The 72,089-nt window shown below is 37.5% G+C and overlaps 1 pseudogene across 1 annotated transcript; it reads right to left on the minus strand.

Moving 5' to 3' along the window:
- Nucleotides 1-28,351: 28,351 nt before the first annotated feature.
- On the minus strand, nt 28,352-46,147 carry LOC114295154 (uncharacterized; annotated as a pseudogene). Its single transcript, XR_014356326.1, has 7 exons — nt 45,435-46,147; nt 44,908-45,042; nt 44,604-44,748; nt 32,826-32,877; nt 32,632-32,738; nt 31,697-31,786; nt 28,352-29,213 (listed from the first exon to the last, which is right to left on the minus strand). The product of XR_014356326.1 is annotated as an uncharacterized LOC114295154 (transcript).
- Nucleotides 46,148-72,089: the final 25,942 nt, after the last annotated feature.

Raw genomic sequence — 72,089 nt, forward strand, 5'->3', positions numbered from 1 at the left:
CTGCTGATCGGCAGAGTGTTCCTGCAGAATCTGCAAATGACAGCAACAGAGGGCAAGGCAAAGCATGGCAGCACAATTCAAGGCATATATGCACCAACCATGTCCCTTATCATGATAATGACTCAAAGGGGCATGTGTCTCGATTCTCGGACCACCAATCACGCATTTCCATGCATGATGGCCCAAAGAACCAATTATGCAACTTTGATTTCAAATGCATGCAAACCAAATCAAATCAAACAAGGCCCAATTCCTATCACTAAGTCAAGGAACAAGGCATGCATGCAAGATGCAATGCAACCTAAGCATGCAAGCTAAGGATGCAACATGGCATGGCGATACACTTATGCAAGCATGCAAGCAAACATGAGGCCATGCTAGCCAATGGAAAGGTGGTCTTAAACATGATTTGGGCAGCCCCAATAAGGCCTAAAACAATAGCCAAAATGCCATAATGAGGGACCAAATACACATGCACACATACTCATGTTGAAAGGCCAACACTTAGGCACAAATTGAACAACCCTCAAACACATTTGAAAGGGGGTAATCATGGACACATAGCATGCAACATAAGCATTGAAATCATGCTAAAACATGGTGCCAAACCAAGCAATAAATCAAGTCAAGCATGCAACAAATGGCCCAAATGCTCAAAGCAAATCAATAGAGTATTGAACTACACTTAGCAAGACCAAACATGGCATGAACTCATTGGCCAAAAACAGAGTTTTGGGACATTAATACAAGGCCTAAGGACCACTTAGATGGCATCCAAATGACTCAAAAACAAAGGCATGCATAAACACCAAAACATGGAGCATTGCTACACAAGCTTATGAGGCATTAAAGATGCATCCAAGGTAAACATATAGGCATGCAAATAGGACTGAAATAACATATAAGGTGACCCCAAATCACCAAATCAATGCAAAGATGTCATGCTATACATTCATATGCTCAAGGCCAACAAGCCCAAATACAAAGGAGCTATACCAAGCATGCCAAAATCAACCCAAACACTTATGGACAGACCTAAAACATGTCAAGATAAGCACAAAATCTTCACAAATGTAAGCCTAAAACATGCTAGAAATAAAGGCACACAACCTAAGGCATGTTAAGGCATAACAAGGCATTACATGGCAACTATGCTAAGCATGCATGGGGTACCAAAACCAAGTAAAAACAGAGGCATAACATGACATATTAAGCATAAAAAGCAGCCAAGTCATGGTCAATACACCCTCAAACATAATGCTCTCTCAAGAGGCCAAAACATGCCCTTTTCAAGGACAACAAGGAGAGGGGGTGGCCCTCTCCTTCTTGGAACTTCAAGGCATCACCTTCACCATTGAAATCCCCCAAGATTTCAGTGGTGAAGAGACCCCAACACCAAAATCCCGGAGCTAGCACAAAAGGGCACAAAATGAGGCCTTTTAAGGCCTAAGGGTATTCAAACTTACCCAAACCACAAAACACTCTTAATAAACAATCAAGAGGACTAAAAAACAGAACTTTTTTGTATTATACACTAAGCTCAAAAACGAATTTAAGATAGGTAGAGATACAATGCAAAAATGGGGTAAAAAGGGGTGAGATTCTTACCCTTGAAGCCTTCTTCAACAATGATGCTCCAATGGTCTTCCTTAGCTTGAATCCAACACCAAAACCTCAAAATCAGTCCTTTAGAACCTCAGTTCCAAGAGGAAGGTGAAACACTAGGTGCTTGTGTGCAATAGTATGGACTAAAACACACACAAGAGCACAAAAGAGAGGGAAAGAGAGATAGAATGTGTATCTAACCCTAACCCTAGAACTTAAACCCTAACAATGGCTGTCTAAGCTCTCAAAATATCTTAAGTGTCTAACCCCCTAAGCCAAGAGACCAACCTCTCCCTATATGGCACTTCTTGTCTTGTAAAGCTTACAAGACAAGCTTCATAAGAGGGAGATCCCTCCATACACGTGTATGGAGGGGAGCAAAAAGCAAGACAGCTGTCTTAAAATATCTGCAAAAGTAGATGCACAGTAGTCGGCCGGCCAAAAATGCCATATTGGCTAAAAAGAGTGCCGGCCGGCACTAAATAGTGCTGACCGGCAACAAATAGTGCCGGCCGGCAATAACATTGCCGGTGGCAGCAAAAACCAGCCGGTGGCCTCTAGCCACTGCCGGTGATGGGTGGGGATGGTCCACAAGCCCTACCCTGCCCTTCCAAGGCAAAACACAAGTGTTTGGTGCAAAACCAGACACTAAACGATCGAGTTCGGAGATCCTGAGACAAGGCGCGTAGCCGAGACCTCCGGGAACTCCAAACGAACACAAACATGGATGATCACCGAGTGTTCAAACGGTGACATCCAAGTCTTGAGGACGGTCAAAAATGGGGTGTCTACATTATCTAAATTGAATGACAAACTCACTATGAAACTCAAAGCATGTGAAGTTGAGAATGTCAAACTAAAGGAGGAGATTTCTGAGGCTAGAAATGATGCCATTAAGATTTCTAGTGATCGACAAGCCCTTTGTGCAAAACTCTTGACTTGTGAGACAGAGAGGAATGAGCTATAGCAAATCTATACAACATATGAAGAAAAGATTGAAACTCTCGAAATGTCTCAAGTTGCCTTTAAAGAACTAATGATCAAGAAAGAGGAAGAGCTCAAGTGTGCTATGGCTACCATTGGTCTTTGGAACAAATGATCAAAAACTTTGGACAATATCATTGGGTCTCAAAAAATATGCAATGACAAGAGTGGCATTGGCTTTGGTGATAACAAAAAGCAAAAATCGAGTGCATCTACATCTTATGATACAAGAACTCAAGGAAAGGGAGAACAAAATATTCAACATGAGGATGGACTTCTTAAACTTCCTAGAGTTGGTAAGGCCAAAGAAAAGAAGGTACACTCTATTTTTATTTGTCATCATTGTGGTATTTATGGTCATATTCGCCCTTATTATTATGAGTTGCATGGGAGAATGTCTCATAGAGATGAAAGAAATTCCAATATCTCATGGGGTAGGAGCCACTTCATTGGCGGTAATGAGGTTAAGGGTTTGATTTGCTTGAAACCAAACATGAACAGAGGTTTTGTTTATCTAGACCTAGGAATAGGACGTTTGACACCAAGTCGAGACGGATTCCCAATGAAGTTAAAGGGAACCACAACATCAAGACACCATCCAAGAACTGCAACTCTCACAACTTTGTTCATACTAAAGCAATTTGGGTGAGAAAACTTGACTTGTATTAATTTGGTTATTCATTTTAGTTTTTGGGTTTCAATGTGCTTTTTCTTTTTGAGTCATTTAATGAGTGCCTGTTCATTTCTGTCTTGCTTTGTTTAAAAAAAAGTGTACCTGTTCGTTTTCTGTCTTGCTTTGTTTTGAAAAAAGAAATCCAAAAAGATTTTCTTAGTATGGTTTTGCAAGCTTGAAATTTTTGAGAAGTCCTTGATACATATTGGAATTAATGACAATATCCATTACATGTTAATATGTGTGTGCTTTCTGTGGTCATTACTCATTTTGGAGTATGTGTACTTTGATTAGTATGTCTCATTCTGTACACACTCTTGGATTAGCAAATATCGAAGTCTTCCGCCTCAGTAATCATTTTCTCTATGGACTTTTGGCATTGTATCTTTTGCTTTTCTAGAGGAATTGACCTATACTAGCATATTAGGGGTGATGTTGAGTCTCTTAATCACCTTCCATCTTTTTGCATCTCCGTGACTTTCCCCTCTGTTCTTTGTAGTCTAGCCATGAGGAAAAGGCTACCTCAGAGTCACCAACCAGGCTATCATTATTATATCCATGATTTTCTAGTTTGATTTCCATACTCTTGAGCGTGTCAGCCGCCAATAAGTGTGCAAAAGAAAGAAAAAAATGTGCAAAAGAAAGAAAAAAGAAAAAAGAAAAAAGAAAAGATTCATTGATTGAGGGGGGAGCCTCCGCTTTTACTCAACAAATATCCTTTGATTCCTAGTGGTTTGAATTTCCTTAGTTATGCTTAGATTTTCATGTAATTGTGTTTCTTGGATAATCTTGTGTGTTTTAAGGTACAAATTAGAAATTCCTTACTTGTTTCACCATATTTTGTTTTTGTCTTTTCTTCTTGTTCACTGTTTTCAATGTTTGTGGTTTCTTTTAGTGCGAGGGAGTTTGGAATTAGTTGGTTTGTGTGTTGCTATCCACTGCTTGTTTATTGCTTACTTCTCGCAGGTTATTAATTTTTCTATCATCTTGTCCCTGCTTGTGTGGTTTTTGATCTTGCTTTCGTTGTTTGAGCTTCCTTTGGCAATTCATGAAAAAAAAAGGGAGAAATGTTGTCGGGTGCATGTGTCTTAGTTTTCATGTTTTCATGCAACATGTTCTTAAAATCTCCAATTTATATTTATTCATATTTCCATCTCATGCTTCAAGATAATCTTGTCATATGCCTATTGCTTTTTCATATACTCTTGTGGTACTAATAGTTGTTTTGGAGATTGTGACATTAATAACTATTTTGTAGATCATGACAAGATAATATTGTCATATGTATATTGCTTTTTCATATACTCTTGTGGCACTAATAGTTGTTTCGGAGATTGTGACACTAATAGCTATTTTGCAGATCATGACCTTGAGAAAGAAGTTTGTTTTTATTGGCTATAATGGGTTAGGGTGATTAGGATTTTATTTATTAGGTGTGTTTTGTCACGGCATTGCCAAAGGGAGAGATTGTTAGGTTTTTATTCTTGGCAATCCTGTTTGACAAAACTCCTTTCAGTTGTAATTGTATTCAATCTTTTATTTCAGTGAGGCTATGAGTTTTAGATGCGAATCCAACCCGAATTGCGCCTTGCAGAGATGTTTCAGAAGTTTATTCTTTCATGTTTGCCACTTCGCTGACTATGTTGGGGATTGAGCTGCCCGGTCAGCTCACAGGGGTCCGGGGCAGTGCCCCTTGGTGGGTCCGGGGCAGCGCCCAGGTAGGGTCGAAGGGTAACGCCCTCGAAGCAAAAAGCAAAAATGCAGTCGAAGTTGCTTGTTCGCTCGAGCGGCCATTTGTGCGCTCGAGCGGAGAATCTTTAGTTCCAGAAGTTTGATCACCTGCAAAAGTATTGGGAGTTGTATTTTTTTGCTCAAGCGGCCTTTACTGTGCTTGAGCGGCCATTCTTGTACTCAAGCGGAGATCGCAAATCAGTTTTCTATTAATATGTGGTTTCATCTATTTTTAGGGCTAGGGCTCCCAGATCTTCTTTGAGGGTTCTAGGGTTTTTCTCTAGGGCTATTTTGCTAGCTTTCTTTAATGTTTAATTGAGCATTTAACTCATGCTTTAAGAAGTATACATCAAAAGATTGTTTGTTTATTCTATACAAAAGAGAGAGTTGTTCCTCGGTGTGTAACACCCTCAAAATAATAACATAAAACCCATCAATATAGACGTGCATTAATTTACAAAGTTCCACATTCTTCCATTCTTCAGAGTTTCATTACAAAAAGTATTACATGTTAACGACAAAAGCAAATGCCCTAAAGGCTTACAACTTTCCAAGTTAACACTTGGTTACAACAAAAGAGTGCTAACTCATTTACACATTAAGACCTTGGCTTGAATTTACATGTAATACATCAAAAAAAAAAAAAAAGACAACAGAAGTGTATCCGCCTCTAGCCTCCCAAGCTACGTCCTTGGAGGTGGCATGCTACCTGTACCTGAAAATGATATTCCCATATAGGGTGAGCCACAGCCCAGTAGAAATATACTAAACCAAATATGAACAATGACTAAAAGATTAGCAGTTGATAGATGGCCAACACAGATACTTTCACTTATCACACTTTACGGTTTCATGACATACAAGTCCATATTACAGTCCATTTTCCAATTCCTTTCAATTCTCAATTTACAACCATGGCTCAGAACCTGGCCAAACAACTCATATGAGACAGTAACTCATATCTAACACTTCCCATTTCATAATAGATAAGCATACTAGCTATATCACACAACAACAGATAAGCATACAAGCTATATCATCACTTCCACAGATATGCATATGAGCACTATCACACTTCCAATGACAAGCATATGAGCTCTGTCAACACATTACTAGATAAACATATGAGCTCTATCTACGGAGTCCATCCCCTATCTCCTCCCAACAACATCCAGTTTAGAGGTCCATCCCCTATTTTCCCCTAGACCGCGGAGTACATCCCCTATCTCCTCCAACACAACACAATGCATATAAACAACAATTATACACATCATCACACAATACATAAATTTAATGTATTCTTTCAATCATCAATCTCCATGACACATTCCAGTGATTAGTTCAGTTTGCCGAATCATCATGCATTGTCTACAACAATCAAGACTATCCTCCACCGATAGCCCAAAGCAGTTATTTCTATACAGAAAATAAATGCAACAATGGATATATAATCAACATTCCAACTAGGTGAGTGATAATTAATCTAATTACACCCTTTCATCCCATAACTTCCCAAATCAATTCCTCATTTCTCATAATTAATTATGCAAATTAATTAACCAATGTAATTAAGACATTTTCCATAATTTACATTACAACCCTTAGGTTCCATTTTCATTAATGTTTCAACATTAATTCCACTTTCTCATGCCAAACATGCATTTAGGCCTTATATAAATAAAGACCCCAACTTTTGTAAAATTTACACAAAGGCCCCAAACTTTCACAAAATTACCAAACCTTCCCCAACATCTCAAAATACTAAAATTTAAAGACAAAGCTCATAGTAAGGAGTAGGTTATCCCTACCTCGAAGTTAGAGCTCGGATGGAGAAGAGACCAAAACCAAAGTGCTCCAAAGACCAAAATTTTCAGATCAAAACGACGCCCTCGACGATCAACACAACTTTTACAAAGGCCGAAGAGAAGGAGGACACTCTAACTAGATCAAACCCGAGAGAGAATGGAGTATCTAGAGAGAGAGGCTCTCAAAAAAGGTTCTTAGAAAAAGTAGGAGAGAGAAAGAAAAGCAAAAAGTGATTTGAAATCACCCAGCGGATAACTCATATACGTATGACCCGCTCGAGCGGAGAACACGACGCTCGAGCGCCAAGAACAAAACTCTGGACACGCTCGAGCGCAATAAGGCCCGCTCGAGCGCCAAGACACAAGAATAAAGCACTTCCGCTCGAGCGCGAAAACCAGTCCGCTCGAGCGCAGATTTCCCCCTCCCAGAACTTATACTCTGGAGGTACTACCCGCTCGAGCGCCAACCGACCCGCTCGAGCGCCACCGCTCAAGCGTAAACAAACCCGCTCGAGCGTAAAAATCACATCTGTAGAAGTTTTGCAGAGACACGAAATACTGGAGGAGTGTAATCCCCGCTCGAGCGCCAGAACACCCGCTCGAGCGCCAGACTAGAAACCAAACTCCGCTCGAGCGCAGAATGACCCGCTCGAGCGTAACACCAAAAACCTGGGCAACAAGGATAAAGACCAAGGCTTAACCCACCTGCTCAACACAAGCCCATAAACATCCTAAAACTCAATCAAATGGAATTAAAGGACGACAACAAGATAGATACCACTACCAACTTCACGAAACCGAGTCCGGAATACAACAGAACAGTAAAGGGATAACCGGGATCGCTATAACCTTCCCCCCTTAAAGAATTTCGTCCCCGAAATTAAACACAAGTTTTTCAAAAACAGGTTTTCTCCATTCTCATTAATATTACAACATAATATTAAACAACCCGACCCATTACCGGTCAATTCCATCTCTTTTCAAGAGGCATTTCACAACAAATATTACAAGTGCATTATCAACATGCAATTTTCTTCCATTTCCAACCATTTCCAACATGCATGGTTCACAGTTCATATCATAATCAATATACATGATATAACTCCAGTTCTACAATATAGCCAACATATGCAATATCATAATCAACTCCCATATCAGGGTAAGTTCTACAACATACTTTCATTAAACCAAAACATTACGAATGTTTTACAACTTAAGACATATTTAAAGCTCTTAAGTCCAACAATATTACAAAATTACTCATCAATAAACAAGTCCGGATATTTCTCGCGGACCTCCAACTCACGTTCCCAAGTGGCTTCCTCCACTCCGTGATGTTTCCACAAAACCTTAACCAAAGGGATGGTCTTGCCACGCAGGACTTGATCTCGCCTATCCAAGACCCGAACCGGTCTCTCCTCATACGAGGCATCCTCATCTACCTCTAAGTCGGTCCAATCTAATACATGCGATGGATCCGGCTCATACTTCCGAAGCATACTCACATGAAACACGTCATGAACTCCGAACAACTGCGGCGGCAGCGCTAAACGATAAGCAACCTCGCCAATCCTCTCAAGGATTTCAAAAGGACCAATAAACCGAGGGGATAACTTCCCGCTCTTCCCGAACCTCATCAAACCACGCCTAGGTGATATTTTCAAGAAAACATGATCACCTACCTCAAACGCCAAAGGCCTCCTCCTACGGTCGGCATAAGATTTCTGACGACTCTGGGCTGTAACAAGCCTCCTACGGATAAGTTCAACTTTCTTCGTCGTCTCCCTAACCAACTCCGGACCGAACAAAGGTGCATCACCCACCTCGGCCCAACAAACTGGAGACCTACACGGTCGGCCATACAAGGCCTCAAACGGTGCCATACCGATACTAGACTGAAAGCTGTTGTTGTAGGCGAACTCTACCAATGGTAAGTGCCTCTCCCACGTCCCACTAAAGTCAAGGACACAACCTCGAAGCATATCCTCAAGGATCTGAATAGTACGCTTGGACTGCCCGTCAGTCTGCGGATGATAAGCCGTACTAAAGGTCAACTTAGTGCCCAAGGCACTCTGCAAACTCTGCCACAACCTAGCAGTAAAACGAGGGCCTCTATCTGAGACGATCGTCACTGGGACCCCGTGCAATCTCACTATGTCCCAAATATACAAGTCGGCAAGATGATCTACCGAATCTCTCACGCGCATAGGAATAAAGTGCGCCGACTTGGTCAACCGGTCTACAACCACCCAAATAGCATCACTACCCCGCTGAGTCCTTGGAAGACCTACAACGAAGTCCATAGTGACATGCTCCCACTTCCACTCGGCAATAGGCAAGGGTTGCAACAAACCCGCTGGCCTCTGATGCTCGGCCATCACTTGCTGGCAAGTAAGGCACTTCAATACGAAAACGGCCACATCTCTCTTCATACCCCGCCACCAAAACTGGCGACCCAAATCCCGATACATCTTAGTACCCCCGGGATGCACCGCAAGACGTGAATGATGGAACTCTCGGAGTACTTCCTCTCGGCAAGACTCTGGCACAAACAAACGGTCTCGGTATCTCACACTCAGGTCGGGATACACCGTCAAACCCTTCTTAACTTTTCCACTGGAGATCTTCTCTCAGAAGGACTCTACCTTAAGGTCACCTCTCTGTGCCTCCAACACTCTAGTCACAAGTGTGGGCTGTACAACAATAGAAAACAAGGTCGTAGCCTCAATAGATTCGCCCAGTAGCAAATCAAACTCACCAAGTGCTCCCAACATCTCCCATTCCCGGATGGCTGTACAAGCTACATCACTAATGGATTTTCTACTAAGGGCATCGGCCACAACATTGGCCTTCCCCGGGTGATAGTGCAACTCAAAATCATAGTCCTCAATGAACTCCATCCATCTCCTCTGCCTCAGATTCAAGTCTCACTGTGTAAACAGATACCTTAAACTCTTGTGGTCCGAGAATACCTCGAACCTCTCACCATAAAGGTAGTGCCTCCAGATTTTCAAGGCAAAGATCACTGCTGCTAACTCTAGGTCGTGCGTAGGGTAATTCTTCTCGTGAATTTTCAACTGACGTGAGCCATAAGCTACCATGCTCCCCTCTTGCATCAACACACAGCCCAAACCCTCTCGTGAGGCATCACAATAAACCGCATAACCCAACCCTCTCTCCGGAATAATCAAAACCGGAGCGGTGGTCAATCTAACCTTCAACTCTTGGAACGACTTTTCACAAGTCTCACTCCATACAAACTTGACCCCTTTCCGCGTCAATCTAGTCAACGGCGAAGCTAGCCTGGAAAACTCCTTCACAAACCGACGGTAATACCCAGCTAATCCCAGAAAACTGCGAATCTCAAACACACTCTTAGGCTGTGCCCAATCTTGCACTGCCTCAACCTTGGATGTATCAACAGACACCCCTTCCCTGGATACCACATGGCCTAAGAATTTCACCTCTCCTAGCCAGAACTCACACTTCCCAAACTTGGCATACAGCCTATGGGCTCTAAGTAACTCAAGCACCACTCTCAAGTGTGCCTCGTGCTCCTCCTCTGAAGGCGAATAAACAAGAATGTCGTCCACGAAAACGACTACAAATTGATCCAAGAATTCCCGGAAGATCCGGTTCATCAAGTCCATAAAGACTGCCGGTGCATTAGTAAGCCCGAATGGCATCACCAGAAACTCATAGTGGCCATACCGCGTACGGAATGCCATCTTAGGAATATCCTCCTCCCTAACTCTCAACTGGTGGTAACCCGACCTCAAGTCTATCTTAGAGAAACAACGGGAACCCTTCAACTGGTCAAACAGATCATCTATACGGGGCATAGGGTACTTATTCTTGACCGTAGCCCGATTCAACTTCCGGTAGTCTATACACAATCTCAAGGCACCATATTTCGTTTTAGCAAAGAGGGCCGGTGCTCCCCACGGTGAAACACTAGGGCGAACGAAACCCTTATCTAGCAATTCCTGGAGCTGAATCTTCAACTCACTCAACTCGGCTGGGGCAAAACGATAAGGTGCCATAGAAATCGGCGCTATGCCGGGCACTAAATCAATAGAGAACTCTATCTCACGATGAGGTGGCAAACTAACAAGGTCCTCGGGAAAGACATCCGAATACTCACAAACCACCCTTGGCAATACATTCTAGGTCTCATCACACTCACCACTCTCAAAGCTAGCAAGTAGACCACTAAGGTCACTTCGCCCTCGCGAATCATACTCCGGTGGTAAAACACAACCAACCCGGTCCCCCAAGAAATGGAACCACTCCCCGCTCAAGGTACATAACGTGACCCTCTGGCGGTAGCAATCGATAACGGCCCGGTATGACGATAGCCAGTCCATACCCAAAATAACATCAAAGCCCTTCATGGGCATGACCACAAATGGAAAAGGAAGCCTATGGTCGGCGACCTCTATATCACAACCTCTAACACCCTGTTTCAAGATCAGTTCACCCCCAAGAGGTGACACCACACAAATAGGAGATGCTAACTGTGCCAACTCCAATTCCAAAACAGATGCAAATGCAGCAGATACAAAAGAATGAGATGCACCCGTGTCAATCAACATACTAGCAACCGAGTTGCAAAACAGAAAAGTACCTCTCACTACTGATGGAGCCGGTACTAAATCCTGCGAGGTAACAGCATACACGCGCCCTGTAGGCCCCTGATCTACCTGCTCACCTCTCGGAGCAAAAGACTGCTGCACAGACTGGGATGACGAAGCTCCCGGATTGGCCCTCGAGGCCTGCACAGACTGAGCTGGCTGATAACTCTGCGTCTGTCTAGAACCAGACGCTCCTGAAGTTGCACCCAACTGCGGGCAATACCTCTTCAGGTGCCCAGGCTGACCACACTGATAGCAAGACAAAGGCTGGCCTCTACCCTGACTCTGGTCCTGAGGTCTAGCTGATAAAGAAGCAGCTTGCTGACCCCCTCCCTTCTGCGGGCAAACCGAAACTTTGTGACCCAGCTGGCCACACTTGTAACAGGCAAAATCCCCCTGACTCCCTCTTCCAGAGCTCGCACTCGGCACTGGAAAGGTCGATCTAGCTAAACCGCCCTGAGACTGCTGAGGGTTAGAACCCCTCTGTCTCCTGCCATCACCCTGACCATCTTGGCTCCTCTTGGAGCCTCTCTGCCCCTCATCCTCCTCCTGCATCATGAGCTCCATATGAGCTGCAGCATCTACTAAGTGTCTATACTCTCGGATGTAGGACCTACCAACTCTCAGCTTGAGGCCCCGCCTCAACTTCCGCTCAAACTCATAGCAACGGCGTTCCTCAGATGCCACCAACTCTGGTGCAAACCTGGACAAACTAGTGAAAGTGGCCTCAAACTCTGCCACGGACATGCCCTGCTGATTAAGCCAGCTAAACTGATCCCTCAGCTTCTCCCTAGCCACTGCAGATAAGAACCTCTCCTGGAAAGCATTTACAAACGCCTCCCATGTACCACCAACACGAGCCTTCTCGTACTTCCACCATTGACCCGCATCTCCCTTCAGCTGGAAGGATGCCAAGGTCACTTTCAGTGCCCCGTCCTCAATGCCAAGCATCTCGAACGTCTTACTCATTTGTTCCAACCACTCGTCAGCCTTCAGTGGCTCCTTTGGATCCCCAACAAACTCGTCCGGGTTAGACCGGAAGAACTCCCTCTTCAAGAAGGAAAGCCCTGCCTCAGCTGCCTGATTCCCAGCCCGAAGAATACCCAAAGCCCCTGCTATCTCTCGTGCCAAGGCACTCATAGCCTGCTGGCCCGCTGGCTCGGCCACGTTGGCCTGACCAACACCCTTCTGCACTACCGGAACCTTCTCCGGTAAAGGCATCTCCTGCCTACCATGCCTGCCACACCTACCGCGTCCTCGTCCTGACATCCTAATAAAGGTAACCAAGACTATTAGCACATTCATAAATGTGCCGAAGCTATACACTCGCGTCCTAGTGCATGGACAATTGTAATTCATTCCACGTAAGCATATAAACACATAAGCACTTACGAATTTTAATTTCCGAATAATGATAGTCCCGAGGCGTTACTAGAGTTCCGGTTAGAAACAGCATTGATCAAGTGCTTTTCCAACAAGACTCCCAGAAACCCAAGGATCCAATCAGCATCCTAGAAACTACATCCCATACACACATAGTCACATAAGCATGTTATCAATTAAGCACATAGCATATGACACCACATCTAAGTCTCTATCAAGCGAGACAAACCCATTGTGATCCTAATCACTTCCCACGTACCCAAAGTATTTGAACCCGGTACGCTCTGATACCAAGTTGTAACGCCCTCAAAATAATAACATAAAATCCATCAATATAGACATGCATTAATTTACAAAGTTCCACATTCTTCCATTCTTCAGAGTTTCATTACAAAAAGTATTACATGTTAAGGACAAAAGCAAATGCCCTAAAGGCTTACAACTTTCCAAGTTAACACTTGGTTACAACAAAAGAGTGCTAACTCATTTACACATTAAGCCCTTGGCTTGAATTTACATGTAATACATCAAAAAAAAAAAAAAGACAACAAAAGTGTGTGCACCTCTAGCCTCCCAAGCTACGTCCTTGGAGGTGGCATGCTACCTGTACCTGAAAATGATATTCCCATATAGGGTGAGCCACAGCCCAGTAGAAATATACTAAACCAAATATGAACAATGACTAAAAGATTAGCAGTTGATAGATGGCCAACACAGATACTTTCCCTTATCACACTTTACGGTTTCATGACATACAAGTCCATATTACAGTCCATTTTCCAATTCCTTTCAATTCTCAATTTACAACCATGGCTCAGAACCTGGCCAAACAACTCATATGAGACAGTAACTCATATCTAACACTTCCCATTTCATAATAGATAAGCATACTAGCTATATCACACAACAACAGATAAGCATACAAGCTATATCATCACTTCCACAGATATGCACATGAGCACTATCACACTTCCAATGACAAGCATATGAGCTCTGTCAACACATTACTAGATAAGCATATGAGCTCTATCTACGGAGTCCATTCCCTATCTCCTCCCAACAACATCCAGTTTAGAGGTCCATCCCCTATCTTCCCCTAAACCGCGGAGTACATCCCCTATCTCCTCCAACACAACACAATGCATATAAACAACAATTATACACATCATCACACAATACATAAATTTAATGTATTCTTTCAATCGTCAATCTCAATGACACATTCCAGTGATTAGTTTCAGTTTGCCTAATCATCATGCATTGTCTACAACAATCAAGACTATCCTCCACTGATAGCCCAAAGCAGTTATTTCTATACAGAAAATAAATGCAACAATGGATATATATTCAACATTCCAACTAGGTGAGTGATAAGTAATCTAACTACACCCTTTCATCCCATAACTTCCCAAATTAATTCCCCATTTCTCATAATTAATTATGCAAATTAATTAACCAATGTAATTAGGACATTTTTCATAATTTACATTACAACCCTTAGGTTCCATTTTCATTAATGTTTCAACATTAATTCCACTTTCTCATGCCAAACATGCATTTAGGTCTTATATAAATAAAGACCCCAACTTTTGTAAAATTTACACAAAGGCCCCAAACTTTCACAAAATTACCAAACCTTCCCCAACATCTCAAAATACTAAAATTTAAAGACAAAGCTCATAGTAAGGAGTAGGTTATCCCTACCTCGAAGTTAGAGCTCGGATGGAGAAGAGACCAAAGCCAAAGTGCTCCAAAGACCAAAATTTTCAGATCAAAACGACGCCCTCGACGATCAACACAACTTTTACAAAGGCCGAAGAGAAGGAAGACACTCTAACTAGATCAAACCCTAGAGAGAAGGGAGTATCTAGAGAGAGAGGCTCTCAAAAAAGGTTCTTAGAAAAAGTAGGAGAGAGAAAGAAAAGCAAAAAGTGATTTGAAATCACCCAACGGATAACTCATATACGTATGACCCGCTCGAGCGGAGAACACGACGCTCGAGCGCCAAGAACAAAACTCTGGACACGCTCGAGCGCAATAAGGCCCGCTCGAGCGCCAAAACACAAGAATAAAGCACTTCCGCTCGAGCGCGAAAACCAGTCCGCTCGAGCGCAGATTTCCCCCTCCTAGAACTTATACTCTGGAAGTACTACCCGCTCGAGCGCCACCCGACCCGCTCGAGCGCCACCGCTCGAGCGTAAACAAACCCGCTCGAGCGTAAAAATCACATCTGTAGAAGTTTTGCAGAGACAGGAAATACTGAAGGAGTGTAATCCCCGCTCGAGCGCCAGAACACCCGCTCAAGTGCTAGACTAGAAACCAAACTCCGCTCGAGCGCAGAATGACTCGCTCGAGCATAACACCAAAAACCTGGGCAACAAGGATAAAGACCAAGGCTTAACCGACCTGTTCAACACTAGCCCATAAACATCCTAAAACTCAATCAAATGGAATTAAAGGACGACAACAAGATAGATACCACTACCAACTTCACGGAACCGAGTCCGGAATACAACAGAACAGTAAAGGGATAACCGGGATCGCTATACGGTGGATTCCGCGGAATTTGGGCTTGAAGCTTTGGTGGATTCTGGAGTGGCTCATCGTCATGGATTCGACATCGGCATTGTGGATTCAACGTTGGGCAAGACGATTCCAAGGTAATGACAGTGGTGAAAGAGGCATATAGGGGTCGATTCAATTCAGGCATGGATTCGCTAGATAATTGAGAGTGCACTTGTATAATTACTTTTGTCTTCTTAATGGATTGTTTTGTGGCTTTTGCCTGTGATTTTTTTATCACAATTGGAGGCGCTCCAATTGTGATTTTTTCACATTAAAATTGTTGTGTTGATTTGTCTTGATTATTTGATTGAGATTGTTATTTACTGCTTAAAATTGGTACACAATCACAAATCAATATCTAGGGGATTTTTAGATTTTTCAGTTTGTCTTAAAGTATTCTTTCATATCATTTATTGAGAGATAAATATTTTATTATCTTTTAAAAAGATACAGAAATTTGATATGTTTCACTGATTGAACTAATAACAATCAAGTTTGAACATCAACTCAGCTTGCTCCAGGAGCAAATAATAAATTTTCGTTGTTGTGGTGGTTGGATTTGGTCACTTAAGGCCACATTTGGGTTTGATTTCAATTTTTAGGATTTAATTTTTTGAAAATTAAATTTTTTTATTTTTCGTATTTTTTATTTTTAGTAAATATTTTTTTAATTTTAAGTAATTTTTTTACTTTTTTAGATGTACCTTACTTATATATATCTACAAAATAAAATATTTGTAAAAAAATATTTTAAAAAATTAATAATTATACAAGAATACAAAAATGTACTGAATTTTCATTTTTTTTTTTTGTATTTTTGAAATTTAGTGAATTTTTTAAAGATTTTTTCACAAATATTATACTTTTTAAGTGTATTTATGTTAGGTATATCTAAAAATTAAAAAATTACTTAAAATATTTTAAAGAATCAATAAAAATTAAAAAAATACGAAAAATAAATTTTTAAATTTTTTTAAAAAGTAAATCCTGAAAAATGAAACTGAACAATAACATTGGATGAATATAAGTTAAACCCAATAATATTCTTTATTGCGTTTATTTCTCTATTTCTCTTCTATAATGAGAGTTGGACTGTTTGTTGTTTGGTGGTTGGACTTGGTAACTCAAGTTTTTTTCTTCTTTTTTTTTTTTTTTCTTTTGATCAAGGATAAATTACAAATACATCCCTTGAGATTTGATTAAAATATGAATCGCCTCTTATGATTTTGAAAGTTACATTCCATCCCCTGAGGATTCTAATTTCATAACAAATCGCCAATTTTATTAATAAATCATCAAGTCAATTAACAGTTTTTATTGATATTAGAAATATGTTTCAATTAATAATTTAGGTAATTTTATTATTGTATAGGAGAGCAATTATGAATTTCATTTTTTTAGTTAATTCTGTTAAATAAAAAATACTAACAATGAGGTATTTATAATTTTTCAAATTACAGTGGGCAATCTGTACTTTAAGCAAATTGCAGGGGGTGTATTTGTAATTTTCCTTTTGATCAAAAAAAAAAAAAAGATACTATAAGATATCATCATTGCATCTAGGAGCTCAGTCCGAGTGCCTTCATTTACACACCACCTTTCATCTCAAGGCACACAATTAATTAGTTTATTTTTTATTACAATATTAACCTAATATAAAATGACCACAAAGGACAAAGGGTTATGATACACATCTTACGTAAAATTACCATAAAGGACAATAATGACTACAATACACACCTCTCTTCTCAAACATTACTTATGTATCTTCTCTCTCAAGAATCCAAAAACTCTAAAACAAAAACCAAAAACCTTTAAAGAAACAACCAAAAATATACATATTATTGAATATTTTGATTAGACTGAATGATGGATGCATCTGGCAATATTGGTTTGGAACAATGGCGTAAGGAAAATATTAGTTTTTCATTATTTTTTTTTTTCGTGTACTTGCTAAGTGATAAACCGTTTGTATTCGTTTGGATACCCAGATTCGAACAATGTACTGATGTTCGACTATCCACAACCGAACAAGTTCTAATTGTTCAATTTTCTAGTGTCGAACACAGTCCACATATTCAGTTAATAAGTTCTGCACTTATAGCATTTGTTCGGTTTTCAATAGTCGGACTTTTGAATTTAGCTTGACTCTGTATTTCCGAACACTTATATCAATTTTTTTTTTTGGTTTTTCAAAAGTTGTGCATCCATGGAATGCAAATAACAATGATCACCACCGGCGTCTTGGATGAAACAGATAGTGGAGGGGGTCGTGAATCAAAGGAGAATGTAGTGAAGTCGTTTTCAGTACGAATGGAGACCGATTTAGACTGGTTCAGAGTAAGTAAGGGTAGAAATGGAAGATCGTAGGTGGGATGTGTGAGTAAGGGTAAAGATAAAAGATTGTGGTGTGTATTGAGCAAATTTCTTATTTATCAAATTACTAAAAGTGTGCCTTGAGTAATGGTGTATCTTGAGATGAAATGTGGTGTGTAAATAGAGGCACCCCTGAGGCCTAGGTAATGCAAGTATTATTGAACTTGATTTCTCTTCTATAATGAGAGTTGGATTGTTTGCTGTTGTGATGGTTGGACTTGGGCACTCAAGTATCATTGGACTTTAATTGGTCATTAAATATAGGAGAATTTATTAAGAATTTCACTTTAAAATATTTATATTTTAATTAGTTCATAATATATATTATAATAGATCTTATTATTTGAATATTTAATCTATCAAATTCTAATTATTATATCTAATGTATTTTATAGATAATTTTATTTTTATAAATATTTCTTCAACCCTTAGCAATTTAGTGTGCACTATTTTGAATTATTTTATACTTTATATATTAAACTTTAAAAATTTATAAATTTTTTTTGTAAATATTTTTTTATGAAATTTATATTTTTAAAACCTAATTAACGAGATCTATCAAATAAATCTCACTTCAATATGTAATTTTATAAAATATAAATAAATAAATTTGACAATGTGAATGTTCACATTACGAAACATTCACATTGTAATATGAATATTAATGCGCACTTCACCCTATTATTATTTGGGGTATTTTTTTTAAGGTCCCTGATATTATGATTTTATAGTAGAAAGGACATCAAATATTTTCATGATGTCTAAGGTCCCTCAACATCAATCCAGAGAAAATTGGTCCAGAGAAAATTGATCCAGAGAAAATTCAAGTCAGAGAAAATTGGTCCAGAGAAATTCGGGAAGAATTTCTCTGGACTCTGAACTTTCCTAAACTTCCCACTGTAAATTTCTCTGTCCTTTTTTTTTTTTGAACATAAGAATTCCCCTACCTCAACTCACTTCCTTGCTTCTCAAAGGTGAAGAAGAAAGGCAACAATACAATATTATATACATACTTTCTATTATCAGAAGAATTCCCATTGAAGATGGAACTTCATTTACTGTGAACAGCCGAATCCAGACCAGGTATCTCACACCCTAGATTCCCAACATCGAAGACTTCAGGTGGAAGAGCTGAAAAACCTTCCTCCATTAAAGATGGAACTTCATCAGGAGAAGAAACTGGTAGAGATACCAATCCTTGCTCAAGCTGGTCCATGCATATGTATATATTTTTCAAATCCAACACTGCAGAGAGAGAGAGAATTGATCAGAAGCTTGCTGCCATGCTTGCGTGTGGTGTTGAGGTTGGTGTTGAACTGAATTTTCTCTGGGTTGAAACCAGAGAAATTCTCTGGATCAACCCAGAGAAATTCCTGGGCGGACTCTTTTCTTGAATCACTGACCAACAACATAACTAGACCAGTACCATGGAAATCCTTTAAAACTAATCCTTTAGAAGTTGAGAGCAAAGCCCTTGTTGCAGTGAAGGAAAATTCTAGAACTCAAATCCAGAGAAAATCCCCCCCAAACCCAGAGAAATTCACTCAAACTCAGAGAAAATCTCACTCTAACCCAGAGAAAATTGCCAAATCCAGAGAAAATTGCCAAATCCAGAGAAATTCAACACTGTCAGCACACAATTAATTTGGTTTGTAGGAAATATTATATTCAACACTGTTAGCACATTTATCTGGATTCAGAGAAATTTTGAACTTGAAAGTAATAAAAAAAGGTGCAAGTAATAAAAAAAAAAAAGGTGCTAAATTCAACTTGAAAGCATTATACTGACAAATGTTAGCAAGTTCCAGAAACATTGTGCCTTTGGACTTTCCTACATACTTTACTTGGGAACAATCAGATTTGGTTAATTTTATCCTTTCATTGATGTTAGCCGAAGACCAAATTGCAACCAATTCACCATGACTTCACAATGTGAAAATCCAGACTTACATATTGACAGTACAAGCTTCCTTAGAGTACAAACTTGATTAAACAAATGTATGATCCTGTTAAGTCACCCACTTCTCTCAAAACAAACATATGTTTTAAAGAATTCATTGGACAAAATCTGTTTTCAAGTGGAGTTTGTGTCAGTTTCCTCTGCTGCTATTAGAGTTCGCATCTTCTCTCTTCTTCACAACAAAATTCAAACACATCATCATCAGAAACAAAGACCGCCAAGCTCGAATGCCTCGCCGGAGTCTCAGCGAATGTTTCTAGGGTTCCGGTGTACCTCCTGTTGGCAGCAGCGGCAGAGTTGATAATCAACTCCTTTGCTCAAAGCAAGCAATTGCATGGCTTCGAAAGAGCGAGAATTGCGAACGAAGCATGTGGCTCGTAAGCCCTAGACGAAAGACAACAATGCAGGTGGGTGGGTTTATAGATCCATGAAATCAGGTTGAGAGATCTAGAAAGTACAGAGAAAAAACAAAAAAAAAAAAGGAAGAGAAAGAGATTGGAAGGTTCTGCTAGAGAGAGAAGAATCAGGCAATGAGGTTTTGAGGAAGAGGATCAAACCCAGTCAAATTTCTCTGATATATGTTTAGGGACCTTAGACATCAAAAAATAATTTTGTGGATCTTTTCCATTACGAAAAGTGGGAGAGGGACCTTAGACCAATTTTTCCTTATTATTATTAGGGGTATTTTAATTATCACTCATAGGACTTATTAGAATATAATAAAATAATTTAGACTAATTGGAACATAAGTAGGTGTATGAATAAATGCCCCTTAAATATAATGTTCCTTGTATTTGTAATTATTCTCTCACTGATTGACAAAATATATATATATATATATATATATATATATATATATATATACAATTGTGAAATTAATCAAATATAGAAATACTTAATATTGTGAATTTAATACTTTTCTCTTTTTTCTTAAACGAAATTAGAAGATTGAATTTTATATATAACAAGTCTAAGCGATGATTGTAGCAAAACTTTGCCAAGTCAAATTTAGATTCCAGTCCAAGTAATGGGTAATTGTGGTGACAATTATTTTATGTTTCTTTTATTTCTTATTTGAATTAACTATTCAAATTTCCCTTAAAGTTTCTAACAAATATGCGAATCTCATTTTTAATTTTTGAAATTACATTAATCATGTTTTTTTTAAATGGCAATACAGACCTCTCTTGCTTTAATTGTTAATATACAGAAAGCTCTTATGATAACTTGGCCCATGACCATGTTAACATTTACAATGAAATGACAAAAATATTCTCAAATTAAAAAAAAAAGGTCAAACAGCTAAAAGGTATTTATTTTTTAAAATTTTTGTAACCAAATAGTCCCAACCCAAATATACCCTTAAACCTATACATGTAGCCAAAGATTCCAATAACTTACCCCTTACCATATGAATATCAAAGAAATGGGTCCGATATGAGACACAAATGTCTCAACTATAACTTCAAAAATGTATTCCTTTAGATTTTTCATAGCAGAACTACTACAGGGTCTAAATATGCAACGGCTCAAATGGCTCAAAAGTGGTTTCCCTCCGAAAATTTGATGTACATGGAGCTCACGTGTTCTGGAAAGCAAACAAATGAAACAAAAAATATAAATAAGAGAGGAGAGAAGAGAGAGAGAGAGGTTGCGAACCAAACTACGGGACTTCATGACGACGAGAGAGACGACCACGACGACCACCGACCTGGTGTTCACCGACAACCGTCGCTAACCACCATCCACCACTGTTCGGAATCTCCATGCTGAATGTCGTAAACATTTTTTATCTGTGCATCTTAGGTAAGTTTTTTTTTTTCTGTGATGCATTTGTGAGAGAGGTGTAAGAGGCAATTTATTTGATCTGTGTCTGTTAAAAAAAAAAAATTGGCTGTTCTGGAAGCAAGCCCTCTGTTAAACATTTCCATTGTAGTGATGCATGCCAATTGTTTGATGAAAGCCCCCATAGAGAAATTATCCTAATTTTTTATGTTTTGGTTGATGAAAGTCCTAATGCATCGCAATTGTTTTGGTTGATGAAATTATCTCCATAGAGAAATTATCCCGATGCATGCCAATTATTTTCAAACAAGCAAGTAAATAAATTTAACCAAAGTCAGATTGTGACCAACCTGTATAATGTCATTGAGTTTACAATCCCAATTGAGTTATTTAGCAAGAACAAATGGTATTTAAAGTCCCCCTCTATTAAATTTTTTTTTTAAACTAATCTTTATAGAAACTAAGTAATTTCGTGATTCGTCATACAAATTTAGTGACATGATGCTAATCTTTCTTGTTTTTTGTTTTACTATTGTTTCCCTGAAAATGGAACACTTAAATTATGTTTGAATTAACTAATTTTGACATTTAGGGTAATGTTTGAATTACTGTTTGAATTCAAACACTAATCTCAGTGTTTGAATTAACTAATCTCATTACTGTACATTAGTTAATTCAAATAATCTCAGTGTTTGAATTTAAGTGTTTGTACAATGTTATCATTAGTTAACTAATCTCCTCAGTGTAAGAATTAACTCATTACTGAGATTAGTGTTCTCATTAGTTAACTAATCTCAGTGTTTGAATTAACAAATCTCATTACTATGATTAGTTAATGCATTAATGCTAATGTGATTATTGTTTGAATTAACTGTGCATTACATCCATTACTGTACATTACTGTTTGAATTAACTAATCTCAATGTTTTCTTGTTTTTTGTTTCACTATTGTTTCCTTGAAAATGGAACACTTAATTTGTTTCAGTGTTGAAATTCCTGTGTATGTTAAATTCGTTTTTGGTAAAATTATTTACCATCTAAGAACTTGAAAATCATTGTAAACCATTTCAATGTTGTTTGATAAGACAAAGAACTTTCATGGACATTAAAACAAATGGTATTAATTAACCTTGAAATGAAATATCCCTATCCAATATGGAAATCTATGTGGTTGCTCGTTATGTTGGAGAACCTTAGAAAAATTGAAATGCACATACATGCACTTACACTTTATTTTCTATTTGGTTTGAAGCTACACGAACTACATGATTCAATGGACATTGATTCAAACAATCCTTCATTCAATAGGACTGAAGAAGTTGAAGAAGCGAAGAACAATCCGTCATTAAATGAGATTGGTGAAGTTGCAGAACCTAAGAAGGGCATGTGTTTTAGCTCAAAGCAAGAAGTATATTCGTTTTATACAAAATATGCAAGCACCTCAGATTTACTGTAGCTTATAGAACACAAAATATTGGACAAGATGGAGAAGTAAAATACTTTGGAATTGAATATACTCGGGCACGCAAGAGAACAAAACAATCAGAAGTACACCCTCTCGAACCATCTTTGTCATCATTCATTGAATGTAAAGCAAAGGTCATGAAAAATCTAGAAATCCCCTAGATATTGATTTGTGATTATCTATCAATTTTAAGTAGTAAACAACAATCCCAATCAAACAATCAAGATAAATCGACACAACGATTTTACGTGGAAAAATCACAATTGGAGCGCCTCCAATTGTGATAAAAAAACCACGGGCAAATGCCACAAAACAATCCACTAAGAAGATATAAAGAAATTACACAAGTGTTCTCTCAATTACCTAGCGAATCCACGCCCGAATTGAACCGACCCCAATGTGCCTCTTCTAACCCCGTCTTCACCTCGGAATTGTCTTGCCCAATGTTGAATCCACAACGCCAATGTCGAATCACGACGATGAGCCACTCTAGAATTCACCAAAGCTTCAGGCTCGAGTTCTCTAGAACACACCGAAGAACAACTCTCTCTTTTGTGTTGAATAAGCAAACAAACCTTTGATGTACCCTTCTTAAACCATGAGTTAAATACTCAATTAGACATCAAAGAAACCTAGCAAAATAGCCCAAATATAAACCCTAATATCCAAGAAGAAGATCTGCAGAAGTAATCCTAGATTTGGACTGAAACACATATTTATAGAAATTTGTTCCGTGATGCTCGCTCGAGTGAAGACTTTCTCGCTTGAGCAAGGAACCAAATACGCAAGTTTTCCAAAAGTGGCTTCGCTCGAGCCAAAACTACCTGCGCTCGAGCGTACAATCAGCATTCTTAGGTTTTTTACAAACACAACCTTCATGAAAGAATTGGCACCACAAACTTCTCTGCAAGGCACAATTCGGGTTGGATTCGCATCTAAAAACGCATAGCCTCACTGAAATAAAAAGTGCGAATACAAGTACAACTAAAAGGAGTTCTGTCAAACAGGATTGCCAAGAATAAAACCTAACAGGTTAGAGCAACATCATAAAAGGATGGAAGATTTAAGTTGGCCACAGTTGTCCTTGAACATACGCATGACTTGATTCCTAGTGACTCATGACATTTTGCAATGAATAAGAGAATTCTTACCCTTGTGAAGAGAAGACTAGAAATAAACGATGAAGCAGGGATAGGGGTGGCTAGGAATTTTCATTCTATAGTTGTGGAAGCAGGAGGGTATAAGGCATTAACATTTGATGAACGAGATGTAAGGCATCATATTTGGAGTATGAGAAGATTGAGGCTTGGGGTAGGAGATGATGAATCAGTTGCACTTTATTTTCAGAGGATGCAACAACAAAATTCAAACTTCTATTCTGCAATTGACCTCAATGAAGATGGTCATATGCGAAACTTGTTTTGGGCGGATGCAAGGAGTAGGGCAGCTTATAAAGCATTTGGGGATGTGGTTTCATTTGACACAACTTATCTCACAAACAAATATGATATGTCATTTGCTCCGTTTGTAGGAGTTAATCACCATGGGCAGGCAATTTTGCTTGGTTGTGGGCTGTTATCTAATGAGAACACTAAAACATTTGTGTGGCTATTCAGAAAATGGATAAGTTGCATATCTAACGTTCCTCTAAAAGCTATAATAACAGACCAGTGCAGAGCTATGCAAAATGCCATTGAAGTTATCTTTCCACAAGCTTAACATCGCTAGTGCTTATGGCATATAATGAAGAAAATTCCAGAGAAATTAAGAGGATATGCCCAATATGAATCCATCAAGTTTGCTTTGCAAAATGCAGTTTATGATTGTTTTACAAAAGATGTATTTGATGAAGAATGGGAAGCGATGATTGCAAAGTTCAAGCTAGATGATAATGAATGGTTGGGGGTATTATACAGTGAGCGACATAGGTGGATTCCTGCCTATGTTAAGGACGTTTTTTGGGCTGGTAATGATGATGATAATGATGTTGAATGATGTTGAATGGGGCAAATTTATGGTTAACTATGAATGACGTTGAATGATGTTGAATGGGGCAGATTGATGATTAACTATAAAATTCAACTTTCAATATGTTTCTCTTTCTCATATATCCATTGCTATATGACTGTTGCTATGATTTTTAGGATCATATTTTCAAACTGTTATATGACTGTTGCTGTGACTGTTCACTTCAATCTGTTTCTCTTTCAATCTACCACATTTTCAAACTGATGCTTCAAGTCCATCTCATGATCCTTTCCTACTTCCATTTGCTGCTAGAGCCTTCTCTATGGCCCCTGAAAATTACGCACATCATGCCTCCTCATCTGATTATGGGGGACAAATATTTCATGGGGTTGAATGTGGTTTTGTTGATGTTACAATGACCAATGGAAGAGGAACATACAAGCGAAACAACTTTTACTTCTTCCTATTTTAGTAATTCTCCATAATAAAATTACATCCACAATAAAATTACAACAAAATAGATCCATAATAAAATTACATCCATAATAAAATTACCCTAACCCTGTTTTAGTTAATTCAAACAGTACATTATATCCATAATAAAATTACAACATCACATTCATTCAAGCACTAACATTCAACATGTCCATTACATCCATAATTACATTCATCAAATTTCCCAAAAACTAACAATCAAGCATTTCAATTCTTACATAATAAAATACAAAACGATACAGACTACAATCACATAAATCATAGCCTTGAATTTGTTGTCCATCCTTTGAAGCCTTCTACCATGGTCATGTATTTCATTTTCAATCTCAGAAAGCATTGCCCTAACATCATTCAATTCTTCTGTTTGGATAGCTTTACAAGGTCCACTATTGGAATGGATTTTCGAGGTAACGTCCCCATCATCATCGTCCGCAAACTTGAAGTAATTACAGTGTTCTTTGATACTCTTACTCTACAATGCATGACAATCAATTATTTAATTTACACAAATAATTTCCGAAATACTACAAGTTTAATTTCATAACACATACTTACATATTTGGATGGGAAAACAAAAAAGAGATGCCCTTGATTTCCATTCTCATTGGTTCGTATAATATACATTGCAACTATTTTCCCACAATCACACATTCTTGGTCTTAATCTAATGTTGTTGTTGTTGTTGTTAGTAGAAGAAGAAGCCATTTTTAATCTGCATAAACAAAATTCAAAATATTTGAATATTAATTTCAAACCATGTTTCCATATTTCATGTCTTCAATGCTCTATGATATTCACCGGACAAGTGTCTTATACATTCAAAATTCAAAATTGAGATTTTATGGCAGTGAGTTTTTACAAAGAACATTTTCAAGAAAACTCACAACCTAAATCACTTAACTAGACACTTACCATATACATTCAAAATTGTTAAGTGTCTTATACATTCAAATTAAGTGTTCCATTTTCAATAAAAACTCACAACCTAAATCACACCAATAAACACCCAACTTACATCCACAGTTTGTTGAATCCTGCATGTCAAGCTAACAAATCAAACATTTTCTTCAAGCATAAGGCAAAGAACATACAAATTCATCTAATTCATCTAATTCAATAACATACAAAGAACATTTTCAGCACATGGAACAAACATTTTCTTCAAGCATAAGGCAAATAACAAACATTTTCTGCATATCCTGCATATCAAATTCATCTAATAACAAACATTTTTTGCATATCTTGCCATTGACATTTATAAAAATGTAGAAAGATGAGTCAAATAAATAACTATTTATTAACAAAATTATCATTGTTTTCATTTCATCCCTAAACTATCATCATTGTTTTCATTTCATCCCTAAATTATCAATTTCGTCCATTTAGTTTAGTCCTAAAGTTCCTAATTTCAATTCATACAGTCTGATGGGAGACAAGCCTAACCCAACAGGGGGGAAAAAACTAAAAAAAAAAAAAAAAAAACATAAGGTAATTTTACAATGTAGACAACCTAAATCACACCAACAAACACCTAACTTACATCCTACAACTAAATATTCATATTCTGCTCCATCCCTCATTTCAAAGTGGTGAATAAATAATAAAAAAAATCTATGTGTAAATATTAAACCATATGAACTGAAATTGATAGCTTATGAATGAAATGTAAAAATAAAACCCTATAATCGGGTGTGAGAGTCATTTGAAATTAATCAATGTACGGGAGATCATAGAGCAATAATCGGGTGTGAGAGTCGTTTCAAAATGCTCTATGCTCTATGAAATTAACCAATTATTGAAATTATGGGGGAAAAATACAAAACCCTCAATCATCAAACCCTAGTTTTGAGTTTACTTGAGATTCGAATCAGATTGGTTAGTAATCCGGCAGTGAGGGATTCGAGTGTGAGAATCATTTTCGGCGTCGTTTCGGAGGAGATAGACTCGAATGATTTGGAGATATGCTTCGGAAGAATGACGACTTTGCGAGAGACAGAGCAATAGAGAGAGAGAGTCTGGATATGAGAAGAAAAATGAGGAGATAGAGCAAGATAAAAGTTTTAGCACATGAGTCCACGTTTTCAGGCCATTCGAGCCAATGCATTTGAGCCCTGAAACATTTTTGTTTTCATAAATATACATGTTTGTCTTGTCTGATACAATGAAATTAATTGAATGAAGAAATAAACAATATGGTGAATTTAAATAATTTTTTATTACAAAATTATTTGATTGAATTATATATATAACAAGTCCAAGTCATGATTGCATCAAAACTTTAACAAGTGAAATTTAGATTACACCCTACTCTAGTTGATGGGAAATTCTGTAGTACCCCAAATTCAAAGTAAATATTGTACAAAAGTTTAGGTATACTTTTGACAGTGAACAATATTTATTAATTTTCAAAAATATGATTATTCTAACTTTATGCTTTAGGAGGTAAGAGGATTTCGAACTTAATACCGGCTCAATAGGAGCCCCAGATTACTTTTTTAAAATCCTGTCATTTTCAAAATTTAAGAGGTACATGGAAAAAACATTGGAAAAGGAATGAAACAAATAATGAAGTCCATGACTATTGTTGCTCAAATAATAAACACTAATGCCAAAAACATATATTAGAAATGCATAATAGATTACAAAAAGTGTATTGACAAATTGAAATTTATTTTGAATGCTGGCCCATCATAACTAGGTTTAACCCTAACCATCTATTGCATTTTTTGTAAATTATTTTGCAATCCATTATATGTTCCTAACATTGCTCGAGAGGAAATATAAAAAACAACAACACATAGGGTCCCAAGCACTGAAGATTTTAACAATTTATTCCAATCAAATTGGTGTAACCAACTTCAAATAGGAAACTCCAAGGCCACTGCTTATAAAAATTGAAGGCAAGCATGAAAATGAAAACAAATCAACACTTTCTTGCAATCTCATTCTTTCTTTATTTCAGTTCATGCCACTAGTATATAAACAATGCAAATCTAAAGACCTACTCAACCCCTAATACAATCACAAATCAATGAAAAGAATAGTCCTTTGGTATACCAACCCTTCAAATCCCCCAAAGAATGGCACCTCTAAAATCTACAATTCTAAAACCAAGTGTATGTACATCAATCCACTCCAATCTAATCTAGAGATATAGAATACAACATTCTTGCAGATTTTACATTTCTCTGGAGGAAGTACATACATGAATATTTCAAGCCATCTATTACTTGCCTCTCAACCAGCAATTTAATCAGAAGCACAGATGAATCAACTTTGGCTCCATAGTATATCAGCATAAGCTTTCTCATCTTCCCGCTCTTTTGCGAGATAATCAGTTGCCTCCAATACTTCCTCTTCCTCATTTGGGATCTCTTCTACTTCCATCAATTCTCCAGATACAACTGCTTTCAGAGATATCTCTCTCTCCCATTCAGCCAATGCTTCTCTCATAGCCTGTTTTGTTGCTAGTGTGTCACTGGGTCTGTATTTCGGAACAGGCACGACAAATGGCAATATGACATCATCCAAACTCCTACTCTTATGGTTGGGACTACCATTTGCATCAGATGGTGGAATGATGAAAACGATACCAAGCTCGTAGTTACAGACGTGAAGTCTTGAACCCAATACAGAATTTGTCTTCACAGCTCCAACAGCCTTGGTCCTGAGTGAATTAGAAATTGGGCGGCCCCAAGCAGCGGCACTGAAGTTATGGGACCTAGAATACACCCATCCAAAGGATGAAGCCTCCTTCTTTAGACTGGAAGCGTCTTCTGGCTACCTGTTTTTACCATACATTCTCTCCTCTATTATCTTTTAACTTAAAACCAACAATTTTCGAAAACATAAATTGAAATAGAAATGACAACTAGAGAGATGTTTTAAAGCACGGGAGTACATAATGTGGCTTAAATTGTAACTTCACATAATACTAGGCCATAGCAACACAAAAAATACTGATTTTAGGGAAAAACATTCTTCCCATACGTCTATTATATAAAATTATTGTAAGACTACTCCGATACATCATATTGTGTGCAAATCTTTGAGATCACAACCATTCATGTATACATGAAAACCGAGGCATGATCTTGAGCACAAATTGAAAATCTCTTCTATATTCAATTCAATGTTGACACTTGGAAAATGATAAAAAGAAGAAGAGACTAAAGGTGACACAAATGGTATGGAAGCAGCATCCTGGAGAAATTAGGGCAAGGAAGCAGCACTACAGATTAGAACTTCCTATGCAAGAAGAGGAAGGAACGTATATATACGCAAAGCAAGCACCTCTGGAAATTGTCCAGGTAAATAAAATAAGCCTTAAGACTCCTCAAAAGTTGAGTCACGTTCCTAGTCTCCTTAATTGTAGCCACATGAAGAATTTTAAAAGTAAAGACAATTAAAGATTGATAGAATTGAGTTGCTACGGGACTGTGGCTTAAATATGATGTTGTATGCAGAATATATATATATATATATATTTGGCTAAAGTAACTAAAATTCATTAACTAAAAATGAAAGGGAAAACCCAATACAAAAAGGGAATGAGGTTACACCATAATAACCTCCAAAGATCAGAAAGGACAACTCCTATACATATGCCGAAAAGCCTTAGGATTCTTACAAGACAGAATTTACAAAGTCAAAAAAAGTGCCTATGGAAGGCAAAACCCTCCCAAAAGGCCAGCAATATAAAATGGACAAGAAAAAACCCTTGATTCTATGCACAGGTTCCTCAACACCTTTGAATATTCTTCGATTACGCTCTATATAAGTAAGCTATATCAAGCAAAATTCTTAATGTAAAGGCCTTGTCAGATCAATTCAAAAAATTTGGATGTCAGCATTTATGCTTTCAGGTGATAGCTTTGTAGCAGAACAGTTATGGTCATTGGTTAACAAAGAATTGTAAGTTTCCCTTCTTTTGTGGGTTGGGTTCTGCCTTCTTGCCACAGCAGCTTCCCTCTGGAGGTTAATTTCAATGCAAGGTCAATTTGTATTAGCAATTTGGAAGGTGATTAACAAGTTGTTTGTCGGGAGGCAGAGAACTCTTGATGCAATGTCAAATAAAAGAAAGAAAACATTCAGAAAGACTCCTTAAAACAGTATGCATGTTGCCCAAGTGGTTACGGATTTTGTAAAACAAAGAAGGGTTTCTAGACAAGGGTCAGGATGATTTAGTAATGAGAGAAGTGATTGAATTCATAGGATGTTAAAAAATATCATGACATGGTAATCCAGCAGAATCCTAAGAAGTTGGAACCTCCACACATGTGATGTATGTTTCAATATGAAATGGCTACCTAACTCATAAGTTCATAGGAATTGAGCTGAGATCCATTATGGTTGTTATTTGAATCAAATAATTGCCATTCCAGAACAGAATCTTAGATTTCCATCTCGTAAGGTAAGTTTTCCATTTGGCCTCTTTTTATTTAAAGGTGACAAGGGTACATGACATCCTGGTACCGAGATCTCTTCAGTAATGTGAATAAGACTGCATTCACCCTAGGTGTACATCTGTGAATACAACCGTTTAGAATGGTAGGGGAATCCATAAGAAATAGAAGAATGCACTCAACTTCACAAAATAAACTTAATATGGCTTTGAATCACTTATTCTTACATTGTCATGTGGCTTTGTTCTATAGCAATGTAGCATCATCTCTTTCATTCGGTTGATGTCCAGTGGATGGCTCTGGGAACTTGTCAAGTAATGATTTCAATGGATTTTCCAGTCTTTGGAAGTATGATGAAAGCAAAAGTGATGTGGCATTGTGTTTTGGGGGTTTTGGTTGGAAATGAATGCAAGGATCTTTGAAATTTTTTTTTGATAATACGGCATCCATGTGGGAAGAGTTGGTTTTTTGAATTGTTTTGGACTTCTATTTCGACTCCTTTTAAGGGGATTCCATTTTTTAATAATTTTATTTCTAGAGATTGAAAAGTGCTATGTAATTATTAAATTGTTTCTTAGTTTTGGTGATTGATGTTTTCTCTTCAATTGTAGAGGACATCTTGTCCTCTTTTTGTACTGCTTCATTTTTAAAAAAATTTCCTTTTGTTGCCAAACCAAACCAAGCCAAGCCTTAAGTCCCATCAAATGGGACCGGCTACATGAATCCTTCTTTTCCACGCGGCCATATCAAAGGCCATTTCATTTGTTGCCGATCAGGGGGGGAAAAAAAGAAGAAAAAAAGAAAAGAGAAAGGAATCTTGGAAGCGATGGACTTCAAAACAATTGGTTGGGAATGTGTTTACCTTGACATGCATGGGATGATTAACTCAGTTGTTGGGATAAGGAATCGCATCATGAAGCATGCCTACGTTTCTTAACCTTTGCCATGTTTTCTGTAAAAAAAATAGCATTCAGTAAATTACGTGTTAAAAGGAAAATAGAAATAAAAAATGGGCAATTGATTATTAAACAAGAAGAAATGAGCGAGTCTTCACTAAGATAATAATGGAGAAGTCACAGCTGCAAAAAAAAAAAAGAACTGTTATATCTTCATTTTTTATTTTTCTGATGTCATGGTTGTAAACCATATTAGTACTAACATTCAAGGGTTTAACTGGAAAAGAAGACAGATTTCATGTTTCACTAGAAAGCACTACTGATTTGATATTTGCTCATTTCCACAAACCCTTATCCATACCAATTGAAGTGGCAGGCAGTCACCAATCCCACATGGATTTAAAGATGCATTTTTTTTTTTTTTTTTTTTTGCATTCAGAATATATGATTTAACCAGGCTTAGACATGAGATATTCCTTATAAACCTCCGTAGGGCTGTGTGGGACTTAGTTGCACACCTATACTTTTATCCCATACCATAATGAAATATAAATAATCAGGAATATTTTATAAATAAAACAAACAAACAAACAAAGCAACATAACACATGGAATCCTGTTAAAAACCATTAAACTATCTTCCAGGTAATCGAAAGTCAAAGGTCAGGATGCCTGCGAGAAACACAGAAGGTATTTTGAAGCCAAGATTCCACAACTTGCATTTTTTACTCTTTCAATTGTGGGAAAAATGATTCTAATGGATGGGTTTCTTATCTCTTGACTTGCACTCTAGCAGCCCCATTGTAAACAACTAACAATGAATGAACTATTGATTCCAAAGATTACAGTATTTCAGATTTTAATTCATGCTACACAAACAGCAAATAGTAAAAGTTTCTTACATCTGGATCAGACTCCTCAGACTCAGAGAACTGCACTGATGTCTTTCCAGATGCTGCTGAAAATGCAGCTAAAAACTGTGCGGCGACTGACCCAATTGAGGATGAACCTTGACAATAGAACAGATAAGTAAACTGAGATAAATATATTTCAAATTTCTGGAGAAGAGTCTAGTATTATAGAAGAAAACACTCACCGAAAACAAAATCAGTTTCCAAATATTCTGGCCATTTGTAATGACTTAAAACCTGATACAAACAAAAGAAACAAAAAGAAGATAAATGTTAAACTTAAGGGAATAGAAGGATAAGATGGTTGTTTCGTGGACAGGAACAAATACATACTAATCAGATTGAATTTTTTAAAGAACTGGTAGCTTCAACCATGGTTATTATAATCGAACGATTCACAATTCGATTCATATGATTCGATACAAGTTTCAACAAAAAATTATTCGAATCGTGCTGTTAAATTGGAAATTGAGTGAATCGTAAGATTCCATTTATGATTCAATGCAATTCACCATGATTCACATTGAAAATCCTACGTGATTTGTGATTAGATCAAGATTAACTTATTCCAAATCCCAATTAATTCAAAACACTCAACCTAAAATCATCAAACACTTACGAGAGTGATTTTAGTTTGTTTATTTTTGAGAATAAACAATAAATCGACACAAACGATTTTTTACGTGGAAAAAACCACAATTGAAGAACCTTCAATTGTAATCAAAAACCACGGGCGAACCGCCACTATCAATCCACTACTGAAGAACGAAAAGATTACAAAGATACCATACAAAGATGACGGATGTCAATATGTTTGGTGCGAGAGTGTTGGACTGGATTTTTTGAAATGTTTATGGCACTTGTGTTATCACAAAAAAGAGTGAGGGTATTCTGTTCTATTCCATAATCATGAAGCATTTGCTTCATCCACAACATTTGTGCACAACAACTCCCTGCAGCAATGTACTCAGCCTCAGCAGTGGAAAGAGAGATGGCATTCTGCTTTTTACTATGCCAAGAAACCAAATTATTCCCAAGGTAAAAACACCCCTCGGAGGTACTTTTTCTATCATCAGCACACCCTGCCCAGTCGGCATCAGAAAAACCAATAATTTCGGCTGTAGTATCAGTGGAAAACCAAACCCCATACCCCAAGGTCCCATTAGCATACTTGATGATGCGTTTTACCGCAAGAAGGTGAGACTCTTTAGGACTGGCTTGGTAACGAGCACAAACACCGACACTGAAAGAAATATCAAGACGACTGGCTGTGAGATACAAAAGACTCCCTATCATACTCCTATAAAGGGTAGGATCAACATCAATACCAGAGGAATCTTTGGAGAGGTGAAGACTGGTGCTCATGGGAGTGCGTGCATGCTTGGAAGACTCAAGACCAAACTTAGACACAAGATTTTTCGCATACTTAGACTGAGACACAAATATACCTGAAGGAGACTGTTTAATTTGAAGACCCAAAAAATAAGACAACTCTCCCATCATGCTCATCTCAAACTCATGTGTCATGCAATCCGAAAAATATTTCACAAGATGATCAGCAGTGGATCCAAACACAATATCATCAACATAAATCTGAGCAACAAGAATATGAGACTTAGTATGTTTTACAAATAAAGTCTTATCCACACTACCCCTTTGAAAATCATTGTCAAGAAGAAAGGTAGTAAGCCTATCATACCAAGCTCGAGGAGCTTGTTTCAATCCATACAAAGCCTTGTCTAACTTGTAGACATGATTAGGACATTTAGGGTCCTCAAACCCTTTTGGTTGCTCAACATATGCCTCTTCTCTCAAGTACCCATTCAAAAAGGCACTTTTCACATCCATTTGAAACAATTTAAAGCCAAGAAAGCATGCAACACCAAGCAAAATACGAATAGATTCGAGACGTGCAACTGGGGCAAACGTCTCATCATAGTCAACACCCTCTACTTGAGTGTAGCCTTGAGCAACCAACCTAGCTTTGTTCCTAACAACTGTACCATTCTCATCAGATTTATTTTTAAAGATCCACTTGGTACCTATCACATTCATGTCTCTAGGTCTGGGAACTAGAGTCCAAACTTTGTTACGCTCAAATTGACCTAATTCTTCATGCATAGCATTGACCCAACTATCATCTAGCAAGGCCTCTTTAATATTCTTAGGTTCAATTAAAGAAACATAACACATGTGTGATACCTCATCCCGAATCTGTCTTCGGGTTTTCATTCGATCCGAAACACTTCCAATCACCTATTGAACTGGATGATTCAGTTTCACCCTTGCTGATGGTTTTAGTTCAGGACTTGCGGTGATAGAAGCATCAGGAGTGATGTTCCTTTGAGCACTCTTGGGACTTGAACTTACCTGTGAGGATGGTGCTGTAACTTTTTCTTGTGATTGAACCTCAGCTTCTCCTAGATTTTGTGGTTGAGTGTCCAAGATTGGAAACTCACCATTGTCATCCTCATTTGTTGCTGGAGTAGGAGAACCTGTATCATCTATAACCACATTGATAGATTTCATTATTGATGAAGTTCGCAGGTTATAGACACGAAAAGCCCTACTGTTGGTTGAATACCCTAGAAAAATACCTTCATCACTTCGGGAGTCAAATTTTCCCAAAGGCTCTCTATCTTTAAAGATGTAACACTTACTCCCAAAAGTTTTGAAGTATTTTACATTAGGTTTCAAGCCCTTCCACAATTCATATGGAGTTTGTAAAGTGTCGGGCCTTAAATACACGCGATTTATGACATACACAGCAGTATTTATGGCTTCGGCCCAAAATTTTGGAGGAAGTTTCTTACTAAGGAGCATGACCCTAGCCATTTCTTGAACAACCCTGTTCTTCCTCTCAACAACTCCATTTTGTTGTGGAGTAATGGGTGCAGAAAATTCATGCTTAATTCCATGTATATCACAAAAATCCGAAAACGAACTATTTTCAAACTCACGACCATGATCGGTTCGGATTCTTATGATACGATCAATGGAAATACCTTATTCATTCTGGATTTTAAAGACTAAGGCCTGGAAAGCATCAAACGTATCAGATTTTTCCTTTAAAAAATTTACCCATGAAAATCGAGTAAAATCATCAACAGTTAAAAAAATGTATCTTTTACATCCGATGCTTTCAGTGCGAGTAGGACCCATTAAATCCATGTGAACCAATTCGAGAGGACGTTTGGTTGTAAAGCTGTTCACCTTTTGATAAGGGGCACGGGTTTGCTTTCCAAGTTGACATGGTCCACACACATGGCTCAAATTCTTACCCAGTTTAGGTATTCCCCTCACAAGCTCTTTGTTGGCTATCTTAGTTAGGTCATTGAAATTCATGTGACCTAATCTTTGATGCCACAGGTCAATGTTACCAATGATGGCAGAGTGACAAGTGAGATCATTAGTAGTAACAATCCCATAGCAGTTATCAGATGTGCGAACCCCATGTAAGACAGTATTTCCCTTCTTATCCAAAATTTCACATTTATTTTTTGAAAACAATACTTCATGATGGGAATCACACATTTGACTAATGCTTAAAAGATTTGCTTTAAAACCATCAACTAGTAGAACATTATCTAGCTTGGGAAGACCAGCAACACTTATAGAGCCCTTACCAATGACTCTCAAAGTGCCGCCATCTCCGAAGGTAACAATTCCTCCTTCATATTTTTCAAGGGAGGTGAAGTAGGATTTGTTACCGGACATATGACGAGAACACCCACTATCAAGATACCAAATGTGTGAATCATGTGCTTTTAGAGCAGTGTGAGCAACAAAACAAGTCAAATCCTCTTTTCTAATCCAAATCTTTTAGTCTTGGTATTCTGCCTAGACATGTAAGGTTGTCTCCTAACCCAAAAAGTATTAGAATTTCTACCCTTTTGAGACACCTTACCAAACAGTTCAAAATAGTAAGGACGAATGTGGCCATACCTACCACAGTGATGACAAATAAAAACAGGTTTTACCTCCTTTTTGTTGATCTTACCTACTTTTGCTTGATGAAGTGAAGGATCAACCTGGTCTATCTTCAATTTTCCTTTTGCTTGAGTCTTCAAGTTCTGAGAGGTAGAGGCCTGTCCTTTGTGAGCCGTCGCACCATAGCCTAGCCCTCTTTTGTCAGAACCCATTTGTTGAGACCCGAGTATGTCTTCTAGAGATCTGGAACCTTTGTTCCACATGGCAATTGTTGCTCTAGCAATACGGAGTTCTTCATCTTTCTGACTGACTTTCTCTTCCAATGCAGCTTGTGACAACTCAAGACTTTCAAGCTTTTCTTCATATGTGGAATACACCTTCAGAAGTTCATTCCTTTCAGTTTCACAGGATAGAAGTTTTTCACATAAGTCTTGCCTGTCACTCGAGATCTTGATGACATTCTGTTTTGCTGTCAAGAGTTCTCCTTTGAGCCGGACATTCTCACTCTCACATATTTTGAGCTTGAGAGAGAGTTTGTCATTGGTTTTAGACAAATTCAGAGATTCCTCGTACAGCTTCTCGTAGGCTTGTTGTAGTTCTTCGCCATTGATCTCATCCATGTCTTCAGATGTTTCATCATTCTCTCTTTGCTCCTCATTCTCCTTGACCTCATCCAATTTAGCAACCAAGGCAGACAAGTTGCTAGATGGAGGTGGAGGTGAATCTCTTCTTTCATGGAATTGGCTCAGAATTTCCCATGCATCTTTAGCCTTTGTGCAGTGAACAACCCGTTGTTGTTCTTCATTAGAGATTGCTCCACGAATAATGATCAGGGCTCTCAGATTGCCCGGATTATCTGCACTTTCTGTATCTTCTTCAATGGCTTGCCAACCTTCTGGTTCAAAAGCTCTGAGAAACGCCCTCATTCTGATTTTCCAATACAGATAGTTAGCCCCATCAAAGGTGGGAGCATGATGCAGGTTCTGGCCACGAGCTGATTCCAAAGGCTTTGGAAGAGGTTGAGAATCCGTGGCCCAAAATGCCATGAATGCACTATCCCCATCTTCACCGGATTCAGGTTCTTCGGGTTCTTGCTCCGACCCGCTTTCATCATCCCAAGTTACGGTGTAGACTTTCTTCCGATTCTTTTTTGAAGGGCATTCAAGAGACATATGGCCAAACCCTTGACATTCATAACACTTGACCCCTGGTCCCCTTACAATCCTTTTTTCAGTAGTTTGAGCAAATTTTGGTGGAACAGTTTTGGGTTTGTCATTACTCTTATCTTTTGAAATAGGGGCTCTGAAATTCGGCTTCTTTTTCAAAAAAATTTTAAACTGTTTTGTAAGCATAGCCGTCATCTCAGACTCTAAATCAAATTCAGTCTCCGGAGGTTTTGCAGTCTCATAGGCACTCGTGAAAGCCATATTTTCTTTTTGCTTTTTCTTAGAAATTTGGTGGGCTTCATAAGTCTGCAAATTTCCAACCAATTGATCGAGCTTGAGGGTATCAACATTCTGAGCCTCCTCAATGGCTGTCACCTTTGGTTGGAACCTCTCGGGAAGGGACCTCAAAATTTTTCCAACAACTTTTGCTTCCGGGATTTTTTCACTGAGAGTGAAACAGGAATTCACGATATCACTGAGTTTTGCATAAAATTCATCGAACATCTCATCGTCGCGCATAAAAAGGGTTTCAAACGCGGACGTGAGACGTTGAAGTTTTGACCTTTTAACAGAGGTAGTACCTTCGTAAATCGTTTCAAGAATATCCCACGCCTCTTTTGCTATTTCACACGTGCAAATTCGACGGAATTCTTCAGGTGTGACAGAGCAGAAGAGGGAGTTGAGAGCTTTGCTGTTCCAACTCGAATTCTGGTAATCGGTTGTGTCCCATTTATCAAGGGGTTTAGGAATATCAATCCCATCAATGGTGATTGTAGGTTCACTCCACCCAAAGATTACGGAGTGCCAAACTTTCTCATCGATGGATTTTAAAAATGCTCTCATACGAGCTTTCCAATAAGAATAGTTTGTACCGTCAAGTAATGGGGGTCTATGAGTCGAGTTACCTTCACGAATAGAATCCATGATACTAATCACACAAAATCACACTCCTATAGTTTTAAAAAAACAAAGAGTGACCTGCTCTGATACCAATTGAAAATCCTACGTGATTTGTGATTAGATCAAGATTAACTTATTCCAAATCCCAATTAATTCAAAACACTCAACCTAAAATCATCAAACACTTACGAGAGTGATTTTAGTTTGTTTGTTTTTGAGAATAAACAATAAATCGACACAAACGATTTTTTACGTGGAAAAAACCACAATTGAAGAACCTTCAATTGTAATAAAAAACCACGGGCGAACCGCCACTATCAATCCACTACTGAAGAACGAAAAGATTACAAAGATACCATACAAATTACCCAACCCAGTCAATTTGTCTCTGAATCTTCCGTAACTCTTTCACCACGCCTTCGTCACGGAATTGATCCTGAAGTTGATTCCACACCACAACTTCACTTGTCGAATTAACGACTGCGTAGAATCAAACGCCTTTTGGATTCTACGCTTTAATCTTCGGAATCCACCGAAGAGAACTTACTTGAAACTTAAGAAGCAACCTCCTTGATGTATGAATCTCAATGCATAAGTTCAGAACTCTCTCAAGAACATCAAGGAAAACTATGAAAAATCTCCAAAGAAAACTTTAAACACAACCCTAGTGCTTGTAGATCAGATCTAGGAAAAACTGCTTCAAAAAAACATCCTTAACAGCTTTAAATAGGAATCTGGATCCGCGATCTCCGCTCGAGCTCAACACAGCCCGCTCGAGCGGACTGACCAAAAACTGCGTGCGAACAAACTGAGATGCGCTCGAGCGTAAAATCACACCCACCAGTATTTTTTGCTTGCCCTGACAAAATACTGAGACCTGCTAATATACGCTCGAGCTCACAAGGCTCCGCTCGAGCGGACAGAACAAAAACACAAAAAATTACATTTGAATCAACACAATGTTTTGTCTCCGGATTTGACAACATAGGGACCTAACACACATGATTCACTGTGATTCAATACTACTACTATTTTTATTTACATAATATATGAAACAGCGTCGTTTTCACCAAACTACAAAGATATATAGAAGAGATTAATTATATTGATATACATGAGTTTATATGTATATACATATGTATATCTTATTGATAATTTACTTTATTTTAAGGACCATATGTATTTATATTATGTATATAAATACATAGAATTATATATTATATTAAATAAAATAAATCTTACAATTCAAGATTCACTATTTTAGCAAAACGATTCACAATTTGATTCACGATTTGACAAAAATGGCTTCAACAAGATTCAGATTGAACTTTTTTCTTTGATCCATAATCGTATTAATTAGTACTTATTTTTTTTTTCCTTTTTAGTTTAATAATATACAACTTCCAAGTACTCACCAATGTAAGGTGCTTTTGCATGCTCAAGTAGTTTCATAGCTCATTTTCTCATTACTTACCATGAAGAAGAGGCACGTAAAAATCTGATGGAAACTTTAATGTAAAAAATAAAAACAAATCTTAATACTATTAAGCGAAGTCCCCTATCTCTTGTGTACAAAAGTACTGTGAAGTATATAAGCATGAGGGCACCCCCACCTCAATAGCTAGCTTTTTGGGTTGAGTTTCACACAAGACCGTCTAACAAATATCTTTTTGCTAAACAGAAAAAAGAAACATAAATAAATAAGAGAAGTTTTTTGTGCTCAGACAAAATCTAGACTCAAATCTTTTGTACCATATTTTACAAACTAATCCATATTTTATTAACAATTTTCAAAACATAAAATGATTTATGCATTCATAAACATGTAAATATATGCAAAACCAAAACTTCCAACAACAAAATGATGAATTAACACTTGACAAACACATAAAAAGTGTGCATGCATGCAAAATAGGTTTCTCATTAGAACCATAAGAAACTGTGTACCAAGAGATGCAGGAGCATGGAGGGCCATGGTCCCCTAGGATCTAAATGTTCCACCTTTTCCCAGTTGCATTTGAGGACACCTCCAAAAATTACATAGGTGGCCCCAAAAGAATACAACATATGATTTAGTTTTCCAATGCAACCCCCCCAATCACAAATCTCACCACAGTTGAATGTTCCACGTACTAAAGGAAAAACTATAATCTCACAAACTTCATCACTATTACCTCTTGAAGTCGCCAGAGGCTGTAGACCTTTGAATTGATGCAACTAACAAGCACATTGCAGAAACATGTTCAGATTGCACTACTTTTGATATGTCTAAAAAGGTAGGTCCCTGAACAAGATAACACCACAAAAACTTGGCATACTATCATAGTAAATAAGCTGCAAAGTCTGCACTATAGGAAAGGATCCAGTATATGACTAAAACATCACGTGACACATACAGTATCATTTGTACTAAGCTAGTGCTCCCTTCTAAAGCAGTCACAAGGACTTCTTTTGGATAAACATATCCAGAAAACCTAAATAAGCCACTAACTGATAAAGGAGCAACCCACTTTGCAACATTTCTTGGTAGAAACCCAAGTTGAACGCAATCTAGTGCAAGAAGCGAAACAAACAATTAAAATGCAATAGTAACAACACAATAGCCCAAACACACATGGAAAAAAAGATCAGCTTCCAATATATGCAGATTTAAAGCATCACATTCGCAAGAAATGCAACATGGAAACACCTTGTAGTGCCACAAATGAGGACTTATATTCAGGAACCACTTTTGGGATGGAAAGGAAAACCTCAATTAGGGCAAGATAAGCTAACGGCAAGCACTTAATGGATTTGGAATAGAAACTAAATTCATGTCTACATATTTAACACTACTTTAACCGTGCTAGTGTTCTGCTTAATATGTTTGGCGCTCTTGACAACGATACTTCAAAAATATGAGGGCTCCTACAAAAATCCACTTCCCCCAAAAAAACAAAATGCCTAATACTGATTTAGAGCTTATATTGTACACTACTAAAGCCCAATTTAAAAGAGAAAGAGAAAGAGAGAGAGAAAGATAGGAGCATCTTTTCTCAGGTTTTCAATTTTTATCTAGATGCAATAATTTTTGGTGGTACAAGCATAATTTGATTACCATTTACCACAAGGCCATTTAGAATGAAGATGTGTACCTAAATGCATGGATAAACACTTTTTACTAGCGTAGGGCATGCGTGGTGCTTGCCTTGGATGTTCACCAAGCAAGCCTGCCAAAGATTATCTTGCAAAGAGCGTGCACACACACCCATGGTGCACAAATGAGCAACAAAGAAAGGCACAAACTAATGTGCAATGTAAAGGCACAACAAAGCAATGAGAGGCACACTCGAAGGCAATAAAAGCAATATGACTAAGGGAGCAAACTACAAAATATCCAGACTATAATTCAATAGGGCAGCAAAGTAAGCAACATGCACTAGGACGGTCTTGGACTCACCTTGCTGGCTTGCTTACGCTCCCCTATGCAAGCTTTCTAAGCATTTAAACATCAACCCATTTGAGCAGTCATAATAGGTCTACTGTCTAAAACATAATTATAAGGAACTTGCTCAAACTAGTAGGGATACATTTAGATATGACCCTAAACTAATTTTGCTAGCCCTTTGGAAAAATTAAAACATATCTCCTCAATGGGGCTTTCACACACAAAACTCGGAATCATCACCCCATGTTACGGGAAAATCAACCCATGAACCGCTACAACTATTTATCAAATATTTGGATTCCCTTCTATATTACATTGTTAGATCAACTAACTCTAAAAGTTTAATCTTTTATACATCCATATCATATGTTATATATCATAAGTTTTATGATAAGTCTTTTCAAGTAGTTTTTGAACGATGAGTTTTTGACATTCGTAAACACCAAATCTAAGGATCCAAGAGTTTTGACCTAAGAAATCTCAAGTGATTGAGAAAATCTACATTACTTGAGCAAATTTTCAACATAAATTTATATAAATTGTCAAATCGAGATTCGAATCATGAATCAAAATGGCCTTGTGCCGAATAGCGAATCGAATCAAATCGTGAATCGTAAAAATTCGGTCACTTATTCTAAATTACTTAGAAAAATATGTCTACACACTTAAATGTTAAACATATCTTATGAATATGAAACATTTAGACTTAAATCAATGAAATTGTTGCTCTAAATGATGATCATGTAGTTTAATAAGCAAGAAGTTAACAAAGGTTCCTATGTAAGATCACCATCTTACCTTAATAGTATTAATTAACAAAAATGATATCCATTTTAGCAAGGTCTTTCGTTGAAATTAAGACCAAAATAATGCCATGCAATTAGTAATGTGCTTAACAACTAAACTCAACCCAACAAGCCTTGGTCCCAATTACTTGGGTTGGCTATACCGATCCATTTCCTCCAATTGATTTTATTTGAAGTCATGCCTTTAAAGTAATCATGTCCTTTTTGTAATCCAAAACACTATACACGATTAGAATGACAGAGATAGAAATCTGGAACACTATGTCCTTTATTGAGGCTTTTTACCCCCTAAAGCACATTCAAAAGCAATACAATTTATAGTTGCCATCCATAAACACTTGCTCACTCAGAAATACACAGTGAGAGAAGAAGTCCCAAACAAAACAAGAAGCAGAACACTACTAATATTGTGTCCATGGTAAATACAACATCCAAATTGAAGTTGCCAAATAGTGAAAAGACAGAAAAACAGTGTGGGTTAATATAACCACTAGAAGCTAGGAGGATTACATTGAAATAAGTGTAGTTGAAAACAAGAAGGAATAACCAAAGACATTGCAACTCGTGAGTGCCTGAGCAAAAGATAGGCATTCACAAGTAATAAAAGTAAAAAGGCAAAGCATTAGACTTTTCTTTTCCTTTTTGTTTTTTCCTTCTGTTTTCTTATCTACTTATTTATATCTATTTTTTGGTACAAATGGAAACATAGCTAGAGTGAGGCAAAGAGATTGGCCTTAAACCTAAGCCTGGTGATGGCCACCCAACACCTTACCATCAAGTGGGATGGAAACTTCAGCAATACATTAGTTACAAATTTCCAAAGGGGTTTTTACAGTTGCTTCATATTATCGTGAGCTTGTGGGAGGGGCAAGGGTGGTGTTTCCTTGGAAGAGTGTTTGGGTTTCAGGGTCCCCTTCCAAGGTTCCTTTCTTCATATGGACAGTGGCTCTAGGGCGTATTTTGACTGTTGACAATCTGATTCGACGTCAACATATTTTGGTAAATTGGTGTTGCATGTATTGTAGTGATGCTAAGTCTGTGGATCATTTGCTTCTTCATTGTTCTATAGCTACTAGGCTTTGGTCACTTGTTGGTTTGTTTGGGTTGGCTTGGGTTCAGCCGGGTTCGGTTTGGGATGCTCTTCATAGTTGGAGGGGGGCGAGAGTTGGGAGGCATCGTTAGAAGGGGTGGTTGCTTACTGCTCAGTGCTTAATACGGTTGATTTGGTCGGAGCATATTAGACGTACTTTTCAAGGGACATCTCATTCGCTATCTTGGCTACATAATAGGCTTTTTTTGATTCTTCATAGTTGGGTTATAGTATCGGTGGATCCAAATGTGTTGGCCTTTGTAGATTTTGTGAATGATTTGACTTCATAGTTTTTTTTTTTAATTTCTGGCCAGTTATACCTTGCTAGCCTTTTGTATTCTTTGCTTCATCTTGATGCTTTTTAATAATATTTATCTTTATTTATCCAAAAAAAAAAATGCATTAGTTACATATAATAGAAGTCTTTTTTTAACTCAAGTGCGACATAAGTCCAAGTTTTCATATATCCGAGTTCAAAATATTAATTAAATATGGAAAACAAAAAGATTCTTCACCAATTTTATAAGGAGAGCATTATAAAATATGAAGAGGAGTTAAAATATCAAATAAAATGGGGACAAGGCTCATCACTACTAGTTTTACAAATAAAACATCATGAATATGTTAAGAACAGAAAGATTCACCTGTTTTTCCACCAAATTTGCAGAAGTAATGACAACACGGATGCTTTCTTCTCTTCGTAACGCAAGCAATTTTGGATGATGGCAAGCTATGCCTGATCTCTTGCGGTCATTACCAAAGGCTATAACCTCGGGAAATGGAGAATACCTATTATCATAATTTGACTATATTACAGAACTGTTAGTAGCTCACATGGGTTAACAACTTCAGCATCATGTTTTTTTTTTTTTTTTGATAAGTAACTTCAGCATGTTGTTTTCATCAATGGGTAAGTAGCAAACAGCTAAACATGCAAAGGTAACTTACACCACAACTAAATTGGGAAAATCTGAGAAAGGCACTGAGATTCTTTTGTCGGGGGATAAACTCCAACACCCCTCACGGTTGTGGCATGCAATTGTCACTGGTAGGTGGGCAGAAATATCACAATATGATAAAAACCTTTCGAATTAAAAACATATGTGAACATATATGTGTGTAAATGAGTGCATCTTTGTATATAGAATCAATGGGCTCCAACCAATGCATTCCCTAATGAATAAGAAATAAATTTTCAAATATTTTTTATAATATGAAACTTTTGATTGGTATAATTTGAAGGAATGATCATATCAAACAATAAAATAACAAGTAAAACAACAGAGAAATCAAATAATCAATTTATGCATGCATATTATAACCGTATGCCACTATTTGACGAATTTATTTAAATATTGCACCTCATGCCACACTTGCAAAACAGTACATGTACAAATAAATTATCTTTTTCTTTTTCAACATGTGGAATAAAATAAAGAAACGAAATGGAAACAAAGAACAGAAAAGAAACTTGCCATAAAATATCACTTCTAAAAGTAGCAATAAAAATTTGTGAAAGGCTTTCAACAGGACAAAGAAGTTCTGGCAAGGAAACAACATCATGATGGTCCAATGAACCATGTCCCATAGTTTGAAGCCGGTTCAGATAAAACTTATTCCCTTGTGGTGGAATTGAACCAATCTGATTCTCATCATGTGCACCCCAATGAAACTGCAGAGTGTTTTCTTTAACCATTGAATCCAAATACAAAGTCTTAAGTTTGCCATTGGCAACACTGCTTGCAAAAGGAGCTCTAAATTGTTCCATTTGTTGTAATGGCAAACCGTTATCTTTAACAGTTGAATCCAAACACAAAGGCTTAGGTTTGCCATTGGCAACACTGCTCACAAGAGGAGCTCCAAATTGTTCCATTTGTTGTAATGGCAAACCATTATCTTTAAAAGTTGAATCCAAACACAAAGGCTTAGGTTTGCCACTGGCAACACTGCTTGCAAGAGGAGCCCCAAAATGTTCCATTTGTTGTAATGGTAAACCACTGTCTTTAACACTTGAATCCAAACACAAAGGCTTAGGTTTGCCATTAGCAACACCATTTGGAAGAGGAGCCCCAACATGTTCCATTTGTTGTAATGGTAAACCACTGTCTTTAACAATTGAATCCAAACACAAAGGCTTAGGTTTGCCATTAGCAACACCATTTGCAAGAGGAGCCCCAACATGTTCCATTTGTTATAATGGTAAACCATCATCTTTAACAGCTGAATCCAAACACAAAGTCTTAGGTTTGCCATTGGCGACATTGCTTGGAAGAGGAGCTCCAACATGTTCCATTTGTTGTAAATGGTCACCATTAACATTGTAATACTCAGAGGCAGCGTTAGCCTCATAAACCATAGTTGTCTCTCTATCACGAATAACTGAACTCAACTGTACCACAGAGTCCTCCCCGGAGGGTGGTTCAACAAGATTTCCACCTCTCAGCTCCGACACACCTCCCACAGGAAAGTTACCAACATTACTCAACATTAAACCCAGAATGCTATTCACTCTATGTGAAAAATCACATTTACGAATGGACAATATAGGGTCATTGCTATGCAATATCTGTCTACACCGACTTAAAAGCAAGTTCATCGATGCAACAACTCTACTACATCCATTTTCACCAAAATTAGATACAGTTCCATTAAAAACCTCCTCCACAAAAAACAATTCTTTTCACAACAAACCCAATCCTAACCTCCAAACTACAAACCCTTTCATTTCCACACAAAAGTGAAACCTCATCGACCGCACCCAACTCGGCAACTTGCCCTACCACAATTCTAACCCCATTGACAAGCACCCCATTCATGGAAACCCTAACCCTAGAAAACCCACCACAACCAGACCAAAACACAACACCAGATATATATATATATATATATATATATATATATATTTTACGATTCAAAGCATCAAATAAAATCTGGAAATGCTTCTTACTGATTCGGCGGTCCTCGAAAATGAAATCACACTATCGATGGGCTCGGCCGATGGTGTGGGGTCTGTAAGGCTCGAGATTGATCGATTCGGATGAAGAATTTTGGGTTGTTGAAATCAGAGGCAATCCGAGAGGTTGTATATGTATAGAAGTTGTGTTGATAACCAAAGGTCTGTGCTTTTTGCGAGAAAATTGAGAAGGATTGGGCAAATGATCAAATCGATGTCGCTTACTGCTAATTGAATCTGAATTTTTCATGTTACTCCATAAGAATCAAATTGAATAAACCTATCAATGTTTGTGTAAATAATTTATATATATATATATAGAAAGAGAGAGAATTTGAATAAAAATAACAAGTGATTGAATGAATGAGAGAATGAAGAAGAGGTTTTGCTCAGATTTTTATACTAATGATTTTCAATTTTATTTTCCCTCCTGTTTTCCCTGAGGCGGGATTTACTTACTGGTGTTCTTTGTGATGGACCGATTGTTGGGCATTTCCCTAAATAAGCCAAAATACCAATTCAATTTCCAAATTAAGCTTAGTTTTGAAAAAATTCTCAAAATAGGCTAAAATGTGGTTCACAACCATGCTTTCAACGTGTGCACGCCTGTCTCGCGTGAAAATTGGGAAGTCTTAAAAGCATGGTTACAAAAGGCACTTTTGATTAGGAAAGCGCGGTTACAAAAGGCGCTTTTACTTAATTTTTTTTCTGAAATCACTGTTCTGAACCACGCTTTTATCCAAAAAAAAATTTCTTCTAAAATCACTTTTCTAAACCAGGCTTTTATCCAACAAAATTTTTCTTCTAAAATCGCTGTTCTGAACCACGCTTTTATCCAAAAAAAAAATTTCTTCTGAAATCGTGGTTATGAACCACGCTTTTAGCTTAAAATTTTTTTCTTCTGAAAGAGCGATTCTGAACCACGCTTTTTGGCAAATTTTTTTTTTAGTTTCAGTTTAACTGAACTCTGAAGAAGAAATTTTTTTTTTTTTTGGTTTTTTTTTTTTGTTTCTGTTGTCATTGTTTTGGTGATAATGTATTTCAGAATAATTTTTTGGGTTAAAATTGTTTTACTAAAACCGTTCTCATGCTAATTTTTTTTTCTTTTCTTTTGTCTTTATTTTGGGTTAGAATGTGTAATTTAGCATTTTTTTTTGGCTTGACAAAAGTAAATTTATTTTGTTTTTTCTTGTGTTTGTTTTGGGTTAGAAGGTAATAATGTAATTCATAAATTTTTTGAGCTTAAGTAAAGCCATTTTGATGTAAATTTTTTTTTATTTTATTTTCTCTTTGTTTTGGGTTAGAAGGTGTTATTCAGTAATTTGTTTGGGCTTTAATAAAGCCGTTTTCATTTAAATATATATATTTTTTCTTTTGTCTTTGTTTTGGGTTAGAAGGTGATAATGTAATTCATAAATTTCTTTTCGCTTTACTAAAGCCATTTTCATGTAAAGTTTTTTATTTTTTATTTTTTTTCTCGTCTTTGTTTTGGATTAGAATGTGTTATTCAGAAATTTGTTTTGGCTTTACTAAAGCTGTTTTCATTTAAATAATTTTTTTTTTCTGTTGTCTTTGTTTTGGGTTAGAAGGTGATAATGTAATTCATAAAACCTTGAGGAAAAAACACATAAGTCTCCCACAAAAATACATAGGTAGTACGGACATAAGTCTCCGACAACAATACATTCTGGACACCATGAACTGAACACACAATACATACATAAACATAATAGTTAGATAGACAAATATTAGCTAGACAATCTGACAAACTCATTACGAAAACACTTACTCTAACACAGACATTACATATTAATGCATGACCTAATATTGCCGAAGTGTAGACATTAACACCTAATTCGCGCTTAAATCGGTAGGTGGCTCAGAGTCTGAATAATCCGAAAGCTCAGCGTCAGAGACAAGCTCAGGATCCTCCATGATACCCTTGATAGCCGTATCATTTGGTTCTGTTCTGTTCTTCTGGGCATCCTTCTTAACTATGTATAGCTGCATATCGCGGGCTAACCTACGGCGCATTTGAGAAATCTCATGTTGTAGTCTTTCACATAGTCGATCAACATTATCAGGATCTTCCTTTTGGATCTCAACAGAACGTGCTTTTGGCACCTTCAATCAATTTTCCCAACATAATCTTTCCATTTGCACTCGCTCTATAAATAGTGCGGGCCACTTCAGAAGTCTAGCGTTTGCTAAACCATATCTTGTTTGATTATCTGATGGTTCCTCCACCAAACCACATGGATCTCGATAGTACTTGGGCATGACAAAATGTCGCTTCCCAAACCTATCATGATAAGCACAAGAGGCATCTAACAAAGTAAATGGTGTTTCATCTTCAGCATCGCCACTTCCCCTTCCCCCTCCTCGTCGTGAACTGTCACCCCTTTGCAAGTTCCTACCACCTCTGCGATTCCCACTCCCTCCCATGAACCATGTAGCCATGCTAATTTTTTAAAACAAACGAATGATAATTTCGTAGAGCGAAATGAGTTGTAAGGTTGTGTCTTCACCCTTAGCCGTTTATATAGTTGGTTATGAACAGCTTTAGAAAGATGCCCCTGCATGAAAATCCCACATATACGAAGAAGGTATGAGTTATCAACAGAATGAAAAAACAGAGAAAAGGAAATACTGTGTACCAAGTCACGTGACTTGACAATCCATCTGCATATACCGACAAAGTAAGGGCATGCTCACTGTAAGGTAAATAAGTTAATTCACTGTTGGCATGTGACTTTCTGATTTGAGAATCACCGTAATAAAAAAATCGAGCAAAAAATCGATAAAACCAAAGCCTGTGCACCAAGTCACATGACTTGACAGTCCATCTGCATATACCGACAAAATAAGGGCATGCTCACTGTAAGGTAAATCTGTGAATTCACTGTTGCCATGTGACTTTATGAATTGAGAATCCCACATATATCAATAAGAGATGAGTTGTCATTGTAATAAAAAAATTGAACAAAAAATCGAGAAAACCAAAGTCTATGCACCAAGTCACATGACTTGACAATCCATCTGCATATACCGACAAAATAAGGGCATGCTCACTGTAAGGTAAATCAGTGAATTCACTGTTGCCATGTGATTTTATGAATTGAGAATCCCACATCTATCAAATTGGTGTTGAGTTGACACTGTAATAAAAAAAATCGAGCAAAAAATCGAGAAAACCAAAGCCTATGCACCAAGTCACATGACTTGACAATCTATCTGCATATACCGAGAAAATAAGGGCATGCTCACTGTAAGATAAATCAGTGAATTCACTGTTGCCATGTGGCTTTCTGAATTGAGAATCCCACATATATTAATAAGAAAGGAGTTGTCACTGTAATAAAAAAATCGAGCAAAAAATCGAGAAAACCAAAGCATGTGCACCAAGTCACATGACTTGACAATCCATCTGCATATACGGACAAAATAATGGCATGCTCACTGTAAGGTAAATCAGTGAATTCACTGTTGCCATGTGACTTTCTGAATTGAGACTGTAATAAAAAATAAAGCTTATGTAGGCAATGTTGTGTTTCACTTAGCTATGCATCATTCGTTGTTACGACCAAACGTTCGTGTATTTCATTGAAAAGTATGACTATTTGAATTATTTGTTGTCATTTGGGTACAAGTCAAGTTTCTTACATTTTTGGCCTTGCGTTGATTGCTATTCTATTCTAAGAGAATCATCAATTTCTTGAAAAAGGCGCAGAAAACAATCTGTTTGTGTATAATTAATTGTAAATAGTGATTTTCACAAGCAAATCAAGTAAAACCAATTGGGTTTTAAATTTAGTTCCCCAACTGGACCAACCACTTGGCTTTGAGCTTATTCGTCCAGCCCCCCAAGTTTAGTTATCTGTCAACCCCCCATTCCTTACTAGAGTCATCATTTTGACTGGACTTCCAGGAATTGGAAGGCGACTCTTTCTTCTTTCCTGATGGAGATTGAAATTCTTTACGTACAAGATCCCTATTTCACGAGCCCCAGTTAAGGGAAGCTTTTCACTGAGCTACATGTTCTGTTTTATGTGTTGTTCAAGGCGCTAGTTCGTTTTTATTCCCCCAACTGGACCAACCACTTGGCTTTGAGCTTGTTTGTCCAGCCCCCCAAGTTTAGTTATCTGTCAACCCCTCATTTCTTAACAGAGTCATCATTTTGACTAGACTTCCAGGAATTGAAAGGCGACTCTTTCTTCTTTCCTGATGGAGATTGGAATTCTTTACATACAGGATCCCTATTTCATGAGCCCCAGTTAAGGGAAGCTTTTCACCGAGCTACCTGTTCTGTTTTATGTGTTTTAAGTATTCATATAATTCAACATACATTAATCCAGAACATTCATTAACTCATTGCAATTCAATAAAGAAAGTCATGAACTAATAAATGTGCAGTTATAAATGTAGTTATTTCATAAACTTCAGGTTCATAAAACCAATACTTGAAATACATCCGTACATTAGATGAACAACAACATTGTCTTACACTCCAGTAACGAAGATATGAGACAACATACAAACATATATGAAAGATAAAGGTGTTTGATTTCTCATTCCTCATCTGACACGTAGTAGTCAGAGAGATATTTTTCATTGTTTAAGACATTATTTCGCTCAATCACTATCAAATCTCTGTTGCTTGCTTCTGCCATTTCGGTGGCTAGCTGAAGCATGAAATGTCGACATCTCCGCATCAACATTATGTTATTCTCCTTCTTAATTCTGCTAACTGCTTTTTCATAGTCACTCACATTTCGTCTAGCCATGGTCAATGAACGACGATGAGGTACCGGTGGCCCAAAGTTACGTAGATCATTAAACAATCCTTCTTGCTCCGTTACCCTGAACGCCCATTCTGCTCGGATACCAGCATAATAATCCTTCGGACTCGAGTACTTTTCGCTCTTGTTGTCATAAGTAAATGGAGGTAGCAGCCACACTTTCAGATTTCTTTGCTGGCGTGAACTTCCTGCACCTCTTGAAGAGATTGTTCACAAAATAAACAAACAAATAATAATAGTAATTGTAGATATATTACTATTGTTATGACTTGAACAAACATCATACTGGGGGTGTCGCTATTTATAGACATCATACTGAGGGTTAACTAGAGATGATCTAGTGACGATAATGCATGCTAGGGCACTATGGAAGAAATGATACCCGTGATATTATTTTTTAGCTTTTCATTTCATGCAATCCTAAGTACCCGTGACTTTGTGTACCTGTGATGTAGTCACGACGTGGTTGTCAGATAAAATCATAATTGCAGACCAAAGGATGACAATGCAATTCCTTCATATTGGAGCAGTGAGTTGTCAAATAAAACAACATACAGTAAGTTGTCACATTGCCGCATGAAACTATTTTTTCATGCTTACTTTTTTAATACAGTAAGTAGTCACTTGGAATTGACGATTTCAGTATAAATTGGTGTTTTCAAAAAATTATAAATGAAATTAAATGCTTAAATTTTCTTTGTTTTAAAGTAATATTCTTCATAAACAACTATGAAACAGAGTGCAAATAAATACACAACCGTCCAAATCACTTCGACCTGCAAAACTATCGTTGTTTTTTTCACCGAAACAATAAAATGGTCACCTGATATGTAAACACGATTGGAACTTTGCAGCCTATATTTTATCTTATTTTCACATAATGAACTTCACAGTCATCCCATTTTCTCCTCTTTGCATTTTTTGCTTCTTTTTATATTCGGTAAATTACACTTTACTCCTTCAGTCCATCACATAATTGTTTATCAACACTATTGCAATGTGGTTGTATTGATGTGACTTAGATGAATTCTGAAATGTGAGAAAAAAATAAAGCATTTATTTGCGCTGCAGAAAGTCACATGTATCACGTAATGTGAGGAAAAAAGTGACAAACTATATAAGCATGGAAAAGTCAGAAAGTCACATGCATTACTGAATCACTGCATAAAGTGACATGCATCACTGCATCACTGCACAAAGTCAGATGCATCACTGCATCGCTGCACAAAGTCAGATGCATCACTGCATCGCTGCACAAAGTCACATAGCATCTGAGGAAAAAACAAAGCATCCAAATTGTTACGTATGTTCAAGTCACTGGCGAGCATCGCTAACAAATGTTGGACGTATCACTACGCCGAGCTACAATTTATTATCGTACCATACCTACTGTGCCCTTGTGAATTATGCAATTCATTAAAATTTTGAGGGGGTGTCATAACAAAATAACAATAAATTAATAAATATGTCAATACACCTAAAAAGTAAAACAAATTTGTGAATAAATATTTCCAAAAATTTAAAAATATTTTAAAGATTTTTAAATTGTAATTTCACATTTATTTTTTAAAAAAAAAATTCAAGCAGAGAAATTTGACTAATTCAGACGTTTAGTTGGTTGATCAGCTTGGTTCTTTTCATTTTTCATAAAATATTTTTCCAAAAATTCTAGTTTCTTAATTGTCGTGTTTTTTTTCCAAAGTTTTTACTGATTTTTTTAAATATTTTAAGCAAATTGACTAATTCAGACGTTTTTGTTTTATTATTATTTTTTTTATGTTTTTACTTTTTGTTTTGGAATAACAATAAATTATGCAATTCATAAAAGTCGAAGTGACAACTTCTATCAAGTTGATGTATAGTTGTTCAAGTCATAAAAGTTGACGTGACAACTCTGATGCATAGTTGTTTACAATAATTTCATACATACAACTACCATGTGTATATATGGTATAAATATCGCATCATACCACAACAAAAGTTTTACAGCTATTTCAAGCAATATCATCATGAGATATACGGTGGTTGATGTATATTCAGCAATGGGTCGCTATTGGGTTGCAGATAGAGATGAATTTGAATACCTATTAAATCCAAATTTGCGTTACTCACGTGCCACCGTCAATACCATGAGAGCTGAGTGGGAATTTCGCAAAACTCGAGCAAACGTTCTCGTTGAGCTATGTCGTGAAGTTAATCTTAAATTTCCTCGCCGGTTAGCCATGCGTATGCCAATTGACACTCCACAGTTGTTGCAAAGGGCATTGCATCGTATCCGCGATGAGGTTAATCGCATGACCCAACGTTTGCAAAGGTCCGAACTAATGAATACCGCAAATGAGCATGCTGAAGATGGGTTAATGGATGATGCACACCAGTACTTCGCCTGGAGCATGGATGTTATGTATAAATCTGATATTGAGATGTCAGATAATGATGATAATGAATGAAATTGTTTGGATGAACGCCCAAACCATTGCTGTAATGCATGCAATTTGTAATGCTTATCCACGACTTATCAATGAAGGGAGATATTTCAATTGTTTTCGAATAGTTCTTGTAATTCTACCTTTACTTTCTCTCCGTTATTGTTATTTTGAAGAACGCTACTTGTAACGCTACTTGAACGCTACTTGTAATTCTACCTTTACTTTCTTTCCTTTTTATTCATATTTCTCCCCACAACTATCCATTATGCAATGTTTACATTTTTTTCCTAGATTTTTTTTTTTTTTTTTGTATCAAAACAAGTAAGAATAAAAACTTGTAAAATTATATTTTTTGAATAAATAAGTATGACACATTTACATAATCTGTACAAGTTTGATTTACAAAAACTATAACAAAAACTATAAATAAAATAAACTATACACTCCATATCACACCCGCTAATGCCCTAACTTGCACCCAGTCCCACAACCCCGACCGTGGTCCTCCCTCCTCGGTCTCCTGCGGTAGACTCTCTGAATATCTGGCTCCCCCAATCGTAAATGCTTATCCTGTGGAGTCTGTGAGTGTGACCCCTCCTCTACTGCATGTGCTGCCCCTGATCCTGTCTGTGGCTGAAGATCGGATACTGCTGTGAGCTGTGAATCTCCATCATCTAGTGCAACTGTATCACGATCTGCAGCTAGACCTCGACCTCGGCCTCTCTCGCGCGCTCTGGGGGGGGCTCAATATGGGCCTCAGTGTCAACGTGGGAGATGTCAATGAGAACTGCATCATGTGTACTCATGGTTGCGGTCAAACTGTCTGGTGTTGGTAACTGGGTAGGTGGGGTAACAACGTCATGCATGTATCGAGGCGATGTCCAATCAGGGTCAGGCACATAAGGTATGCCAGTATGCTGCGTAGGAAGTACATTAAGGGAATCTGCAGATATATATGGGGTAGTATGTCGTGGGATGACTGATGTCAAAAGAGCTGATATGGCAGGCGCTGAAGTGGAAGGCGCTGACGTGGACAGCGCTGATATGTCTGGAGCAGTTGCTGAAGTGTGTACACCGTAGTGGCCGTAATGCAAACGATCTCCCTGGTGGGCAACCTGGAATGCCTGGTACAATAACTCCCGGATCTCTGCAATGGCCTGCAAGGTATGCTGTCCATCACGTCTCAAATGGGCATCCTCAGCCAAGTGAAACGACCTCCCAGCTCCAGCCACCTGAACAAACATTCAGACGTATTATTAGGCTATAGTTGACTGAAAGTAAATCAAGTATGACTTTACTAATTATCTGACACATAATATGATACTCACCGATGCCTCAAGATAAGGCCCAACTCCCTGATATCCAGACTCAGACACGTGGCTCGGATTCCCGACTAGTAGGTGTGTATGTCGCCGATACCACAACATATAAGGGTTGGAAGAGAGGATCACCTCATCGCTGTAGTCAGCCTGTACAATACTGTCCCGGCGGAAATCCCACAACTGTATAAATGGCATATAAAACAGATGCCAGTTAGTGCCAACTCAGCCACGCCTATCAGTGACGTGCAACTGCCACTCAATGTCGAACTAATCCGGCACGGACTGCACCCGACCAAATTATCAGAGGACACGATGGGGGAGATGCCACTCAACCACGTCAAAACAAATAAGTGGCATTCTCGCCATCCATATCTCCTGACCTAGTCAACAATAGTCGGGGAGCGTACCGAGGACCCCAGCGTAAGGCTGCCAGATAAACTACAATAACGACAAATAAATTAAACTTTTCTCGTGAACTCAAAACATATACAATTAAGAAGACAACTAAAACGCAATCAAAAAATTTCATACCTCGCCCTCGATCATCCGGTCTAGCTGGTCTCTATAAACTACCACTATGTGGGTCGAGACGACCTCGTGGCCCATGTCAACCGTCCACCGGCTACCTCGCGGTCCGGTGGGCAACTGCATGTCCCCCTCACCCATAGGAAGCTCACTAGGAGCAACCAGTTGCCGCCTAGACGGGGCAATGCGAATCAATCTCTCCCATATCCAAATCTGCAATAGTTTGAACATAATTACAATACTGATATATGGCATGCAATATGAATTGACATGTAATAAAATTCTTACTGACCTGTAGCAACACAAGTGGTCCTCCAATCTCCCTCGTACCCACCTGAGCTGCTCGACATAGCATCCTATACAACCATGCTAGAGCCGCGCTACCCCAGCTGTACTGTTCAATCTCCTCAATGTCTCTTAACAATGACAGGTACATTAGCTTGAGCAGGTTCTGTGACTTATCAGGGAGAAGTACCCCCCCAATAAGCCACAGAATATATGCTCGGGTATGCTGCTGTACCAACTCATCCGGAGCATGATCTGGAAGATGAGCAAACTGCTCGACCAGCCACCTCACCCTCAGTCTACCTGCCTGTAAATCTGCTGGTGTAGGTGCTACTCCCAATAGCTCAGCACATAGGGCTATCCACTGCTCCGTCGCGAAAGATGGGTCAACTCTAGTAACTGCTCGGCCATCAATTTGAAGACCATATAGGACGGATACGTCTTGCAACGTGACGGTGGCCTCCCCGATTGGGAAATGGAATGTATGAGTCTCTGTGCGCCACCTCTCGATGAGAGCAATGATGAGTGCGTGGTCCAGTCAAATGTGCCTGATACGATACACACCATAGAATCCCGTGCGTAATAGATACTACAAGACTCTATAGTCCAACGGATGCTCCCACAATCCAGAATCTGCCCGATGGCATGTCAATACGGTGCGTGCCTCATCCTGCACAACAGAATGACCAGTTTAAATAATCGCATTATCATGAAATATACAACACAATGCAATGTATTTTAATTGTAAGCATAAAGTCCAACAAACGGTATTGCATACCGGACGGTCCCACATACTGTCAGCCCGATGTGCCTGTCTGAACAGTGGAACCTCCTCAGGTACATGTGCCATGAAGCCTGTACAACTGAAATATTAGATCATCTATATCAAAATCTCATTTAATCATAACATAATAACAGAAAAACTGTAATTATTGATTTTGTACTTAACGATTTAAAATACAATGAAGTAAATCTTATGGGTTCAAGAAAAGACAAATTTATGTGTCACTTACACGGAAGCAATTCGAAATTAATGATTACATTTATGGCATATTTGACAAAACTTAAATATTGATTTTGTAATGCTAAAAGTTTGAATAAATTATAAATTTTGCAAATTACATATAAAATTTGTAATTGTGAACAATGACTACAGCATTCCAATTTTTAAAATTTTAATTTATAATAGGTTAATTTTTTTAAAATTTGTAAATTTTTTAAATTATAAAAAGTGAACAATGATTGCAGCATTCGATATTAAATTTATTCAAAAATATGAAATTTTGAAATGGTAGAAGAACTACGTGATTAAGTATAGAATCTTGTAATACACATTTCGAATCAAGTACACAGTTAAAAACTAGTACACATTTTCAATAAATTATACAAGTTTGAATAAATTATACACATTTTCAATTTTGCATTACACATTTTGAATCAAGTGCACATTTTGTAATACACATTTTAAATCTACGACCCCGTTTACAAACAAAGAATTTAAAAATACATAATTAAATGATCTATTACAAATAAAGAATTTCAAAACGATATATTACAACATGTAAGTATTACATAGTCTTCATCGACCAAGTCGCGCTGGACATGTTCGCCTGTCATGACCTGTCTGGTGGCACTCACTGCAACGAGCTGTCAAACGCCTGTCTGATATATCCATCTCATTCGAAATACGAACCATAGATGTATGACCCCGTTTTACTTCTCGTAGACGAAGTTCATTAGGCATTAAGGTCCACTGCGGATCATCCCAATAATCTTGATGCGGTATTGGATTGAATTTAGTTTCCCAAACCCTCATGTATACAGGAAGCCTATATACTGGATCAACGTATTGGAATGGATTGTCACTACATTCAGACATTACAGCGAGCATATGGGAACATGGATAGTGTCTTATCTCATATTTCCCACAACTGCACGTAGGTTGATTCATCCGTACAATCTGTCTATTGCGACCTCATCCACGGCAAAAAGATGTTTGCACCTCAAATACACGGCAGGGCTTATAAGACAATATTGATACAAACTAATCAAGTTCATGTTTTTAGGTGTAATTAACTTAACAACATAATAATAACAATTTTTTCACATTACAAACTAACCTGTCATACGATATCAACTGGAAAGTATTTCCCCTTGCGATACCCTCCTCGATAGTTTTTTGTATCTCTCTAGGGTATTGGAACTCATTGCGTACATCTGTTTCAACTTGGGCTCCCATCTCGTCAAAATATTTGACGAGCCGTCGAAATGTAAATTTAACCATAGCGGAGATAGGTAAGTTCCTTGCACCTTTCAAGACGTTGTTGAAGCACTCTGCATCATTACTGGTCAATACCCCCCAGCGATATCCACCGTCACATGCAAGGGCCCAGTCCTCAGGATTCATCTTGTGGACCCAATTGATGGCTTCTTGGTTAATAGCATATATCTGATCTAAGTAACCATTACACTTTTGTCGTTAATCAGTACTCCCTACTTTCCATAGAAGTTGTTTGAGCTCCTTATTTTTGAAATGTGTGTTAAAGTTACTGCAAACATGTCGAAGGCAGTGCCGATGATATCCAACAAATTGGAGCGGGGGATTCAACCAATGCCGCCTCACAGTAGCTAAAATACTCTCAGCTCGATTAGATATCAAAGTCACTCCCTGTCGGTCCATGACAATATGTTCCTTGATATTTTGAATGAAGAACGACCAAGACTCCAAACTCTCCTTGTCGACAACAGCGAATGCAAGCGGTAATATTTTGCCATTGGCAGTGACAATCGTTGCTACAAGCAACACACCAGTGTATTTACCGTATAAGAATGTACCATCTATAGTTATAACAGGCCTACAATATCCGAAGCCATCGATGACGGGTTTGAAAGACCAGAAAACAAAGTGGAAGACGGGCATAATGGTTGTATGCCCGGTATATCTATGCTTCCATGTCACGACGGTGCCAGGATTAGATGTCTGTAATGCATGCATGAATTTAGGCAACTACCTATATGATTCATCCCAATCACTGAATACCATTTTAATTGCCTTTGCCCTTGCATGTCACGCCTTCTTGTATGATATACTATAGTTCATGGTCTTTTTTATATCTTCGATGACATTCTTGATTGGCATATCAGGTTCATTCTGCATAGGGCTGGGCAACAAACCCACCCGCCCGCACAAACCGCCTGACCCTACCCTACCCGCAGTGCTTTGGGCGGTTTCGATGTAGGTAGGCGGGCGGGTGCAGGTCAAGAAATTGGCAAAAGATCGGGTTCGGGTCGAACCCGACCCGCCCGCAACCCGCATCTTTTTTTTTTTTTTTTTTTTTTGTTTAAGAAAAAGTAACTAGTTATTATTATTATTTTTTGCATTTTGGATGGATGGAGATAACTAGTTATTATTTTTATTTTTACATTTTGGATGAAAGTAAAATTTATTATATGGGCACTTATATACATTATCATGATCTAATGATATTTAAATTAGTGTTACTAGTTTGACTTTTATTTATACATATAAAAAAAAATCATTATATTCCATTAGTCTAGTAGACACAGTTAAATATGATATTTTGAATTGTCATTCTATTATCACATTATTGCATATTAAAAGCTAAACAATGAAGATTAATCCACTATCAAAATTAGTGTTACTAGTTTGACTTTTAAGGGTTTGTTTTTGCATATTTAAATTAGTGTTACTAGTTTGACTTTTAAGGGTTTGTTTTTGCAAGCTAAGGAGGAAGATTAATTACTATCCTCAAGCATGGTTCCATATCATCTTATCTAACATGTGGACTATTTATTATGATCATGAATTGTATATCTTGTAATTTAATTTATAACTCTTCTAAAAAAAAAAAAAAAAGTGTTTAGAAAGTAACAAAAAATGTCAAATTTGCTTAAGTTAAAAAAAAAAAAAAAAAAAAAAAAAAAAAAACTAAACCGCAAACCGAACCGCACCCGCCCGCACAAACCCCGAACCGCATCGCGGGCGGTTGCGGGTCCATTTTTTCCCAACCGCATAAGTGCGGGTCGAGTCGGTTTTGACCCGCGCCCAGCCAAAACCGACCCGCGAGCAGGCCTAATTCTGCATACGACAATCAAATATGAGTTGGATTATTTAGGTGTGAACACTATAAACAAACAAATATGTATATATATGTAAACATTTATTTTTTATACTAATCGCAACTTGTCCCAAAATATGAGAAGCAGTGTAACTGGAGCTAATATTAGTGTGGTCCTTGTTCATTCGTGGGTATAAACAATGGTGAGGACCCCTGTACTGCTTTATTTCAAAAAGACCATGTTTCCTACTAAGAGATGCACGCAACCACCAACTGCAGTCGTGCTTGCAAGCAGACACTCAAAGGTCTCGCTTGGAGGTTATGACCTTATACTCTCGATTATTTGTTGCATGGTACAATTTCACAGCATGTAGAAGTTGCTTCTTATCAACAAAAATCATTCCTCTGTCCAACTCTTGATTTTCAGTACTCCAGATCCGGTTATGGGGAACGACATCACGGGTACTAATGTCAAAATCACCACCCATGTGAATGTTGTCATAGAAAGGGATTTCAACTCTAGGTGGAATGGGGGCATTTTTAGGGTCAACGGGAGCCTGGGCATCATATTCTTCATCGTCATCATCATCTGATCCGCCTAATAAATTTTCTTCATCACACATTTCATTGTCATCATCGTTTAGGGCAATATCAGGACCGTACATGTCACTGTCAGCAAACTGCACCTCGTTCACTGTTTCAGCCATATTACCAACAACTTCAACCGGAGTGGTATGATGGCTACATGTGGGCACATCTTGTGTGTTATTGTCAAATTCATAATCATATCCACCACGTGAACTTGATTCTACACTACGGCCCTCAAATGACTGTTATGTGTAGCACAGTGGATAACATTGATCTGATTCATACATAGGAGACTGAAACGCTGTTGTGTCAATCCCATGCGTCAGCAATGTAGTGAACGGACGAGAATCCATCTGTGTCATGTTCGGGATATTGTGTACAACCTCTTTATCAATGTAGACTTCCAAACAATTTGGTGCTTGAAAACTTGCACCGATACTTAATACGGTGTTCAACGCCTCATCGTCATTGATTGGTAATATCTTGTATTTGTTGTGTGCTTGCCACTGGCGATAAGGATATCTACATTTGAAGGTCAATCGAACACTTTCCCCGTAACTTGCCACCTTTGACGTAAACATCTCCTTCAAATTGCTAAGCGTGGTGCCAATTTGCACCGCATATATCCCTTTTGGCTCAGCATCATATGATACGCCTTCATCGAGATCCCGAATTATGTTTCCCCCCAGTAGAAAATAATTGGAACAATCTCCATATACTTGCTTCAATTAAGACAAAAAACATTAAAATAGCAACAATATACTTATATCTCCTTGTACTTGTAAAAGAATTATATGAATTTTAACTCATTTAATTACAATTACTTGTGACGCAAAAACTTTATTTAAGTAATCAGTAATTGTAATCCAACAATCATTATTGATTTTTTAATTAAGATATGAGTTAAAATAATGATAATGCTTTAGATTTTTTAACTTTTTAAGAAATAAATCTTACAACACATACAAAATTAACATATGAGTTAAAAAGGATTATAAATTATAATGTAACAACATTTGTAATCATTAAATAAATATAATTGATGTAGGTTGATTTAGGTAATTGATAAATTATAAATCTGAGTAATTTACATAAACTTATGAGTGTAAGTTGTTAATCTTGTTACTTTGAGTGTAGGTATACTTATGAGTGTAGGAAAATCCAACAATCTTATGAGGTATGTAAACTTATGAGTGTAGGTAAACCTAACTTTACATCAAAGTAACAACCTACATCAAAGTAACAATATTTCTAATTTACCTAAATTTCTAATCATTACATAAATTATGAGTGTAGGTTGTGACTTTATATAAATTATAAAGTGTTGATAAACTTGATTTATACATAAAGAAATTTGATTTATACATATTCGTGACCACCTTTATAAGTAAAATATGTAAAAACGTGTTTTCAAAACACATTTTGAACAAAAGTTCAAAACCAGCACTCACTCTTCTTCGTCACAGACACTCACACTCACTCTCTCTATCTCTCTCTCTGACACACACGCCCACAACACTCACACTCACATCAAACATATATAATTTTTAATATATATAAATTTTATTTTGTAAAATTCAGAACAATTATTTTTTTTTAATTTAATTTTTCTTTTGAAATAATTTATTTTTCCAATTAATTTTATTTTTTTTCCAATTAATTTTTTTTTTCAAAGGTGGGGGAATAACTGCCATAAACATAAACCTCAGGGGTGTCAGTGTAATTTACCTAAATAAAAAAAATTACATTTTAAGAATTAAAGTAAAAAAATAATCATTTTATATAGTTGATTATTATTTGCTATTATCAATTATTATTATATGTATTTAATATTGGTCTGAATTTTACAAAATAAAAAATTTATATATATTAAAAACTATATATGTTTGATGTGAGTGTGAGTGTTGTGGGTGTGTGCGTCAGAGACAGGGATAGAGAGAGTGTTTGTGAGTGTTTGTGAGAAACAAGAATGAGTGCTGGTTTTGAATTTTTTGTTAAATTTTTACATTTTGCTTAGAAGTGGTTATTATCCACGGGTCAACAGTAAAACCGTGGTTTGCAACCACGTTTTCTGAAGATAGAAAGAATTACTTAACAAAAGCATGGTTATTTATAAATCAAATTTCCTTAATCAGATTTACTTAAAAAAAATAATTACTTAAAAATTTATGTATAAATAAAATTTCCTTAAAAGCGTGATTTGTTACCACGTTTTGTTAATTAAAAGCGTGGATTATACCACGCTTTTAAGATTTTACAAATTTTCCGCGGGAGGGCCACAAAAACAGTGAAAGCGTGGTTTGTATCCGCGTTTTAGCATAGTTTAGGAATTCTGTCCAAACTAAGCCTACTTTGGGAAATAAATTACTATTTTGCCTTAATTTGGGAAAAGCCCCTAATTTGGGCAATGATTTAATCGTACGCATGTAAATGGTAACAATTTAAAAAAAACTTATTTTCAGGATATTTGGATAAATCTTGATCTATTCAGACATTAGTATTTCGATAAACTAGACAGATATATCAATAATTTTGAATATGAAGACATTATGAAGATTCTTCTTTTATTTTTTTGTTCATATAATTTTATAGTATAATTTGTATCAAGGATTGTATTTATTCAGTGCGATTGGACAAAATTAGACAAGTCATACAAAAATCTTAAATCATAGTGTAACTTTTTCTATGAAATTATTATTTTTTTCATTGAGTTAAAATAACTTGACTGATTTTGTATGACTTGTTCTTAATTTTTATTTCAAACATTGTTCACGTAATTTTTTAAAACTGGTGGTCCAATTAGTGAGATTTATGGACAATTAAAGAGAAGTTACTTTTATTTGCTCAACCTTCGGCCAATAGGGACCTCAATGACAAAGTTATTTGGTAAGTTATTTCCCATGAGATTATTCCCTAACTTAGGGAAATAGCCTCATACGAAATAATGTGGGAAATAACTTAGGAAAATAACGTAAGAAATAACATAAATAAAAAATTAATGAGCTCTCATAATTTTAAGCAATATAAAAAACATAACAAAAAAATTATCGACCTGAATCGAGTCAAACTTGAGTTTCATTAATATCAATTAGTTGTCATTATGTGTTAAAAATTAGGTATGCTCCTTTCTGATCTCAAGTTGAACTCTCAGTATGTGTCATGTTTATAGGTATTAATTGAGATTTGTCGAATCTACGTGGAAGGGACGTTTGGTGTGGATTGTAAGATTAGTCGATAAATACGTAAAATGATTCAGACATCCGACTATCATAAAAAGTTAAAACTTAATTGAATAAACATAATGCAGACGCATAGAGAATAAGTCAATTGGATAAAAATTATCGAGAATGACTCATTTTATCAATCAAATATTTTAATTTTTTCAAACATAATTCTTAAACAATTTTTTTTTTTTTATATCAAATGTTTTCATAATAGTATTTTCCATGACGACTTGAAAGGTATAGCGACCCCGGTCTTTCTCCTTTTGGTTGTTGTATCCGGACTTAGGTTCCCTGGATTCTCTCAATGTATAATTGTGGTTGTCATCCTTTATTTTCTCTTTTTGAGTTATCGGAATGTGTTGGGCAGGTTTGTTTTAGATTGGTTGGGTTTGGAAACCAGGTGTTACTGTCCAGAATTTGGATTGGTCACTCGAGCGAGAGTTTGGTCGCTCGAGCGAGGGTTGGGTTTTGTGTCTGGTGGCTCGAGCCAGGGTTTCTTCGCTCGAGCGAGAGTTTGCGTCTAGTTTAGACCTGAGAGCAGTGTTTCTTAGCTCGAGCGAGAGTTTCTTCGCTCGAGCGAGGCTTTCCTGTGTCTGGTCGCTCGAGCGACCAAGTCTTCGCTCGAGCGAGCCTGTCCAGTTTAAATAGGCAGCAGCGGGTTTTGATCAGTCTTTTCATCCTCTTCTAGTTTCCAAACCCTAGGTACGACTTCTCTCTCTCTAAACTCATCTTCTTTCTAGGTTTTCATCTACTTCTAGTGTGAATCCATCTTAAGTTCTTTGTAAGAAAGATAGAGGGCGGCTTGGGCTGCATTCTAATCTGAAAAATAGTGGATTTGGAGCACTTGGACTTTGGGTCATCTTCTCCATTTTTGTTCTTCGTTCAAGGTAGGGATTCTCCTTGTTTCTTTTCAATACTTCGTCTATAGATAGACATGTGGTAGTTTTTGTATTGCATAAAAATGGTATCATGTTGGATTTGTGAAAATCATTGTGACTGAACCTGGGGTTGGTTGTTGAATTTGGGTTTATTATCATTAGTTGTGGTTTGGGCTAATTGGAGTGTTAATTAGCATGTAGTTGTTGAAAGGAGAGGAAACCCTAATTTCTTTTATTTGATTTAATAAATTAATTGAGGGGTTTTAATCTTTGGGAAAATACTTAGGTATTTTGAGTCTTAATTGTGGTTATTGTTGTTTGTTGATGTTAATTGGGCCTTTTTGGTCAATATTGAGAAAGAGGAAGGAAAGACTAAATTATTGTTTATTGACTTAATGTGCATAATTAGTTTGAAATGGCTTTGAAAAGAATGTAGCCAATTTAAATGAAGTATGGTTTTTGTCCATGGGAATGATTTTTGTGAAAACAAAGGAAGTAGAATTCATTTTGTGAAATGGGAAAGGTATTTTGAAACAAGTATAATAAAATTGGAATGTTGTATCTTGAGTATTGAACACACTTGTGTGGGGTATAGCTTTAACTACCATGTTCATGTCGTTGCTGAGTTTTGTAATCTCATGTTAGTTGGGTCTGTTAGTAGATGTATAATATGCGTGCATCTGGAGATTTTGGTCATCAGTGGAGGATGATAAGGTTGTGTTGAATTGTTGTGTATATATTACACCATTGTTGATTGAACATCATATGTAATGAAATGCTGAATTACATTATATTTGTATACCGGTTGGGGAGAAGAGAGGGGTTGTACTCCAGTGTGTGTGAGAAGATAGGGGATGGACTCCACACACTTATGTGTTCAGCGCTTATAATCAGAGGTATCATACCCTTCCAGCTAGCGCCTGGAGAACTGACGCGCTGATAATCTAAGGTACCATACCCTTCCAGCTAGCGCCTGGTAAACTGGTAGATTGTGGTGAGAAGTGTATCTTTGGCTTACTACGCATATAGCTAGTAGTGCAGTGTTGTTTTGTTATTGTTTCAGTGTATCTGGAAACATTGTGGATTGTATTGGTTACAGTGTTGGAGGGATGAGTTGACTCATTGATTGATTTTATGTATGTAGTTGCGTTGTTCTCTTTTATAGAGGTGTGCATGGATAATTATGATATAATTAGAATTGCATTGAAATGCCAAATATGTTTTAAAAAGGCACATCTGTTGTATGTGTGGCAAATGGAAGAGTAATGGGCTTAGTGAATCTATGTTTATAAGAAGTTGTTAATGTTATAAAAGATTGGGAATGGGGGTTAATGAAAGGAAAAATGAAGGAGAAATCGCTTATAGCGGTGAATTAAATGATTGTTTTCAAGAAAAGTTCATATATATATTTATATATATATATTGTATAAACTGTCACATTATTATTCTAGTATGAGAATGGGTGTTCATGATCATAGCTATCTGTAATGTTGTTATTGTTAAGGAGCATGTTGAGTTCCCTACTGGACTATATGTTCATCCCACGTTGTTGAATCTTTTTTCAGGTGTTTAGCAGGGTGTGCTACAAGTTTTGGATCTTCTTATTTGTTGGCCACGGGGCCTCAGTTATGTTGGCGGAATGCCATTGTTGTAAAGGGTTACACCCTTCTTCTTGTACTTTTAATGATGTAAGCCCAAGGGCAATTTATTAAGTTAGTTCATGTAATATTTACTTTGCATACAAATGAGAGTATTGTTAATCACTTCTACGGATTGAATGTATGAGTTTATTTCCGCATGTTATCTCTGAAATTGAATTAAGTTAAAGAATTTGGTAATGACTCCGAGTAATAAAAAGTGGGGCGTGACAACTTGGTATCAGAGCGAGCCGGGTTTGAATACTTTGGGCTCGTGGGAAGTGGTTTTTACCACAGTGGGTTTACTACGTGTAGTGAAGACGTTGCATATAGATACCATGAGAATTAGGACTTATGTGTTGCATTTATGTGAGCATGGGATTTAGTCTCCTGGATAGTATTCATAGCCGATGAACTTGCTTTGAGGTCCTTTTGGAAACACGCCTGATCAACGTGGTTTCTGATAGGAATTCCTTGAGAGTTTCGGGATGAGTGGCTATCTTTGTGGACTTGATTCGATTATGTGTTTACATGTTTAGCTGATAATATGCAGTAGAGATGTAAATTTTGAGACTCAGTGTGTCTTGTGACTTAACAGTAGTGGAGTGTGCCTCGGAGAAGGCTATAGTGTTTTGTGCTAAGTGTAATTTACTTTGTGCTTTATAGGATGTCTACACGAGGGAGTGGAGGACGGTTGAGTATTAGGAATGCCGGGAGAGGCATAGCAGTTCCTTTAGTATCCGCCGTTACAGCATCGGCTGTCGGCGAGGATGTCGCACGTGAGATTGCGAGAGCAGTGCAAGATGCCCTAGTTCGCACTGAGGGCGGCAACGGGCATGCTCTCAAACTTACTAAGGAGTTTTTCCGTTCCAGCCCACCAGAGTTTGTGGGGGAGGCTAAACCGTTGGAGGCAGAGAGTTGGTTAGAACAGATTACCAAGACTCTTGATATGCTCAGAGTCGAAGATGAGGAGTTAAGGGTTTCTTTGGCGACTTTTCAATTGAAGGGCGATGCGAGTTATTGGTGGAAGTATGCTAGGAATATTGTGGGTAGCACGTGGGTTGCTTTTACCGAGGCCTTTCTGGCCAAGTATTTCCCTCCTTCTGCTCGGGAAAGGTTGAGGGATCAGTTTTTGGAGTTGCGTCAGGATGATACTCCTGTGGCGCAGTTTGAGATGCGGTTTGCTAGCTTGTCGAGGTTTGCTCTAGAGTTGGTGGCAACAGAGGAGCGTTGTTGTTTTGAGTTTGAACGGCGGTTGTGTTTCGATATTCGGGAAAAGGTAGCTGGATCCTTGTGGAAGGATTACTATAATCTAGTCGAGGCAGCGGCCCATGTGGCGGCCATGGTTGCAAGTGATGATAGGGTTGAGGAGGAGATCATCTCGGTAAGTTCTACGGTTCCTAAGCACTCTAGGCTCAGTAAGGGGTGGAGGCGGAAACATGCTCTGTCTGGGGCTGGTTCCTTTTCGTCACCAGGGGTTTCGGACCCTTCTGTTGGGGGTTTCGGGGAGGTTCAGGTTTCAGACCAGCCTCAGAGTAGAGGGTCTGGTGGTTGTTTTGTTTGCGGTCAGCTGAGCCATGGTAGACGTTTTTGTCCTTTGCGCGTAAATTCTACGAGTGTTTCAAAATCTAGTCAGACTCAGTCGTACCCGTCCGGTCGGGGGCGATATCGGTACCAGAAACGGTCAGGCCAGGCTTCGGGAGCCTCGCGAGGGGCGACTTATTAGTTAGCCCTACAGTGTCACCCTGGAGAGGGACTTTTTGTATGATGGCCGGTGGGGTATCATGTTTATTGATTTTGTTGTTGACTGGTGTACTTTTGGATGCTGAGGCACTATGTTTATGTATCGCATTTGTATGCATAGTATTGTTTGTTTAATCCTCGTGTATTGGGGAGTATGTATGGAATTTCGAACCCTCTAGTATTTATATTGAGAAGTTGTTGATGGGATCAATGATCCTAGTATTGTTGCTTGCTTGGTACTGTATATTGAGTTAGTCTTGTGACGGCCTGTGGGTCTTGTTCACTTTTAGAGTCTATTTGTTGAGAAAGAGAATCTGTGAGTGGATGTGATTGATGAGATGGTTTAGAGAATTGCGTGGTATTGACAAGGTTATGTGGGATTTGTGTCTCAAGTTAGAAGGAATGGTACTTGTATGTTGGTTCGTGTTTTGGGCCTTGTTATTCAGTGAGTCCGTGGTGACCCCATCGGTTGTGTAGGGGTCGTGTTTGTATTGTGATTGGGTATCAACTATTGGGTATGGTTTGAGTGGCACATTATTGTGTGGATTACTGAGTGTGGAGTTTATTGAGTTGATTAGTCAGCTCGTTGGTATCGAGTTTTGGGTTGACATTGGTCACCATGAGGTTAGTCTCGTTTGTTGTAGACTTTGTGTGTTGATTAGGGAAAACTGAAATTAATCATCCGGTTGTGTCATTGAATATGACGGTTATTATAATACAGCAATTATGTGTATTGAATTATCATTGTGAACGATTGGATTTTTTTTTTTATATACATTATTTGTATGTATATTGTTTGGGAGGAGATAGGGGATGGACTCCGATAATACAACACCAAAATGTGTATCTACTGAAAGATTGATATAGCTCATATGCTTATCTATTGTGAAGTGAAAAATGTTTTAAATGAGTTACTATTACATTTAATTGTTTGGTCAGGTTCTGAGCCGGGTGTATGTTATTTAATTGGGTAAGTAAAAAGAGGCGGAATAGAATTGCAAAACCATGAATTTTTTATGCCTTATGTGTTGATAGTATTGTTGTTATTTCTATTAATTATTATTATAGAAATGTTATGTTCTGTGTTGGTTGTGGCATCACTGTGTGCGTGATGGTTGTTGATAGTGTTATTTTGGAAAGAATTGGAAAACAAAATTGTTTTTTTTAGTGTTTGGGCCATCTAAGCGCGTTGTTGAGAAATTGATTTAATTCAAGGGTTTTGAGGAATTCCAAATGAATCTTTTGGCAAATAAATTGTGGATGATTATGTGTTTTGGATAACACCGTGGTTGAAAAAAAAATTATATATATATATATATATATTTACAAAACTATTGAGTTTCACATGGAAAATGAAAGATTTATTTTGGAATGTCTACATTGAGAAATGTCTCTTGAACAAGAAAGTGTTTTCCTATAATTTGCTCAAAAGATTTGCTTTGGTCGTATGGTTGAGAATTATGTTGTTGAATAGTGATTTAGCTTGTTGTGCTAGTCTGTTGTTGGTCATTGTTTCGGGAAAGGTTTGGGTTGTTGAGGTTTTCGTACCTAAGTGTTGTCATTTGGAATGTTTCCCTTGGTTAGTCTTTTCTTTGGCAAGAGTGGATTAAAGGTTTGTTGTGAGATTAATTTCTTCCTTTGGGATTCGGGTGTTGGTGTTGTGTGATTAGTTGGCTTTGTGTTTTGGCGTACCCTTAATTTCGGGGACGAAATTCTTTAAGGGAGGGAGGTTATAGCGACCCCGGTCTTTCTCCTTTTGGTTGTTGTATCCGGACTTAGGTTCCCTGGATTCTCTCAATGTATAATTGTGGTTGTCATCCTTTATTTTCTCTTTTTGAGTTATCGGAATGTGTTGGGCAGGTTTGTTTTAGATTGGTTGGGTTTGGAAACTAGGTGTTACTGTCCAGAATTTGGATTGGTCGCTCGAGCGAGAGTTTGGTCGCTCGAGCGAGGGTTGGGTTTTGTGTCTGGTGGCTCGAGCCAGGGTTTCTTCGCTCGAGCGAGAGTTTGCGTCTAGTTTAGACCTGAGAGCAGTGTTTCTTAGCTCGAGCGAGAGTTTCTTCGCTCGAGCGAGGCTTTCCTGTGTCTGGTCGCTCGAGCGACCAAGTCTTCGCTCGAGCGAGCCTGTCCAGTTTAAATAGGCAGCAGCGGGTTTTGATCAGTCTTTTCATCCTCTTCTAGTTTCCAAACCCTAGGTACGACTTCTCTCTCTCTAAACTCATCTTCTTTCTAGGTTTTCATCTACTTCTAGTGTGAATCCATCTTAAGTTCTTTGTAAGAAAGATAGAGGGCGGCTTGGGCTGCATTCTAATATGAAAAATAGTGGATTTGGAGCACTTGGACTTTGGGTCATCTTCTCCATTTTTGTTCTTCGTTCAAGGTAGGGATTCTCCTTGTTTCTTTTCAATACTTCGTCTATAGATAGACATGTGGTAGTTTTTGTATTGCATAAAAATGGTATCATGTTGGATTTGTGAAAATCATTGTGACTGAACCTGGGGTTGGTTGTTGAATTTGGGTTTATTATCATTAGTTGTGGTTTGGGCTAATTGGAGTGTTAATTAGCATGTAGTTGTTGAAAGGAGAGGAAACCCTAATTTCTTTTATTTGATTTAATAAATTAATTGAGGGGTTTTAATCTTTGGGAAAATACTTAGGTATTTTGAGTCTTAATTGTGGTTATTGTTGTTTGTTGATGTTAATTGGGCCTTTTTGGTCAATATTGAGAAAGAGGAAGGAAAGACTCTAAATTGTTGTTTATTGACTTAATGTGCATAATTAGTTTGAAATGGCTTTGGAAAGAATGTAGCCAATTTAAATGAAGTATGGTTTTTGTCCATGGGAATGATTTTTGTGAAAACAAAGGAAGTAGAATTCATTTTGTGAAATGGGAAAGGTATTTTGAAACAAGTATAATAAAATTGGAATGTTGTATCTTGAGTATTGAACACACTTGTGTGGGGTATAGCTTTAACTACCATGTTCATGTCGTTGCTGAGTTTTGTAATCTCATGTTAGTTGGGTCTGTTAGTAGATGTATAATATGCGTGCATCTGGAGATTTTGGTCATCAGTGGAGGATGATAAGGTTGTGTTGAATTGTTGTGTATATATTACACCATTGTTGATTGAACATCATATGTAATGAAATGCTGAATTACATTATATTTGTATACCGGTTGGGGAGAAGAGAGGGGTTGTACTCCAGTGTGTGTGAGAAGATAGGGGATGGACTCCACACACTTATGTGTTCAGCGCTTATAATCAGAGGTATCATACCCTTCCAGCTAGCGCCTGGAGAACTGACGCGCTGATAATCTAAGGTACCATACCCTTCCAGCTAGCGCCTGGTAAACTGGTAGATTGTGGTGATAAGTGTATCTTTGGCTTACTACGCATATAGCTAGTAGTGCAGTGTTGTTTTGTTATTGTTTCAGTGTATCTGGAAACATTGTGGATTGTATTGGTTACAGTGTTGGAGGGATGAGTTGACTCATTGATTGATTTTATGTATGTAGTTGCGTTGTTCTCTTTTATAGAGGTGTGCATGGATAATTATGATATAATTAGAATTGCATTGAAATGCCAAATATGTTTTAAAAAGGCACATCTGTTGTATGTGTGGCAAATGGAAGAGTAATGGGCTTAGTGAATCTATGTTTATAAGAA

The sequence above is a fragment of the Camellia sinensis genome, chromosome 15 (genome assembly GCF_055761805.1).
Source record: "Camellia sinensis isolate YWXY chromosome 15, ASM5576180v1, whole genome shotgun sequence".
NCBI classification, from domain to species: domain Eukaryota; kingdom Viridiplantae; phylum Streptophyta; class Magnoliopsida; order Ericales; family Theaceae; genus Camellia; species Camellia sinensis.